Here is a 71,384-nt window from a genome sequence, read left to right as displayed (position 1 = left end):
TACTGCAATAACATGTTACAGGGACAATAAGGCACTCAGGAGCCGGGTTACTGCAATAACGTGTTACAGGGGCAATAAGGCCCTCAGGAGGCGGGTAACTGCAATAACATGTTACAAGGGCAGTAAGGCACTCAGGAGGCAGGTTACTGCAATAACATTTTACAGGGGCTGTAAGGCACTCAGGAGGTGGGTTACTGCTATAACATGTTACAGGGGCAATAAGGCACTCAGGAGGCGGGTTACTGAGATAACATGTTACAGGGGCAATAAGGCACTCAGGAGGTGGGTTACTGCAATAACATGTTACAGGGGCAATAAGGCACCCAGGAGCCGGGTTACTGCAATAACATGTTACAGAGGCAATAAGGCACTATGGAGGCAGGTTACTGCAATAACATGTTACATGGGCAATAAAGCACTCAGGAGGCGGGTTACTGCGATAACATGTTACAGGGGCAATAAGGCACTCAGAAGGCGGGTTACTACGATAACATGTTACAGGGGCAATAAGGCACTCAGGAGCCGGGTTACTGCAATAACATGTTTTAGTGGCAATAAGGCACTCAGGAGGCGGGTTACTGCGATAACATGTTACAGGGACAATAAGGCACTCAGGAGCCGGGTTACTGCAATAACGTGTTACAGGGGCAATAAGGCACTCAGGAGGCGGGTTACTGCAGTAACATGTTACAGGGGCAATAAGGCACTCAGGAGGCGGGTTACTGCAAAAACATGTTACAGGGGCAATAAGGCACTCAGGAGGCGGGTAACTGCAATAACATGTTACAAGGGCAGTAAGGCACTCAGGAGGCAGGGTACTGCAATAACATTTTACAGGGGCTGTAAGGCACTCAGGAGGTGGGTTACTGCTATAACATGTTACAGGGGCAATAAGGCACTCAGGAGGCGGGTTACTGCAATAACATGTTACAGGGGCAATAAGGCACCCAGGAGCCGGGTTACTGCAATAACATGTTACAGAGGCAATAAGGCACTCAGGAGGCGGGTTACAGCAATAACATGTTACAGGGGCAATAAGGCACTCAGGAGGCAGGTTACTGCAATAAAATGTTACAGGGGCAATAAGGCACTCAGGAGGCGGGTTACTGTGATAACATGTTACAGGGGCAATAAGGCACTCAGGAGGCGGGTTACTGCAATAACATGTTACAGGGGCAATAAGGCACTCAGGAGACGGGTTTCAGGGGCAATAAGGCACTCAGGAGATGGGTTACTGCGATAACATGTTACAGGGGCAATAGGGCACTCAGGAGCCGGGGGGCAATAAGGCACTCAGGAGGCGGGTTACTGCAATAACATGTTACAGGGACAATAAGGCACTCAGGAGGCAGGTTACTGTGATAACATGTTACAGGGGCAATAACATTGACACACACAGACCCACACTGACACACACACACACACACACACACACACACACACACACACACACACACACACACACACACACACACACACACACACACACACACACACACACACACACACACACACACACACACACAGACACACACACACACACACACACATTGACACACACACACTGACACACACACATTGACACACACACTGACACACACACACTGACACACACACACACACACACACACACACACACTGACACACACACACATTGACACGCACGCTGACACACACACACTGACACACACTGACACACACAACGCTGTTGTCCCTTATATCATCCCATGTCCATGTTATTGCCGGGCGGTGTTGGAGCTCTATTCTCAACATGGCGTGTGGTCGTGCTGAGGCCTGATAAGTGTGATGTGTGTGTGTCAGTGTGTGTGGGTATGTGTGTCTGTGTGTGTCATTGTGTGTGTCACTGTGTGTTTTTGTGTGTTTGTGTGGGTGTGGGTGTCAGTGGGTTTTTGTGTGTCAGTGTGTATGTGTTTGTCAGTGTGTGTGTGTCAGTGTGTGTGTGTGTGTGTGTGTCATTGTGTGTGTGTGTCAGTGTGCATTTTTGTGTGTTTGTGTGGGTGTTAGTGGGTTTTTGAGTGTCAGTATTTGTGTGTGTCAGTGTGTATGTGTTTGTCAGTATGTGTGTGTGTGTCTGTGCGTGTGTGTGTCACTGTGTGTGCGTCAGTGTGTGTGTGTCACTGTGTGTGCGTCAGTGTGTGTGTCACTGTGTGTGTGTGTGTCCGTGTGTCAGTGTGTGTGTGTGTGTGTGTGTGTGTGTGTGTGTGTGTCAGTGTGTGTGTCAGTGTGTGTGTCAGTGTGTGTGTGTCAGTGTGTGTGTGTCAGTGTGTGTGTGTCAGTGTGTCAGTGTGTCAGTGTGTGTGTGTGTGTGTGTGTGTGTGTGTGTGTGTGTGTGTGTCACTGTGTGTGTGTGTCTGTGTATATGTCAGTGTGTGTGTTGTATCAGTGTGTGTCAGTGTCAGTGTGTGTGTGTCAGTGTGTCAGTGTGTGTTATCGACTTATCGCGTTGTGCTTTCACAGCCCAGTATCCGGTCTCCCCTCCGCTCTCTGTGTCTGTGAGTGCAGGGGATGTGTTTCTGCTGCCTGTCTCTCACTCTCGCTGTGCGCTTGACCAGCTGTCTCATACACTCATCCTTTGTCACCTCTGTGAGTGTCAGCCTGTCTCTCTGTGTCTCTCTCCCAGTCACCTGGACTGTCTCTCTCACAGTCCCCTGGGCTCTCTCTCTCACAGTCCCCTGGGCTGTCTCTCTCCCAGTCACCTGGGCTGTCTCTCACAGTCACCTGGGCTGTCTCTCACAGTCACCTGGGCTGTCTCTCACAGTCCCCTGGGCTGTCTCTCACAGTCCCCTGGGCTGTCTCTCTCTCTCTCTCGCTGTGAGTGTCAGTCTGTCTCTCTGTGTCTCTCTCACAGTCCCTTGGGCTGTCTCTCTGTGTCTCTCTCACAGTCCCCTGGAATGTCTCTTTCCGTTCCCTGTGCTGTTTCTCTCTGTCCCTTGGGCAGTCTCTCTCTGTCACCTGGGCTGTCTCTCTCACATTCACTTGGACTGTCTCTCTCACAGTCACAAGGGCTGTCTCTCTCACATTCACCTGGGCTGTTTCTCTCACATTCACTTGGACTGTCTCTCTCACAGTCCCCTGGGCTTTCTCTCTCACGGTCCCGTGGGCTTTCTCTCTCACAGTCCTCTGGGCTGTCTCTCACAGTCACCTGGGCTGTCTCTCTCACAGTCCCCTGGGCTGTCTCTCTCACAGTCCCCTGGACTGTCTCTCTCACAGTCCCCTGGGCTGTCTCTCTCACAGTCCCCTGGGCTGTCTCTATCACAGTCCCCTGGGCTGTCTCTCTCACAGTCCCCTGGGCTGTCTCTCACAGTCACCTGGGCTGTCTCTCACAGTCACCTGGGCTGTCTCTCTCACAGTCACCTGGGCTGTCTCTCACAGTCCCATGGACTGTCTCTCTCACAGTCACCTGGGCTGTCTCTCACAGTCACCTGGACTGTCTCTCTCACAGTCACCTGGGCTGTCTCTCTCACAGTCACCTGGGCTGTCTCTCTCACAGTCACCTGGGCTGTCTCTCCCAAAGTCACCTGGGCTGTCTCTCTCACAGTCACCTGGGCTGTCTCTCTCACACTCACCTGGGCTGTCTCTCTCACAGTCACCTGGTCTGTCCCTCTCACAGTCACCTGGGCTGTCTCTCTCACACTCACCTGGGCTGTCTCTCTCACAGTCACCTGGGCTGTCTCTCTCACAGTCACCTGGGCTGTCTCTCTCACATTCACTTGGACTGTCTCTCTCTCTGTCACCTGGGCTGTTTCTCTCACATTCACTTGGACTGTCTCTCTCACAGTCACCTGGGCTGTCTCTCCCACAGTCACCTGGGCTGTTTCTCTCACATTCACTTGGACTGTCTCTCTAACAGTCACCTGGGCTGTCTCTCTCACAGTCACCAGAGCTGTCTCTCTCACAGTCACCAGAGCTGTCTCTCTCCATCCCCTGGGCTATCAATCTCAGCTACCTGGACTGTCTCTCTCACAGTCACCTGGGCTGTCTCTCTCACAGTCACTTGGGCTGTCTCTCACAGTCACCTGGGCTGTCTCTCTCACAGTCACCGGGGCTGCCTCTCTCACAGTCCCCTGGGCTGTCTCTCTCACAGTCACCTGGGCTGCCTCTCTCACAGTCCCCTGGGCTGTCTCTCTCACAGTCCCCTGGGCTGCCTCTCTCACAGTCACCTGGGCTGTCTCTCACAGTCACCTGGGCTGTCTCTCACAGTCCCCTGGGCTGTCTCTCTCTCTCTCTCTCTCTCTCTCTCTCTCTCGCTGTGTCTCTCTCAGAATGACAGTTGGATTTCTCTCTCTCTGTGTCTTTCAAACCTGACAGCCTGCTCCAACATTCCATCCAATCCCATCGCTCCTGTCATGTGTTGCCAGGCAGACCAGGGACAGTGTGTCAGTGTGTCATTATGTGTGTGTGTCATTGTGTGTAGGTGTGTGTAACTGTGTGTGTGCGTCAGTATGTGTGTGTGTCAGTGTGTGTGTGTCAGTGTGTGTGTGTGTGTGTGTGTGTGTGTCATTGTGTGTTATCGCGTTGTGCTTTCACAGCCCAGTATCCGGTCTCCCCTCCGCTCTCTGTGTCTGTGAGTGCAGGGGATGTGTTTCTGCTGCCTGTCTCTTACTCTCGCTGTGTTCTTTACTAGCTGTCTCATGCACTCATCCTTTGTCACGTCTGAGTGTCAGGCTGTCTTTCTGTGTCTCTCTCTCTCTGTCCCCTGGGCTGTCTCTGTCCATCCCCAGGGCTGTCTCTCTCCATCCCCTGGGCTGTCTCTCTCCGTCTCCAGGGCTGTCTTTCTCCGTCACCTGGGCTGTCTCTCTCAGTCACCTGGGCTGTCTCTCTCAGTCACCTGGGCTGTCTCTCTCAGTCACCTGGGCTGTCTCTCTCACAGTCACTTGGGCTGTCTCTCTCACAGTTACCTGGGCTGTCTCTCTCACAGTCACCTGGGTTGTCTCTCTCACAGTCACCTGGGCTGTCTCTCTCAGTCACCTGGGCTGTCTCTCTCAGTCACCTGGGATGTCTGTCTCTGTCACATTGGCTGTCTCTCTCCATCCCCTGGGCTGTCTCTCTCCATCCCCTGGGCTGTCTATCTCAGTCCCCTGGGCTTTCACTCTCTGTCTCCTTGGCTGTCTCTCTCTGTCCCCTGGGCTGTCTCTCTCAATCACCATGGCTGTCTCTCTCAATCACCAGGCCTGTGTCTTTCACAGTCACTTGGGCTGTCTCTCTCCCAGTCACCTGGACTGTCTCTCTCACAGTCACCTTGGCTGTCCCTCTCACAGTCACTTGGGCTGTCTCTCTCACAGTCACCTGGGCTGTCTCTCTCACTGTCACTTGGGCTGTCTCTCTCACAGTCACTTGGGCTGTCTCTCAGTCACTTGGGCTGTCTCTCACAGTCACCTTGGCAGTTGGCTGATTATTTGGATCCAGACTCTTATATAAATTGTCCACTTGACCGGGTGGTAGGAGATTTGGTAGGGGCCTCGTTCCAGGCTGGGCGCTTTACTAAATACCCAATAGGCAATAAATGTTTCCAGGAGAGTGTTCTGATTGGCCCAGTCCCTTGCTCAGGCTTCCGGTAACCCAGTAATCCCAGTTTCTCTGCTACAAGGTAGGACTCTGCCTCCCACGTGTCACCAATATTGTGCTTGCCCATTGTGACCGCAGCCTTCTCAGGGGTACCCCCGGGGCACCAAGAAACTGCAGAAAGGTTCGGTGAGTATCAAGCAATATTTTTTGCGTAGTATTCTGAATGATCATACCGGAGGTTCAGCAAGCGACTCTGACAGGGAAGGGCCCAAGCAGGCTTTATTATACACATTTGATTTCCTTTGTCTAACATAAGATGCTAGGCAGAATCTCTCCTCCCTATTCTTAAGCCTATCATCTAACGGCTCACTACATCTATTGGAAATTGAGTTAAAAACAGCTCAGTAGAAATAACAAAATATTATAAGATACATAAAATGCATTTGATACAATTATTTCATTTATAATTGGAGAATGGTACTTCTGGGCATTGAGCCAAGCACCTTGTCTTATACGTCTTCGGATCAACAAGCACATTCTTTCACACACAGATAATGAGTTCTGGAACACAACATGGTACTTTTATGTGCTGATTTATGTCATTACCTTACGACTCTATATGGTTAATACTGGTTTATTACTTATGTTGGCGTTACAAAAAAATAAGGCAGCACTGCCCTATTACAATCTAAAAACACTACATATGTTTTATTTGAGCTTAGTTAGCATAAAATACTTCCCTCCCATATATTTGTTATAGCCAAAGTTACGTTTTCATTTCTCAAGAAAGCACCTAATATTCGGAAATCGTCTCAAAGCAAACCCTGTCCATCCAGACATTCTTTCATACAGAAAGTCATCTATACCCACAAATATTATCACACGTGCTCATAAATCAGAACAGACAAAATGGAGAACAGACAAAATGCAGCCCATATCCAAGTGGCCCATTATAAGTGGCAAGACGACTGAACAACTGAAGTTTAAAAGGAAGTTCAAAAGAAGTGAGGAAGAAGTGGACACCCCATCTGGCCCTGATTCCTGCATTTTACCTACGCTGGAAAGGAGGATATCATCAATACCAGACTGCATCATTACTGCTGTGATGCTGACTTTACCATTTATATTTGCAGTGACTTCACTTCTTCTCAAATTATGCACTTCTTTTTACCAGCCTCAGTATGTCTCTAACTCCATTCATATATCTCCATCTCTCCTTTCTTCACCACTTCTCTGTTCACATGAACTCCTTTCTTACCTGCGTCCTCTGACACCACACAGCTATATCCCCTGCACTAAAACACACCCCAACAAATCCTCCTCACACATTCTCTTTCTATCCATGCTTCTCCTCCTTGCTTCTGGGGATATCTCTCCCAATCCTGGTCCCTGCCTTATTTCTACTTGCTCTCGTCCTCGCCTGCCAAATGCAATCTCTACTCCTGGTGTTAACCCCTCCAACCTCATACCCATCCCCTGCCACACTCCCTCCTCTCTCCCTTTCTCCTGTGCCCTTTGGAATGCTCGCTCCCTTTCTAACAAGTTCCTCTCTGTGCATGACTTCTTTCTCTCTCACTCCCTGCTTCTCTTTGCTATAACTGAGACCTGGCTCACTCAGTCTGACTCTGCTCTGGAAGCTGCCCTCTCCTACGGTGGCCTTTCCTTCTCCCACACTCCGCGCCCTGATGGCAGGGGTGGAGACGTGGGGCTCCTGCTCTCCTCTCTCTGCCGTTACCGAACCCTTCCTATTCCCCCCTCTCTTGCTTTTTCCTCCTTTGAGGCTCACACTGTCCAGATCTTCTCTCCTCTCCCGGTCCATGTGGCGGTCATCTATCGCCCACCTACCTCTACTCATTCCCCTTCTACCTTTCTCTCTCACTTTGAATCCTGGCTCTCTTTCTTTCTCTCCTCAGACTCCCCTGTTCTTCTCCTTGGGGACTTCAATTGCCACATTGATGACCCCTCTCTCCCTTGGGCTTCCCGCTTTCTTTCTCTAACCTCTTCTTTTGGCCTTCAACAGTGGACTGCAGCCAGCACCCACAAGGATGGCCACTACTTAGACCTGGTTTTCACTAAAAACTTTTCTCTCTCTGATTTCTCCATTTCCCCTTTTCCTCTCTCTGACCATCACCTCATCTCATTCTCTCTATCTCGCTTCTCCCCTTCTCCACCTCCATCTACCCCCCGGTTCTGCAGAAACCTGCGCTCTATTCACTTACCTGACTTTGAGTCCACTTTAAGCTCCACCCTCTCCTCTCTCAGCTCTGCTACAGACCCTGACAACCTGGTCAGGAACTACAACTCTGCCTTGTCCTCGTCTCTTGATCTACATGCCCCGCTTTCTCTCTGCCGCACTCGCCCTTCTAACCCTAGACCCTGGCTAAATTCCCACACGCGGATGCTGCGTTCCTCCACTCGTTCCTCTGAACGCCTCTGGAGGAAGTCTCACACTCTCGCAGACTTCCTTCACTACAAATTTATGCTATCCTGTTTCAACTCTGCCCTCTCGCAAGCTAAACAAGCCTATTTTTCTGCACTAATCAACATGCACAAGTCTAACCCACGCCGACTGTTCTCTGTCTTTGATACTCTACTCAAACCACCCTCAGCTGCCTCTCCTTCCTCCATCTCCGCTCAGGACTTTGCTGACTATTTTAAGGAAAAGGTGGAATCCATACGGCAGAACATCCCCTCTGTTTCTTCCTCCCATCCTACACCTCTTCCTAACTCTCCTCCTGCCTTCCTTGACTCTTTTTCCACTGTCTCAGAGGAGGATGTGTCGCTGTTGATCGCCTCCTCTCCCTCTACCACTTGCCCTCTTGACCCCATTCCCTCCCATCTCCTAAAACCTCTAGCTCCTACTATAATCCCTACGCTCACACACATTTTTAACTCCTCCCTCTGCTCTGGAACCTTTCCATCCTTCTTCAAACATGCAACTGTCATACCATTACTCAAGAACAACAAGCTTGACCCTACCTGTCTTTCTAACTATCGACCTGTCTCCCTCCTGCCTTTTGCCTCTAAACTCCTTGAACGTCTTGTATTCTCTCGCTTGATCCATTTTCTCAACACCTATTCTCTCCTAGACCCTCTACAATCTGGCTTCCGCTCTGCTCACTCCACCGAAACAGCCCTCACTAAAATAACTGACGACCTCCATGCTGTCAAAGACAGAGGTCATTACACTCTGCTCATATTACTCGACCTCTCTGCAGCATTTGACACAGTGGACCACCCTCTTCTCCTCCACATTCTCCATACTCTAGGTATTCGGAACAAAGCTCTATCCTGGATCTCATCCTACCTCTCCCATCGTACTTTCAGTGTCTCTTCTGCTAACACCTCCTCTTCCTCTATTGATCTCTCTGTGGGGGTACCCCAGGGCTCTGTCCTGGGACCTCTTCTCTTTTCTCTGTACACACTCTCTCTAGGTCACCTAATAACATCTTTTGGGTTTAATTATCACCTCTATGCTGACGACACACAAATATACTTTTCAACACCTGTCCTTACACCTGCTGTACAAACCAAAGTTTCTGAATGTCTCTCTGCTATATCATCCTGGATGGCCCTCCGCCGCCTTAAACTCAACATGGCTAAAACAGAGCTCCTCATACTTCCTCCCAAACCTGGCCCTACTACCTCCTTCCACATTACTGTTGGAACTACAATCATTCACCCAGTAGCCCAAGCACGCTGCCTAGGGGTCACACTCGACTCCTCTCTCACATTCGCCCCTCACATTCAAAACATTTCTAAAACTTGTCGCTTTTTCCTCCGCAATATAACAAAGATACGCCCTTTCCTCTGTTGCTCGACTGCTAAAACTCTGACTCAGGCCCTCATTCTCTCCCGTCTTGATTACTGTAACCTCCTGCTGTCCGGCCTTCCTGCCTCTCACCTGTCTCCCCTACAATCTATCCTAAACGCTGCTGCCAGAATCACTCTACTCTTTCCTAGATCTGTCTCAGCATCTCCCCTCATGAAATCCCTCTCCTGGCTTCCGATCAAATCCCGCATCTCACACTCCATTCTTCTCCTCACTTTTAAAGCTTTACACTCTTCTGCCCCTCCTTATATCTCATCCCTAATTTCTCGTTATGCACCATCCAGACTCTTGCGTTCTTCTCAAGGATGCCTTCTTTCTACCCCCTTTGTATCTAAAGCCCTCTCCCGCCTTAAACCTTTCTCACTTTCTGCCCCACACCTCTGGAATGCCCTTCCCCTCAGTACCCGACTAGCACCCTCTCTATCCACCTTTAAGACCCACCTTAAGACACATTTGCTTAAAGAAGCATATGAATAGCACTGTGGATATTCTGAACACGATACATAAAGCTTGGCCCCCTGCAGACGCACTTACCAGAACTCCCTCCTACTGTCTCTGTACGTTCTACCTACCAATTAGACTGTAAGCTCCTCGGGGCAGGGACTCCTCTTCCGAAATGTTACTTTTATGTCTAAAGCACTTATTCCCATGATCTGTTATTTATATTATCTGTTATTTATTTGATTACCCCATGTATTACTACTGTGAAGCGCTATGTACATTAATGGAGCTATATAAATAAATGTGATAACGTGATTGGTGAAAAAAAAACTGGCGCTAATTAAGTGCTAGTGATCACTTAAATTACAGTGAATATATATAATTCATAAATAGTGATATCGAAGAAAATCGTGACTCAAATAGTGCAAAGGTGAAAGTATAATATAAGTTGCAACCCCCTGCTCAGACCCTCTGGAAGGGACTGTCTTGACTGGTCCCAGAAGATCAAACGATATTTTCTCAACCCAGGGGGAGCATGTGGGAGAAAACACAACAAGAAAACACACTAAGTGCAGACTGGAATGTACAGGTGTGAGATGATTGTGATGCTTGGCCTCTAAGTGCTGCCTACTCACAGGATGTAGGTAGGATATGTATAGTGGCGTGATCAGTAGAATCTGGTGGGTCCCTCTGAGTAAACACAGGAGGTGGCTGGAACTGGGGTATCATTAGCAGGTGTACATGGAAAGATAAAAACAGACCTCCATGGTGCAGATCAATGGTATACAAAAAACTTTATGAAAGGATATAAAATGTGCACTCACAATATTTAAAAACAAAATAAGCGTTTTTCACTATATAAGTGATGGGAGGGTAGGGATGGTTGCCTCAGCTCACCGCACCGCCGATATCCTGGATAGTTCTCCTCCGCAGGCTCCCTGCTACACCCAGGCAGTGTGGGGATCTCCAGCTGCGGTCTCTCCGCCCAGGAGGTGACAGGATTGGTGCCCGCGAACTGCCAATCAACCGCCGAACCGGAAGTGACGCGACGGAGCTGATCGTGCAGACCGGAAGTGACGCGACGCACCGGAGAGACCGCAGCTGGAGATCCCCACACTGCCTGGGTGTAGCAGGGAGCCTGCGGAGGAGAACTATCCAGGATATCGGCGGTGCGGTGAGCTGAGGCAACCATCCCTACCCTCCCATCACTTATATAGTGAAAAACGCTTATTTTGTTTTTAAATATTGTGAGTGCACATTTTATATCCTTTCATAAAGTTTTTTGTATACCATTGATCTGCACCATGGAGGTCTGTTTTTATCTTTCCATGTACACCTGCTAATGATACCCCAGTTCCAGCCACCTCCTGTGTTTACTCAGAGGGACCCACCAGATTCTACTGATCACGCCACTATACATATCCTACCTACATCCTGTGAGTAGGCAGCACTTAGAGGCCAAGCATCACAATCATCTCACACCTGTACATTCCAGTCTGCACTTAGTGTGTTTTCTTGTTGTGTTTTCTCCCACATGCTCCCCCTGGGTTGAGAAAATATCGCTATATAAATAAAGACATACAATTCAATACAAAATGGAGAACAGACAAAATGGATGACCAGTAATCCCAGACCCAGGCTCTCTTTCTTCGGTATAACCCTCCTGTCAATAATTATTTCACACCAGGTATCCCGAGATTGTTTACCAGGATCCCGTCTCCGATACTTTGTTCCTGTTTTGTGACACACGTGTCCATATATGTAGTAGGCGACGGTCCATCTGCCGACAAGCCTCAAGCATAAATCTAACCTGTCCCCCATGTCCAAACATGGAGGTAGTAAGGGGAGAAACTGGTGGCCTCGTTACGAGTGCAGTTGTAGGCATGTCCTAAATGGTGTACGTGCTGACTCCACTTTCCCTTATCTACAGTCCAACATATTTGTCAGTGTCCTGTTGAACCTTTCCAGTTGAGTGTCCCCTTGTGGGTGATATAGCTTTGTTCGAGATTTTCTTACCCTACATAAAGACAGTCATTCTTTTATGAGACGACTTTCAAAATCTCTTCCTTGATCGGAGTGAAGTCTTCTAGGTACATCCCATAATGTACTTTACCCATAGCACATTGACCACCATTGAAGCTTGTTGATCTGTAGTGGGAAAAGCCTGGGCATATCGAGTGGCTACTAGAATATTGCTGGTGTTACTATGATCGAGCTACAAAGACAAGAAGGCCATGCATACCTGCTCCAAGGGCCAATTTCTGGTGATATTCATTGAAGGAGTCACCTTTTTAGGGAGACTCTTCCTTGACAAATATCTGCCACAGTTTTTACAGTAGTTTTCTACAGTACACCTCTAGACATATGATAACACTCCACTCTTCAATACTAAATGGGGCCTGTGGCAGGACGGCTTCACAGTGTGGTCAGTAAGAGCCTCAAACAGTGGGTAAGGTTTTCAACTTCAGTAGTTTCATTTTCCACAGTCAAATTAACATTAGGCACACCGTCCCTTTAAGGCAAAAACAAAACATAAAAAGAACATCTACTCCACGGTAGGGATGCCAACTATACAGTATAATGCTAACTACGAGTTGGCTGACTAACCCGGTTATCAACTTTAAATGACAGATTCTTATACATACAAAAAGAAGAACAGTGTATTGTCTGGTTTGTTGGGGTCTCCTGTCCTAAGAGAGAATTCAGGCAATCTTTCAGGATCCAGCAGCTTGGGCAGGACAGCTCTGGTGTATGAGAGACCCCACCTACTACCAGCAGTAGCCTCCTTATCAAGCTGCCTGACAGCTGTCTTCATTCCGCCCTGATTGCTCAGGTAGCTCTAACTGGGTAACCCTCGGACTGCTGGTTTCAGCAGTCACAGCTATGTTTCCCAGGCATATTCATCAGCAAGTGACTTCACCCTGTCACAAAACCATTGCCGGGTCTGAGCCCCGTAAGCGCAGTCTCCCTTGGCCAGTTTGAATTCTCCGCTCGCCAAGCAGTCCCGTCCTCACAGGGGCGGTCTTGAGTACCTACGTCCACGCCCCCTCCTCTGATTGGCGCAGTTGGACAAGCTTCCGTCGAGCCCTCAACCTGGGATTGGCTGTTGCATACCGGTTCGCGCTCTGATTGGCTGCCGACTCCTGCTTCAAAAGAGTAAGACTTTTTTTAAACCCGTCGAGACTAATAATGTTATACTTAAGACAAGTTGCCATCACCCGCGATGAATAGATAATGTCCCATATGGCCAATATCGGCGGCTGAAACGTAATTGTTCAGATAATAAAGATTTCGAACTACAGTCAGAATTTCTGACTAAGAGATTCCTACTGTAGATAGAGAGTTTGAGCAGGACAAACTGGACGAGGCTCTAGAGAGGATGAGCTTGTTAGACAGACAACATCTACTTCAGCATGGCCAAAGAAGGGTCATTGAAATGAGAAACAAGAGGGTGGAAATGTCCTTCATGACCAACTACAATAGAGACGCAGCAAAAGTGAGACAGATAATTAGGAAACATTGGCACATAGTGAAGAACGATCCAGCTCCAAAACACTCTGTGACTGGTACGCCTGGAGTAATTTTTCAAAAATGACTTCTCCCTTTCTTTTTTAATTAGCACACCTAATTATGAATGTGTTCATTGATTTTTCAGGAAATTACTAGCTCCAGGCATATATGGGGTAAAGATTATGTTCAATAAGAATTGTAGTATGCATAAGGTTTTTCTTTTGGTTATTTTCCATGATCTGTAACTCACCCCATAAAGGGGGCATAGTCTTGTGTTTTTGTGTATTAAACGTCTATGGAATTGTAACCCCTTCAGAGAACTCATTTGAACTCTCTCCCTGTGTACACCTGTATACAATAAACTCTCACTTGACTTTTCTGAACCCTAATATTATATTGTATTATTTTGTTACTGCTTTCACGTGGGGTACCCAGAGGACTGTTACTGGTTCTGGGATAGGAAGTCTGTGGTGTGCGGATTACGGGCTGCCAACGCGCGGCAGGTCCCAGAGGGACATGTGCGCGGATTTGGAGTGGCACGAAGCCCGTATGGCTGAATGAAATCCTGAGGTAGTGGTCGTGGCCACTACCAGCGGGACCGTGAGCCCGGAGAGTGAGCCCCTCAATAGAGTCTTGGAGGTGGACCTCAACCCTCCTATGGTTGCCCCCAGAACAGTGCCTACCACCCTAGTCGAACTGCTAACTCTCTCAGACAGGGTTTCCAATCACACAGGGCACAGTTTACATACAAACAAGGATGTTTCCGCAAGTGGAGCTGACCCGAGGCGGGTTTAGGTACTCAAGACCGCCCCGTGAGGACGGGACTGCTTGGCGAGTGGGGTATTCAAACTGGCCAAGGGAAACTATGCTTACGGGGCTCAGACCCAGCAACGGCTTCCCCCAGTCAGCTCTATACCTCCCGCTGGGTAGGTGCCTCAGAGTCTGCGGGATACAATGGGCTCTACTCCGCTGAGAGCCCTATCCCCAGGTCTGATCGTCTGCCTTTCACCGCTCACCATAAGTCCTGGCACCCAGCCGCTCCCAACCTTTGTCCCGATCCTATTGTTTCTATGGAACAGCTAAGTGAGTTACCGAGTCTGCTCCCATAGAAATGATAACTCATAGTCACAAAGCACACTTCACATTTACAGTGCTGACACAGTGACATTACTGGCTTCCTACACAGGGGAATACACTTACAGGGAATAAAGTGCTTTACTGTTACATTTACACACACAGGATACTTTATGTTCCCTGTTCTCCTCCCCCAACTCCCCCCCCCCAACATTACATACATGTGGCTGAATCAGCCTTACATACAGTAAGCAGCCAGTTTACACGGTTTGGGGGCAGCCAGCCGAGCTTCACCTTCCTTATTTGAGACCGGCTGCCCCTTCCATCAGACGCGGGTGTCCAGGGTTTGGGAGTCGGAGGCTTCGGAGTCGACATCATCCAAATTGGGGGTAGAGATGGCGAGGGAATGACCGCTGCACTGGAAGAGGCGGGCTAAGCGGGTCCCCTCTCTCAGCTGCGCTACATCAGAGGGAAGGATGTCCCCCTCAGCCAGCCTGGGAGGAGAGAAGAGGCAATAACAAGGGGGGTGGAAATGGGGGGAGAGATGCCAGTGAGGGGGGTTTGGAGACAAAGGGGGTGGGGATGGAGGGATAGAGAGAGATGCCAGTGGGGGGAGCGGGAGGGGTAGAGAGATGCCAGTGAGGGGGATAAGGAAGGGAGATGCCAGGGGGGTGGAGGGGTAGAGAGATGCTAGAGGCGGAGGGGTAGAGAGAAATGCCAGTGGGGGGAGGGGAGCAGAGGTGTCAGAGGGGGGAGACAGATGCCAGAGGGTGGGGATGGGGGAGGGAGGGAGAGAGAAGTCAGAGGGGGGAAGAGAGATGTGAGAGGGGGGTGGAGAGAGAAGCCCCTTGTTATACTCACGCCATTGCAAATGTGGAGCCCTGGAAGGAGGGGAAATGTCTCCTGGAAAAGGTGGCCACTGTGTACGCAGCGCGGGGCTCCGAGTCGTCCCAGTGACGATCCTTCTCTAAGAGCGGGAGGTTTGAGTACATCTCATCTACAGCCAACATGGACACCTGGGGGGAGGAGAGAGGAGGGGGTGTTTGAAGGGGTGGGGGGGGGGAAGGGAGTGTGTGAGAGAAGGAACGAAGCCTGGGGGGGAGGGGAGGAAGACACGAGGCTGTGGGGGAGGGTTGGGGGGAGACACAATGCCATGGGGTGGAGGTTGGGATGAGGCGCTGCAGGGTGGTGAAGGGATGAGGCTCTGCGGTGGGGGGGGTAAAGGATGAGGTGCTGCAGGGGGGGAAGGGATGAGGCGCTGCAGGGGGGAAGGGATGAGGTGCTCTGAGGGAAGGGATTAGGTGCTGCGGGGGGGGAAGGGATGAGGCACTGCGGGGGGAAAGGATTATGGGCTGTGGGGTGGGAAGGCATGAGGCTGCGAGGGGAGAGTTGATGAGGCGCTGCGGGGGGAAGGGATTATGGGCTGTGGGGGGGAAGGGATGAGGCTCAGCGGGGGGAGGGATGAGGCGCTATGGGGGGGAAGGGATGACTTGCTGTGGGGGGAAGGGATGAGATGTTGCGGGAGGGAAGCAGGGTTGCCACCTTCTTCTGACATGCACCATGACGTCGCGTAGTGGCCCGTTGTCATGGCAACGTGGCGTCATTTGATGCTGCGCAGCCATGTTCACTGCAGTTGGAGGGGCAATTGCTGGAGAATACCGGAGACGCCGCCCCAGCACGCCGCACCCCGCTGCCACCCGGAGATTGACAGGCTAAACCAGTAGCCCGGAGGTAAGTGCACGAAACCCGGAGTCTCTGGGTAAAACCCGGAGAGGTGGGGGGGATGGGATGAGGCACTGCAGGGGGAAGGGATGGGGTACTGCGGGGGGTGTGAAGGGATGAGGCGCTGCGGGAGGGGGAGGGATGAGGCGCTTCGGGTGGGAGAAGGGACGAGGTGCTGCAGGGGGGGGAAGAGTTGAGGTGATGCGGGGGGGAATAGGGATGAGACGCTGCAGGGGGGAGGGATGAGGAGCTGCGGGTGGGAAGGGATGAGGCGCTGTAGGAGGGGGAAAGGATCAGGTGTTGTGGGGGGGAAGGGATGAGGTGCTGCAGGGGAGAATATATGAGTGCTGCGGGGGGAAGGGGTGAGGCAATGCAGGGAGGGAAGGATGAGGCGCTGTGGAGAAGGAAGGGATGATTCCATGCAGGGGGGGAAAAGGGGTCAGGCGCTCTGGGGGGGATAGGATGAGGCACTGCAGGGGGGGGGAAGGGATGAGGGACTATGGGGGGGAAGAGATGAGGTGCTGCGGGAGGGGGGGAAGGGATGTGGTGCTGTGGGAGGGAGGGATGGGAGGAGGTGCTGCGGGGACAGGGGGAAGGGTTAAGGCCCTGGACGGATGAGGCACTGGGGGGGGGGGGTGGAAGGAATGAGGCGCTGCGGGGGCAAAGGATGAGGCGCTGCAGGAGGGGGAAGGGATGAGGGGCTACGGGGAGGGGAAGGGATGAGGTGCTGCTAGGGGGGGAAGGGATGAGGCACTGTGGGAGAGGGGGAAAGGGATGAGGTGCTGTGGGAGGGGGGGGAAGGGAGGAGCCGCTGCTGGAACAGTGGGAAAGGATAAGGCCCTGGATGGATGAGGAGCTGCGGGAGGGGGGGAGAGATGATGCTCTGGGGACGTTACCTGGAAATGACGGTCAATCAGAAAATTGGTCTCAAAATCGTCATCATCCTCCCCAAATGGGTTAATGATCTGCTCCGCTACCTGCAGGAAGCAGAGGGCAACGTCATGTGGGAGGGGCGTGGGGGCGGTGCGTCAGTACCCAGAGCCCTTTAACCCTAAAGACATGTAACCCAGAGCCTGGCATACCTGTCTAATCCAAGCTCCTCAGACCACACCCCCCTGCTGTGGCCCCGCCCCTGAGGAGCCAGCCCAATGATGGATATATTCTGCGGGTGCCGTGCTCACCCCTTGGATTCAGGGTATAGTCCGGAATATATAAAGGGTTCCCCCCCTAGGCCAATGAGAAGTGATCTATGTCTTGTGACGCCGTCCCAGGATAGCGGGCAGCTCTCTGCCTGATTTGTAGAATAAATTGAAGTGATCCGCCCCACAGATTCCCAGTCCCTAAGGCTGGTAGATAGGAAATCCATACCAGACTTTACACTGGTTCCTGGTTTCCCTCACCTGCTCCCCTAATTGAGGAAGAGATATATATTGCAGTTAGTTTGGCTGCTTCAGTCTCTCTCATAGAGCCAGGAAGCTGGGAGGAAACTGCTGCTCCCCAGGATCCAGTTTGGGGCAGACGGCCCCCCCGCGGGGACCACCTGGAGGCCACGGAGCCTTTGATTTTTGGCTCAGGGACCCCCTGCTTCCCGAGTTACAGACCCCGGTTTCGGGCATCGGATGCCAATGTCGCCGCTATTTTTAAAGCGTCCACGTTGTGACATGTAAATAACGGAGGCGATACCGGCTCCCCATATCTGGGCCTGTAACTCGGGAAGCAGGGGGTCCTGGAGGCTGAAATCAATGCGGTTCAGCTCAGGAGACCCCCTGCTACTGCACAATATTAATAAAAATTATATTAAAGCAGCTTCATTACCATAGCGGATAGCCGCTACGGTAATGAATTATTTGTTATTGTTATGTGTGTTTTCATGCTAGTGTAGATGTGCAGGGGTTTCTCCTGAGCTGAACCGCATTGGTTTCTGCCTCGGGGACCCCCTACTTCATGAGATACAGGCCCCGTTATGGGGTGCCGGTATCCCCCTGCAGGATTTAAATCCCCTGGTCACGTGACGCGGGAGCTTTAAAAGCACAGCGGATACCAGCGCCCCATAACGGGGCCTGTATCTCATGAAGTAGGGTGTCCCCGAAGCTAAAACCAATGAGGTTTAGCTCAGGAGACCCCCTGCACATGTACACTATTATTAAAATGTATATTGATACTTCACGATCATCTGTAGGAGCCGTGCGTGGAGACGCAGCGTCTCCATGTTGTTCTCACAGGCGGCTTTTATTTCCTATCGGCTATCACGCTGTTATGGAACAAGAGCCACATTTCTGACTCACCCCCCTCTCTCCTTTGCAGCTTCTGACTGTCAGATTTTATTCCCAGCTGCATGGAGTCTGTAGACACATACTGTGCCTGTGTGGCTTGCAACAATGTTGCATTCCTTGCCTGCGAGCATGACATCAGTGAGCTGCTACAGCAGTTTCTGAGATCCTCACCAGAATGGGCTAGTCTGCCCCCCCTCCTGTTTGTTCAGACATGGTCTGCCCCTAGACTTTTCCTTTGCCCACACCGCACCTCACTTCCTTTTCAACCCTGGAGACAGTGAGTAAAGAACCTTTCTCTGTTTATCCCCCTTGGTGAGGCCATCTCTTTTTACCGGTTTCTAACTAATAATCACCACTACACACCATCCACAAGTATCTGTACCCTGCTACCTTTTCCCAATAAAGTGGAGGAAATATTACAGGACTTGGAGTGATTTAAAAGGGAACTGTGTTAATGCTATCGGGAGCCATTCATACCAACGTGCCCTGGCTTCAGAATACACGCTTTACAAGTTTAAGCGCGATAGCAGGGGGAAAACAGAGCTCGGGCGATCAGGCATGTTTTTGCTCGGACAGACAAATGTACTGAACTTGTTAGTGAATCGGCGCGTTTGGCTTCACTTTGTAAGGGCCGAGCAAAACATTTCCAATCGGGCGCAAAAACGCGCTGCTTAGTGCATAGCCCCCTTTGTATGGAAGCGATCCGCTATACAGATTCCCAGTCACTAAGGCTGGTAGATAGGAAATCCATACCAGACGTTTACAATGGTTCCTGTTTCCCTCACCTGCTCCCCTAATTGAGGAAGAGGTATATATTGCAGTTAGTTTGGCTGCTTCAGTCTATCTCTTAGAGCCTGGAGGCTGGGAGGAAACTGCTGCTCCCCAGTATCCAGTTCGGGGTAGCTGGCCCCCCACGTATTGTAGCATCTGAGGATTTATTGGGACGCTGTACCCAGCTGACAGTTAAGGACTCAATGTTATATGTGTGTGTTATTTAAAGTTGGTAACTGGCTTACCCAGCCAACATTGCAGATAGGGATATGCTGTGAGTAACACTCCTGGAGTAGATGTTTGGTTTTATGAATTCTTTTGTTTCTTAAAGTGACGGTGTTTAAATTGTTTAGAGTCACTAATGGAGAATTAAACCACTGAAAGGTTGAGGGCTGAGTGCCCCTTGTGTGTATACACATGTTTGTCCCCCTTTTCTACAAATTAAACCCTAGAAGACTGTGTCGCGAAGAGCTTGGGCAAACGGCAGCGTTACATAAAGGGAGCCGTTTGCCACAGTATATTTGGGAAGGGTATATTGAAGGTCTTCCCAGGGGCTATGATGGGGAGGGGGGGGAGATATAGTCGGGGGCCCCCGCACCTTGAGCCAACCACCGTAGAAGAAGAACTGGAGCAGAGTAAACATGGGGACGTAGAGATCCAGCTCGTAGCCGGTTATGTTACGGGCCGGGTCCAGGTACTGGCGTCCAATCAGACAGGTCAGGAAGAAGCTGTACACTGCGATGGTAACAACCTGGAGGTCACGCAGAGAGAGACGTCATACAGGCAACCGTGAGGTCACGCAGAGAGGGAGAGGGGGGGTGGAATGTGGCACGCAGAGAGGGGAGGGAAAGAAGGGGGGGGAGGCGGCATGCAGAGAGGGGGACACGGCGCCAAGAGGGGGGGACATGGCACACAGAAAGGGGAGGGACAGAGCACCCAGAGAGGTAGAGACGGGGACCCGGCGGGCAGAGAGGGAGAGAGGAGGACACACGTGGTGCGCAGAAAGGGAGAGCGGCGCACAGAGATAGGGGACACAGTGCGCAGAGAGGGAGAGAGAGGGGTACTCAACCTGCAGAAAGGGAGAGAGGGGGGCACGGTGCACTTAGAGGGGGGTGGCGCGGTGAGCAGAAATGGGGGGCACACCACACAAAGAGGGGGAATGTGGCACACAGAGAGGGGAGTGTGTCGTGCAGAGAGGGGGTAACTTGGTGCAGAGAGGGGAGATGCGGCGCACAGAGGGGGGGACACACGGTGCATAGAGAGGGAGCACGGTGCACAAAGAGGGGGGGACATGGTGCACAGAGAGGAGGGGTGACGCGGTGCACAGAGAGGGAGAGAGTCCGGAGACGTGACTGACAGACTTCACACACGGAGCGTTTCTTACCTGCGTATAAACCAGCGGGACACTCACCATGTCGTAATGAAAGAGCATCCCACATTTACCCCTAAATTCGTTTAACTCCTGGGAGGAGGGGAGAGAAGGAGAGAGAAGATAGGGGAGGAAAGATAGAGAAGATGGGGGGGAGAAAGAGACGATGGGGGGGAAAGAGACGATGGGGGGGGAAGAGACGATGGTGGGGGGAGAGAGAGAAGATGGGGAAAGCGAGAGAAGAGGGGGAGAGGGGTGGGGAAGAGCAAGAAGAGGGGTGAAGTGAGAGAAAAAGGGGAGAGAGAAGAGGGGGAAGAGAGAGAAGAGAGGTGTGGAAAGAGAGAAAAGAGGGGGGAAGAGCGAGGAAGGGGAAAAGCGAGAAGGAGGAAAGAGCGAGAAACGGGAAAAAGAGAGGGGGAGGAAAGAGGGGTGGGGTAAGAGAGAGTAGGGGAGTAAGAGAGAGTAGGGGGGTAAGAGCGAGTAGGGGGGAAAGAGCGAGAAGGGGGGAAGAGCGAGAAGGGGGGGGGTAGAGCGAGAAGGGGGTGGGAAGAGCGAGAAAGGGGTGGGGAGAAGAGCAAGAAGGGGGTGGGGAGATGAGCGAGCCGGGGGTGGGGAGATGAGCGAGCCGGGGTTGGGGAGATGAGCGAGCCGGGGGTGGGGAGATGAGCGTGCCCGGGGGTGGGGAGATGAGCGAGCCACCAGGGGTGGGGAGATAAGCGAGCAGGGGAGGGAGCGAGCAAGGGGGGAGGAAAGCGAGTAGGGGGGCAAAGAGCAAGTAAGTGGAAGGAGAGCGAGTAGGGGGGGGAAGAGCGGGCAAGGGGGGGAGAGCAAGGGGGAAAGAGCAAGCGGGGGGGACGGCGAGATGAGGAGTGGGAAGAGAGAAGAGGTGGGAGAGAATAAAAAGTTAAGTCAGAGTCTTGCAGAGCGTCGCTTCATTAACCCACCTCCTGCAGAGCATCACTCAGCTAACCCCCATCCCACAGAGCGTCTTTACGTTAACCCCCTTCGGCAGAGCATCGTTCCACTAACCCGCCCTCCCCTTCTGCAGAGCATTGCTCCCCTAACCTCCCCACAGAGCATTGTTCCACTAAGCACCCCCTGCACAACGTCGCTCCGCTAAGCCTTCCTGCACAACATCGTTCCACTAACCCCCCCTGCAGAGCATCGCTCCACTAACCTCCCTCCTGAACAACATCGCTCCACTAACCTCCCCCACAGAGCATCGCTCCACTAACCTCCCTCCTGAACAACACCGCTCCACTAACCCCCACATGCACAGCATCGCTCCATGACCCCCTCCTTCTTGGCCCCTTAACTTACTCCGATGGGAGAACCACTGGACCTTCAGTGACACTTTCCCCCACGTACGAACGTGGAGACCTTTCCATCCTTATTCTCGAGACGGCATCTTTATATTAGCTCCTTTCCTGGCAAGGACGCTACTTCGGGCCCCGTTAAGACGGTTGTACGGCTGGAGTTTTATGATGTCACTCCGCCGTAATTTGGCCCTTGCCTTCCGTGTTTTAGTGTAACGCAGTTTGGGGTTACTGCAATGGCATTGCAGACGTGCTTATCGGCCTGCCCCCGCTTGCTTAGGATGACATAGGATCTGTGTCCGGGCTGTATGGCGCCAGTCGCAGAGCGTTTACTCACGTGGCTTTCTACCGACATCCTTCCTAGGATAAATATCCCGCAGCGTTTCTGAAATGTCGGAGTATCTTTTCCTCTTTGTAGCAGGTTTAGTTCCCCAGCAGGAGTCCTCTGCTTCTTACACGCCTCCTGCAATTCTCCTGCCATCTTTCCCAAGGTCTCCCTCTGTGACCCCAGTGTCTCTTCACTTTTTTACCTCGTTATCTTTGGCCTCCAATGCCTTCCGAGCTGGTTCCATTTTCTTTTTAACAGCTTCAGCTTGATCCTGCAGTTCCCGTCTGAGAGACGCCACCTCTTCCTGGTGCCTGCTCTGCGCCTTTTGCGTCATATTTTGGAGCTCGGCGGATTTCATCGTTGTTCGCGTTATCCGTGCCTCTTTCTCCTGGGTGAACTGACTTTTTGGGATAGAGCAGCTTTTTTGCTCCTCCAGCTCTCGTTCCAATTTCTGGGTCTTTTCCCGTTCCCTGTTATACAGAGTCACCTGGCTTCTAAGCTCCTCTTCCAGTGATGCTGTGGTGGTGCTTAGTGTCAGCTCGTCAGGTTGCTCACCGGGGACACGCTGGGTACGCCGATGGTCCTGCAGCATTTGCTCTGCTGGAATGCGCGGCTCCACGGAGTCAACTTCTTTTTGCAGTACTTTTTCTGCATTCACCAGTGCTTCCCGAACTTCTAGTTTTTCCTGGATCAATTGCTTCTTTACATTTTCTACTTATCCCTTTCACTGACCTGGTCAGCCAAGCCTGAATTTTTCTGTCTCAGAGTTGTCTTTGCTTTTCTTATAGTCTCTAAACCAGGGGAGCGCAATCTTTTTCCCCTGCGCCCCGCTGCCGGCTGTCCTCCTCCCCACGTGCCCCCCCCCCCCCCTTACCTTGGTTCCCGGCGTCTGGGCGTCATGACGTCATTTTGCCATAGCAATGCAACGTCACATGACCCTGCAGCATAATTTGACGCCATGTTGCCATGGCGACGCCTTTCCACAAGCCGGCTGAACCAAGGTAAGTGAGGTTTACAGAGGCTTTCGCCACTTCCCTGACATTTTATTTAAGTGCCTTCGGGAAGTGTGCGGGGCCTTCGGAAACCCCGCACCCTTACGGATAACCTTGCGTCCCCCCTGGGGGACATGCCCCCCAGTTTGCGCACCCCTGCTCTAAATGAATCAAGATCTCTCCCTCAGCATCCTACAATTCACAGACCTCTGTGCTGAGAGCGTGGACCTCATGGCGCGAGAGTTCCAGCTCTGTGCTGGGGATACGTATCTCTTTCTGGGAGACTTTGAGCTCTTTATGCAGCCTTATTTCTGCACTCTCCGGTGATTCCTGCACCCCATCATTCGCCTGTATAAATTCTCTCGTTACCCTGCCAAGCTCTGCTTTGAGCGCGCGAGCCTCTTGCTGAGAAACTTTTCATTTTGTGATGAAGTCTTGAACGTCTTTCTGGGACAACTCACAGTACAGTTTCCAGTCAGTACAGCTGAACCCCATTATAACGCGGTCCTCGGGTCCACACAATACAACCGCGTTATAACCGGGATCGCAATAATAATTTAAAAAATGGCCGCCGCGATGAGGGATTCCACGTCCACCGGAGGGGGAGAGCTGGGATAACTCTCCCAGCTCTCCCTGAAGGTGGCGTCACAGCATCACCACCACGCAGCACTTGCCCGGCATCTGCAGCAGCAGCTGATCTGTGTGCTGTGCAGAGAAGTTGTGAGTCTGCGAGAGGGGGGGGAGCAGGGGGAGGATCTCACGGAGTCTGGGCCAGGATGTCAGCTGTCTGTGTGAGTCCCCAGCGAGGAACCAGCTCCCTTCTCTCCTCCCCCGCAGCGGGGGTACAGGGAGGGAGGTGTGTGTGGGGATGTGCAGGATGGGGAGATGTGATGGGCAGGGGGTGGGATGTGCAGAAAGGGGTGATGTGCAGGCAGGGGGGATGTGATGTGCAGGAAGGGGGGATGTGATGGGATGTGCAGGCAGGGTATGTGATGTGCAGGCAGGGTATGTGATGTGCAGGCAGGGGGATGTGATGGACAGGCAGGGATGATGTGAAGTCAGGGTGGATGTAATGTGCAGGCAGGGTATGTGATGTGCAGGGGAGGGTGTGATGGGCAGGGGGTGTGATGGGCAGGGGGGGGAATGTGATGGGCAGGGGGGGTGTGATGGGCAGGGGGGGGGTGTGATGTGCAGGTGGGGGATGTGATGTGCAGGGGATGTGATGTGCAGGCAGGGGGATGTGATGGGCAGGAGGGGGGATGGGATGTGATGTGCAGCAGGGGGTGATGTGCAGGCAGGGGGATGTGATGGGCAGGGGGGATGTGATGTGCAGGAATGTGGGATGTGATGTGCAGGGGTGGGGTAATGTGCAGGGGGTGGGCAATGTGCAGGGGGTGGGCAATGTGCAGAGGGGTGTAATGTGCAAGGGGGGATAATGTGCAGGAAGGGGGATGTGATGTGCAGGGGGGTGATGTGCAGGAAGGGGGGGATGTGATGGGCAGGGAGGGAAGGGATGTGCTGGAAGGGATGATGTGCAGGTTGGGGGGTGATGTGCAGGCAGGGGGATGTGATGTGCAGGAAGGGGTAATGTGCTGGCTGGGGGGGTGATGTTGCATGCAGGGGGATGTGATGTGCGGGAAGGGGGATGTGCAGGCAGAGGGGATGTGATGTGTAGGCAGGGTGATGTGCAGGCTGGGGGGGGGGGCGTGATGTGCAGACAGGGGGATATGATGTTCAGGCTGGGGGTTGATGTGCAGGCAGGGGGAAATTATGTGCAGGAAGGGTGTGATGTGCAGGGGGGTGGGATGTGATGTGCAGGGGAGTATTGTGTGTGTCGGTCCGTTAGCAATAAAGCTTTAAAAAAATTGCTTTAAAAAAACGGGCGCCACGCTCACACCACGTTATAAGCAGATCCGCGTTGTAGCAGATCGCGCTATAATGGGGTTGAGCTGTACTTGTTTTCTCTGATTCACTCGGCTTTCTGTATATGGCGGTAGCGGTATCCTTTGTCGACTCAAGGTCAGTCAAATGTGAAGCTTCTTCCTTCCAGCTTTGGTTTTCCATTTTTACTGTCTCTATATTAGTCAGGGCCTTCTCATAGGTCTTCTTTAACGTACGTGTTTAGACATTGGCACTCCCAGCGAGAGTGCTCCAGCTCTATTTTAAGAGCGTGAAACTCTTTTTGTGAGACGTCCAATTCACTATGGCAATTGTGAACTTCTTGCAGAGTCTCCTCATTTCTCTGCTTCAAGTTAGCAATCATTTGATCAGACCTGCTCTGCTTTTCAACCATGGCGGCCACCGCAGCGTTTGCCCTCTCCATACTATTCTTCACCTCCTCCAACTCACCCCGTAAGAGGCGCTCTGTATTCTGCAAAGCAGCATGCTCAAGTAAAGCGGAGCATAAACTCCTCTGTAACTCTGCGTTAGCCTCCTGTATCTTGGAGTTAGCTTCTCGCTCCTTACCCAAGCGTTCCCGCAGGACTTTATAATCAGGGTAGGCAGTTTGGAGTGCAGAATTTAAGGCATCTTGATCCTGGATCAAGGATTTCGCTTCCCTTTGCTCCTCCTTTTTCCTTTGCCGCTGTTCCTAAGATGATTCCGCCCCTCTGGTCTCCAGCACATCTCGGCATCTTTCCGCCCCTCTGGTCTGCAGCACATCTCGGCATCTTTCCGCCCCTCTGGTCTCCAGCACATCTCGGCATCTTTCCGACACACGTTGTCCGGCCATCGCAGGCTCAAATAGTCCAGTCTCTTCCTCCTGCTCACACCACATTGCTTGCTTTCGTTGCTGTGGGGTACAGTATTCCTCATGCTGCTCCTGTTGCCACTGTTTATATTTGAGGGTGTGGGGACACGATTCTTCCATGGGACCTGGCTCCTGATAGGCCCAGCATACTGAATCCTTCAGTTTCTCGCCTGGCTTTATGCGGTTTTGTTTCCCTGGTCACGTACTTCAGGATTGTGGGGTCCCGCTCTCTGGGCAGCTTTCATCTCTGGGCATGGCTCTCTTTCTGGGGCCGCATATGCATCATCATCCTCATCATCTTCATAAGGCCTGAAGGGACTCTGTTTCACATGGTTACACGTATTGCCAAACAAATATTTGACGTCAGCCATTTTAAAATACTGTTTACACCACACTTGCTAGCTGCAATTTCACCGGCTTCAGCAAAATAAAAAAATTGTTTTGGTTTTCTGCTTGGGTTCATGATCTTAACACATCTTCATCTACTGACCCCCAGAGGCGTAGCATCCCACTTCTGACACCACCTGTGGCAGGACGTCCTCGCGGCAAGGTCAGTAAGATGCTAAGACACTGTGTAAAGCTTAACTGTAGTGGTTTATTAGCCACAAAACAAATAAACATCTTACCCTTTAAGAAAACTAAATAATAAAATAAACACCTATTCCCGTTAGGGAAACTAACTAGACTTCACTGTGACCCTTTCTATCAGGGAGCCAGCAAATCTGGTTATCCACCCAAAACATATACAATGTATTCAAAGTTCAAAATCAGAAAGTCTCTTATCTGTAATTGTGGCTTCAACTGTATCAGGAACGCCGGTTCCGGGGAGCAGGCTGTGTCCAGCTCATAGCAGTCTTTATCCTGGGTTGGGGTCCCATCTGGTCCCAGCAGCAGAGCTTCTTGCAGGGCTGGGGAACCAGAACAGCCTTCCTAGCTGGGAGAAGCCTCTCTACCCATACTGTGTTAGTGACTCTGCATATATATTGTGACAGAGTGTATATATATATATATATATATATATATATATATATATATACATACACACACACCAGTCAAACAACAGTCAAACAAGAAAGTCTTTTATCTGTTTCTGTTGCTGTAGGGGAAGCCTCTCTGCTCTCCTGGGTAAGAACCCTTGTGTGCTATGGAAATCTCTGTGTTCAGGTATAGAGGTCTTGTCCCCTCGTGTCTTGCTGTCAGCACACAGTCCTCCTGTGTGCTTCAAGACTCTCTCATCATGTCAGCACAGTGTGCCCTGTTTCCAACAGGAAGTTTTTTCTTAGAGCTCTAATTTAGACATGTGGAGTCTAGTTAATTGCCTGTCTGCAATTAACCATCTACCTGCTGGATTTAGAGGCAGTTTATCTGAACCAGGGATAAGTCCCTGTTACACCCACCCCCTGCACAACATCGCTCCACTACCTCCCCCCCTCCTGCAGAGCATCACTCCACTAACCCCCCCTGCACAACATCGCCCCCCTCAACCGCCCATCCTGCAGAGCATCGCTCCACTAACCCCACCTCCTGCAGAACGCTACACTAACCCCCCTCCAGAAGAGCATTGTTCCCCAACCCCCCACCCGCAGACCATCGCACCCCCTCACCTCCATGAGCAGTTTGAACGCTGGGTCGTCTCGCACCCGCCCCTCTCTCCGTGCCTGCACCGCCAGGTTACAGAACCACACGCACGGGATCCAGTACTTATTGTACGGCGAGCGCAGCGCCTCGTACTTCCTCATCTCCTGGCGAGTCATGAACCCTGAGAGTCACAGGACTGTGTCACTGTCACGGTGGACCAGTACTTATTAACACTTTTATATTTTTGGGATTCTCGATTGAACACAACAAGGCAGGAAAAATAAATTGTCATTTATTTCCTTAATAGACAAACACACGACAACCTCAGAATACACTTAATAATCACTTACTGGGATGGGGAAATTAAATAAATTGCCCTTTGCACGAAAGCTGAAGAAATAAAGTCTCTGGCTTAAAGTCCTTTTGGCTAGGTCGCAAGTTGCCAACCTAATATTTCTGCCAAATGAAAGACATTCGTTTTTATCGTTTGGGAGTCACCAGGGCTAACAAATTCCTGAAGTAGGGGTTAATCCATAGTTACGATGTTGTTAACCCCGTGCGTTCTGGAACCGCTACTGCTGTACTTGAACGGAATCTTGAGCAAAGCTTGGATAAGTCATGAATCGCCCCGGGGATAGCTCGACAGACATGTTTATAGAGTTTACAGTCCTATCTCTAACATGCGAGCCCAATCCCCTCCGTGGGAACATTTAACCCACCAATCCCCGTTCTGCCAGGAGTTTGTAAAAAGGGCAGGGGCTGCCTCCTGGTTTGCACAGAGCATATGTCAAATTCACACCTGCTCTCCTTAGCATACCAGGGTCAGCCCCTTACCTGGTGACCCTGAGTCTGGGATTTGGCCACAAAGTGTGAATGGCCCATGCCGAGTACCGGTATCTGGCACTCAGCAACATCCCGGCCATTTTCACACTTTGGATCTCTGAGGCTTTTCAACTCTGGACTTCACTAGACTCAGAGGCTCCCACTTAGCAGGGGCCCTTTGAAGTGCAGAGAGGAAAATACCCTCAGCTCATGCATTTGTAGCAGATGGCTACATCAAGGAATTAATTGCGGGCGGACAGAAAAAGCTTCCTGCCGGTACCTTTTGAAACATACCTAAAATACAGTTTATCTATATATATATATACTTTCTGTATGTGTGGGGGACACCAACCAATATGTATGGGCTTAGTACATCCTTAGCTAGCTGCACTCCAAAAATTAGAATGCTAGCTTGCTCCTTGTGTCTGAAATACAATTGGCCCAATTCGCATACATTGCTATTACTGCAGCTATGGACTGAGCTGCAAAATGGGGACAATAATGATGATGGAGGGGAAAATATGATATTGGGGTGACAATACACTTTAACCCCTTCCGTCCCAACAGGGATTAGGGTTAATAGTGGTGGTGGAGGGGAAAACACATCAGGGTGATGCACATACATTTAACCCCTTCAGTCCCAATGCGATTTAGGGTTAATCACTACAAAACAGGGACAATACGGTGTTGTAGGGGAAAATATGACATTTGTGGTGTACATAGAATGAACCCCTTCTGTCCCAACACGATTTAGGGTTAATCAGCCAGGCATACTGCCTTTATTATGGGCCTGATTAACCCCGATCGTCACAGTCACCTCCCGTCTGTGTCACCCTGCAGGGGGAGGGGCAGACTCCATGTCCCATAGCTCCCTCCTGTCTTTGTCACTGTGTCACCCTGCGGGGGGAGGGACAGACTTCATGTCCCATAGCTCCCTCCAGTCTGTGTCACTGTGTCACCCTGCGGGGGGAGGGACAGACTGCATGTCCCATAGCTCCCTCCTGTCTGTGTCACTGTGTCACTGTCACCCTGCGGGGGGAGGGACAGACTCCATGTCCCATAGCTCCCTCCTGTCTGTGTCACTGTGTCACCCTGCGGGGGGAGGGACAGACTCCATCTTCCATAGTTCCCTCCTGTCTGTGTCACTGTGTCACCCTGCGGGGGGAGGGACAGTCTCCATGTCCCATAGCTCCCTCCTGTCTGTGTTACTGTGTCACCTTGCGGGGGAGGGACAGGCTCAATGTCCCATATCTCCCTCCTGTCTGTGTTACTGTGTCACCCTGCGGGGGGAGGGACAGACTCCATGTCCCATAGCTCCCTCCTGTCTGTGTCACTGTGTCACCCTGCGGGGGGAAATATGGGGAGACATATTGGGGTTAGGGTTTACAGGAGGGGGTATATATTTATTTAATGGGGGTGGGGGTCAACCAGAGGTATAATTTTTTTGGAGGGGGGCTAGAGGGGATATATGTTGGGGTGGGAGACCCACAGGGGGTATATTTTTTTGAGGGGTCTCACATGAGATATGGGAGGAGGGGGGAGGGGACAGGGAAGATAGAGGGGAGGAGGGGGGAAAGAGAGATGAGAGAGAGGGGAGGTTGTCTCACCGGCCTTCACCACATGATCCATGGTTGGGAACCTCTTGAAGACTGCGGTGCTGACAGAGCGCTGGATGAGGAGCGCTGACAGGCTGCAGTAGCGCATGAGAGTGCGGCGGTAGAGGCGTCCTCTCTCGTCTGTCCCATGCACGGTCCCAGAGATGACGCACATGAGGGGGTCTGGGCCCGGTATAGACTTGTACTGATTCCACCAGCGTTCCACTATCAGGGCAATGTAAAAACCTGCGGGGAGGGAGGGTGAGAGAAGGGGGGAGCGTGAGAGAGACGTGAGAGGGGGGGGGGGGGAGAGAGATGGGGGGGGATAGAGAGAGAAGGGAGGGGAGAGAGGGGGAGAGAGACATGGAGAGAAGCATAGAGAGACAGACAAAGAGAGACAGAGAAACACAGAGATGGAGAGGGAGAAGAGACAGAGACAGAGAGGGAGAGAGAGAAGGGGAGAGAGAGAAAGGGAGAGAGACAGGTAAGGAGAGACACACAGAGGGAGACAGGGAGGGAGACAGAGGGGGGGAGAGACACAGACAGGGAGAGACACAGACAGAGAGAGACATAGACACACAGAGAGACACAGACACACAGAGACACAGAGACACAGACACAGACAGACACACAGACAGACACACAGAGAGACACAGACACAGAGAGACACAGACACAGAGAGACACAGACAGAGAGACACAGACACAGAGAGACACAGACACAGACACAGAGAGACACAGACACAGAGAGACACAGACAGAGAGACACAGACACAGAGAGACACAGACACAGAGAGACACAGACACAGAGAGACACAGAGAGACAGAGAGAGAAACAGACAGAGAGAGACACAGACACAGAGAGACACAGACACAGAGAGACACAGACATAGAGAGACAGAGAGAGAAACAGACAGAGAGAGACACAGACACAGAGAGACACAGACACAGAGAGACAAGAAGACACAGACACAGAGAGACACAGAGAGAGACACAGACACAGACACACAGAGACAGAGAGAGACAGAGAGAGAGACAGAGAGAGAGACAGAAAGAGAGAGACAGAAAGAGAGAGAAAGAGAGAGACAGAAAGTGAGAGTCAGAGAGAGGCAGAGTCTATAGATGCCGTCTCTCACCCAGTACGAATGACACGGGGGGCAGCTTTGAGTACTTATTACAGTAAATTGACGCTTTCTCAAATTGACGTCTCTGATACTCGGACAGAAAATTCCTGAGGGGACAGACATGGGGACCGGTGACACATGCACGCACCCTGCAGAGCGTCGCTTCCTGCCTAACTTGCAGAGCGTCGCTCCCTGCCCAACCTGCAGAGCGTCGCTCCCTGCCCAACCTGCAGAGCGTCGCTCCCTTAACCCCTGTCCCTGCCAGAGACATGCAGAGCGCCTCTCCCTTAAACCCTCGCCCTGCCAGAAACCTGCAGAGCATCGCTCCCTTAACCCCTCTTCTTCTAGAGATCTGCAGAGCTTCACTCCATTAACAGAGCGCTGCAGAGCATCTCACCTGTATGTGAGGCTGAATAAGAGGTACAAAGAGACGAAGACAAGGAATTCCCCGTAGAAGAGTTTGTAAATACTCCCCTTCCAGAGAATTAAAAGCTTGAAAAATCCCCCAAACCGGGCATTAGCCACACGGGCGGTGTAAGTGACCGTCATATCACCCGCAGAGCGTCACACCGCAGGAAGAGCCCTGAAAATATCAGACACAGGTAAAAAGGCACTCAGGAGGCGGGTTACTACAATAACATGTTACAGGGGCAATAAGGCACTCAGGAGGTGGGTTACTGCAATAACATGTTACAGGGACAATAAGGCACTCAGGAGGCGGGTTACTGCAATAACATGTTACAGGGGCATTAAGGCACTCAGGAGGCGGGTTACTGCAATAACATGTTACAGGGGCAATAAGGCACTCCGGAGGTGGGTTACTGCAATAACATGTTACAGGGGCAATAAGGCACTCAGGAGGCGGGTTACTGCAATAACATGTTACAGGGGTAATAAGGCACTCAGGAGGCGGGTTACTGCAATAACATGTTACTGGGACAATAAGGCACTCAGGAGGCAGGTTACTGCAATAACATGTTACAGGGGCAAAAAGGCACTCAGGAGGCAGGTTACTGCAATAACATGTTACAGGGGCAATAAGGCACTCAGGAAGCGGGTTACTGCAATAACATGTTACAGGGGCAATAAGGCACTCAGGAGGCGGGTTACTGCAATAACATGTTACAGGGGCAATAAGGCACTCAGGAGGCGGGTTACTGCAATAACATGTTACAGGGTTAATAAGGCACTCAGGAGGCGGGTTACTGCAATAATATGTTACAAGGGCAATAAGGCACGCAGGAGGCAAGTTACTGCAATAACATGTTACAGGGGCAATAAGGCACTCAGGAGCCGGGTTAATGCGATAACATGTTACAGGGGCAATAAGGCACTCAGGAGGCGGGTTACTGCAATAACATGTTACTGGGACAATAAGGCACTCAGGAGGCGGGTTACTGCGATAACATGTTACAGGGGCAATAAGGCACTCAGGAGGCGGGTTACTGCAATAACATGTTACAGGGACAATAAGGCACTCAGGAGGCGGGTTACTGCGATAACATGTTACAGGGGCAATAAGGCACTCAGGAGGCGGGTTACTACAATAACATGTTACAGTGACAATAAGACACTCAGGAGGCGGGTTACTGCAATAACATGTTACAGGGGCAATAAGGCTCTCAGGAGGCGGGTTACTGCAATAACATGTTACAGGGGCAATAAGGCACTCAGGAGGCGGGTTACTGCAATAACATGTTACAGGGGTAATAAGGCACTCAGGAGGCGGGTTACTGCAATAACATGTTACAGGGGCAATAAGGCACGCAGGAGGCGGGTTACTGCAATAACATGTTACAGGGGTAATAAGGCACTCAGGAGGCGGGTTACTGCAATAACATGTTACAGGGGCAATAAGGCACGCAGGAGGCGGGTTACTGCAATAACATGTTACAGGGACAATAAGGCGCTCAGGAGGCGGGTTACTGCAATAACATGTTACAGGGGCAATAAGGCACTCAGGAGGCGGGTTACTGCAATAACATGTTACAGGGGCAATAAGGCACTCAGGAGGCGGGTTACTGTAATAACATGTTACAGGGACAATAAGGCACTCAGGAGGCGGGTTACTGCAATAACATGTTACAGGGCCAATAAGGCACTCAGGAGGCGGGTTACTGCAATAACATGTTACAGGTGCAATAAGGCACTCAGGAGCCGGGTCACTGCAATAACATGTTACAGGGACAATAAGGCACTCAGGAGGCGGGTTACTGCAATAACATGTTACAGGGGCAATAAGGCACTCAGGAGCCGGGTTACTGCAATAACATGTTACAGGGGCAATATGGCACTCAGGAGCCAGGTTACTGCAATAACATGTTACAGGGGCAATAAGGCACTCAGGAGACGGGTTACTGCGATAACATGTTACAGGGGCAATAAGGCACTCAGGAGGCGGGTTACTGCGATAACATGTTACAGGGACAATAAGGCACTCAGGGGGCGGGTCACTGCAATAACATGTTACAGGGACAATAAGGCACTCAGGGGGCGGGTCACTGCAAATAACATGTTACAGGGGCAATAAGGCACTCAAGAGGCGGGTTACTGCAGTAACATGTTACAGGGGCAATAAGGCACTCAGGAGGCGGGTTACTGCAATAACATGTTACAGGGGCAATAAGGCACTCAGGAGGCGGGTTATTGCGATAACATGTTACAGGGACAATAAGGCACTCAGGAGCAGGGTTACTGCAGTAACATGTTACAGGGGCAATAAGGCACTCAGGAGGCGGGTTACTGCAATAACATGTTACAGGGGCAATAAGGCACTCAGGAGCCAGGTTACTGCAATAACATGTTACAGGGGCAATAAGGCACTCAGGAGACGGGTTACTGCGATAACATGTTACAGGGGCAATAAGGCACTCAGGAGGCAGGTTACTGCGATAACATGTTACAGGGACAATAAGGCACTCAGGGGGCGGGTCACTGCAATAACATGTTACAGGGACAATAAGGCACTCAGGAGCAGGGTTACTGCAATAACATGTTACAGGGGCAATAAGGCACTCAGGAGGCGGGTCACTGCAATAACATGTTACAGGGGCAATAAGGCACTCAGGAGGCGGGTTACTGCAATAACATGTTACAGGGGCAATAAGGCACTCAGGAGGTGGGTTACTGCAATAACATGTTACAGGGGCAATAAGGCACTCAGGAGGCGGGTTACTGCAATAACATGTTACAGGGGCAATAAGGCACTCAGGAGCCGGGTTACTGCAGTAACATGTTACAGGGGTAATAAAGCACTCAGGAGGCGGGTTACTGCAATAACATGTTACAGGGGCAATAAGGCACTCAGGAGACGGTTTACTGCGATAACATGTTACAGGGGCAATAAAGCACTCAGGAGCAGGGTTACTGCAATAACATGTTACAGGGACAATAAGGCACTCAGGGGGCGGGTCACTGCAATAACATGTTACAGGGGCAATAAGGCACTCAGGAGCAGGGTTACTGCAATAACATGTTACAGGGACAATAAGGCACTCAGGGGGCGGGTTACTGCAATAACATGTTACAGGGGTAATAAGGCACTCAGGGGGTGGGTCACTGCAATAACATGTTACAGGGGCAATAAGGCACTCAGGAGGCGGGTTACTGCAATAACATGTTACAGGGCAATAAGGCACTCAGGAGCCGGGTTACTGCAATAACATGTTACAGGGGTAATAAGGCACTCAGGGGGCGGGTCACTGCAATAACATGTTACAGGGGCAATAAGGCACTCAGGAGGCGGGTTACTGCGATAACATGTTACAGGGACAATAAGGCACTCAAGAGCCGGGTTACTGCAATAACATGTTACAGGGACAATAAGGCACTCAGGAGGCGGGTTACTGCGATAACATGTTACAGGGGTAATAAGGCACTCAGGGGGCGGGTCACTGCAATAACATGTTACAGGGGCAATAAGGCACTCAGGGGGCGGGTCACTGCAATAACATGTTACAGGTGCAATAAGGCACTCAGGAGGCGAGTTACTGCGATAACATGTTACAGGGGTAATAAGGCACTCAGGGGGCGGGTCACTGCAATAACATGTTACAGGGGCAATAAGGCACTCAGGAGGCGGGTTACTGCAATAACATGTTACAGGGCAATAAGGCACTCAGGAGCCGGGTTACTGCAATAACATGTTACAGGGACAATAAGGCACTCAGGAGGCGGGTTACTGCAATAACATGTTACAGGGGTAATAAGGCACTCAGGGGGCGGGTCACTGCAATAACATGTTACAGGGGCAATAAGGCACTCAGGAGGCGGGTTACTGCAATAACATGTTACAGGGACAATAAGGCACTCAGGAGGCGAGTTACTGCGATAACATGTTACAGGGGTAATAAGGCACTCAGGGGGCGGGTCACTGCAATAACATGTTACAGGGGCAATAAGGCACTCAGGAGGCGGGTTACTGCAATAACATGTTACAGGGGCAATAAGGCACTCAGGAGGCGGGTTACTGCAATAACATGTTACAGGGGCAATAAGGCACTCAGGAGGCGGGTCACTGCAATAACATGTTACAGGGGCAATAAGGCACTCAGAAGGCGGGTTACTGCAATAACATGTTACAGGGGTAATAAGGCACTCAGGGGGCGGGTCACTGCAATAACATGTTACAGGGGCAATAAGGCACTCAGGAGGCGGGTTACTGCAATAACATGTTACAGGGACAATAAGGCACTCAGGAGGCGAGTTACTGCGATAACATGTTACAGGGGTAATAAGGCACTCAGGGGGCGGGTCACTGCGATAACATGTTACAGGGGTAATAAGGCACTCAGGAGGCGGGTTACTGCAATAACATGTTACAGGTGCAATAAGGCACTCAGGAGGCGGGTTACTGCGATAACATGTTACAGGGGCAATAAGGCACTCAGGAGGCGGGTTACTGCGATAACATGTTACAGGGGCAATAAGGCACTCAGGAGGCGGGTTACTGCAGTAACAGGTTACAGGGCAATAAGGCACTCAGGAGGCGGGTTACTGCAATAACACGTTACAGGTGCAATAAGGCACTCAGGAGGCGGGTTACTGCAATAACATGTTACAGGGTTAATAAGGCACTCAGGAGGCGGGTTACTGCAATAATATGTTACAAGGGCAATAAGGCACGCAGGAGGCAAGTTACTGCAATAACATGTTACAGGGGCAATAAGGCACTCAGGAGCCGGGTTAATGCGATAACATGTTACAGGGGCAATAAGGCACTCAGGAGGCGGGTTACTGCAATAACATGTTACAGGGTTAATAAGGCACTCAGGAGGCGGGTTACTGCAATAATATGTTACAAGGGCAATAAGGCACGCAGGAGGCAAGTTACTGCAATAACATGTTACAGGGGCAATAAGGCACTCAGGAGCCGGGTTAATGCGATAACATGTTACAGGGGCAATAAGGCACTCAGGAGGCGGGTTACTGCAATAACATGTTACTGGGACAATAAGGCACTCAGGAGGCGGGTTACTGCGATAACATGTTACAGGGGCAATAAGGCACTCAGGAGGCGGGTTACTGCGATAACATGTTACAGGGGCAATAAGGCACGCAGGAGGCAAGTTACTGCAATAACATGTTACAGGGGCAATAAGGCACTCAGGAGCCGGGTTAATGCGATAACATGTTACAGGGGCAATAAGGCACTCAGGAGGCGGGTTACTGCAATAACATGTTACAGGGTTAATAAGGCACTCAGGAGGCGGGTTACTGCAATAATATGTTACAAGGGCAATAAGGCACGCAGGAGGCAAGTTACTGCAATAACATGTTACAGGGGCAATAAGGCACTCAGGAGCCGGGTTAATGCGATAACATGTTACAGGGGCAATAAGGCACTCAGGAGGCGGGTTACTGCAATAACATGTTACTGGGACAATAAGGCACTCAGGAGGCGGGTTACTGCGATAACATGTTACAGGGGCAATAAGGCACTCAGGAGGCGGGTTACTGCGATAACATGTTACAGGGGCAATAAGGCACTCAGGAGGCGGGTTACTACAATAACATGTTACAGTGACAATAAGACACTCAGGAGGCGGGTTACTGCAATAACATGTTACAGGGGCAATAAGGCTCTCAGGAGGCGGGTTACTGCAATAACATGTTACAGGGGCAATAAGGCACTCAGGAGGCGGGTTACTGCAATAACATGTTACAGGGGTAATAAGGCACTCAGGAGGCGGGTTACTGCAATAACATGTTACAGGGGCAATAAGGCACGCAGGAGGCGGGTTACTGCAATAACATGTTACAGGGGTAATAAGGCACTCAGGAGGCGGGTTACTGCAATAACATGTTACAGGGGCAATAAGGCACGCAGGAGGCGGGTTACTGCAATAACATGTTACAGGGACAATAAGGCGCTCAGGAGGCGGGTTACTGCAATAACATGTTACAGGGGCAATAAGGCACTCAGGAGGCGGGTTACTGCAATAACATGTTACAGGGGCAATAAGGCACTCAGGAGGCGGGTTACTGTAATAACATGTTACAGGGACAATAAGGCACTCAGGAGGCGGGTTACTGCAATAACATGTTACAGGGCCAATAAGGCACTCAGGAGGCGGGTTACTGCAATAACATGTTACAGGTGCAATAAGGCACTCAGGAGCCGGGTCACTGCAATAACATGTTACAGGGACAATAAGGCACTCAGGAGGCGGGTTACTGCAATAACATGTTACAGGGGCAATAAGGCACTCAGGAGCCGGGTTACTGCAATAACATGTTACAGGGGCAATATGGCACTCAGGAGCCAGGTTACTGCAATAACATGTTACAGGGGCAATAAGGCACTCAGGAGACGGGTTACTGCGATAACATGTTACAGGGGCAATAAGGCACTCAGGAGGCGGGTTACTGCGATAACATGTTACAGGGACAATAAGGCACTCAGGGGGCGGGTCACTGCAATAACATGTTACAGGGACAATAAGGCACTCAGGGGGCGGGTCACTGCAAATAACATGTTACAGGGGCAATAAGGCACTCAAGAGGCGGGTTACTGCAGTAACATGTTACAGGGGCAATAAGGCACTCAGGAGGCGGGTTACTGCAATAACATGTTACAGGGGCAATAAGGCACTCAGGAGGCGGGTTATTGCGATAACATGTTACAGGGACAATAAGGCACTCAGGAGCAGGGTTACTGCAGTAACATGTTACAGGGGCAATAAGGCACTCAGGAGGCGGGTTACTGCAATAACATGTTACAGGGGCAATAAGGCACTCAGGAGCCAGGTTACTGCAATAACATGTTACAGGGGCAATAAGGCACTCAGGAGACGGGTTACTGCGATAACATGTTACAGGGGCAATAAGGCACTCAGGAGGCAGGTTACTGCGATAACATGTTACAGGGACAATAAGGCACTCAGGGGGCGGGTCACTGCAATAACATGTTACAGGGACAATAAGGCACTCAGGAGCAGGGTTACTGCAATAACATGTTACAGGGGCAATAAGGCACTCAGGAGGCGGGTCACTGCAATAACATGTTACAGGGGCAATAAGGCACTCAGGAGGCGGGTTACTGCAATAACATGTTACAGGGGCAATAAGGCACTCAGGAGGTGGGTTACTGCAATAACATGTTACAGGGGCAATAAGGCACTCAGGAGGCGGGTTACTGCAATAACATGTTACAGGGGCAATAAGGCACTCAGGAGCCGGGTTACTGCAGTAACATGTTACAGGGGTAATAAAGCACTCAGGAGGCGGGTTACTGCAATAACATGTTACAGGGGCAATAAGGCACTCAGGAGACGGTTTACTGCGATAACATGTTACAGGGGCAATAAGGCACTCAGGAGCAGGGTTACTGCAATAACATGTTACAGGGACAATAAGGCACTCAGGGGGCGGGTCACTGCAATAACATGTTACAGGGGCAATAAGGCACTCAGGAGCAGGGTTACTGCAATAACATGTTACAGGGACAATAAGGCACTCAGGGGGCGGGTTACTGCAATAACATGTTACAGGGGTAATAAGGCACTCAGGGGGTGGGTCACTGCAATAACATGTTACAGGGGCAATAAGGCACTCAGGAGGCGGGTTACTGCAATAACATGTTACAGGGCAATAAGGCACTCAGGAGCCGGGTTACTGCAATAACATGTTACAGGGGTAATAAGGCACTCAGGGGGCGGGTCACTGCATTAACATGTTACAGGGGCAATAAGGCACTCAGGAGGCGGGTTACTGCGATAACATGTTACAGGGACAATAAGGCACTCAAGAGCCGGGTTACTGCAATAACATGTTACAGGGACAATAAGGCACTCAGGAGGCGGGTTACTGCGATAACATGTTACAGGGGTAATAAGGCACTCAGGGGGCGGGTCACTGCAATAACATGTTACAGGGGCAATAAGGCACTCAGGGGGCGGGTCACTGCAATAACATGTTACAGGTGCAATAAGGCACTCAGGAGGCGAGTTACTGCGATAACATGTTACAGGGGTAATAAGGCACTCAGGGGGCGGGTCACTGCAATAACATGTTACAGGGGCAATAAGGCACTCAGGAGGCGGGTTACTGCAATAACATGTTACAGGGCAATAAGGCACTCAGGAGCCGGGTTACTGCAATAACATGTTACAGGGACAATAAGGCACTCAGGAGGCGGGTTACTGCAATAACATGTTACAGGGGTAATAAGGCACTCAGGGGGCGGGTCACTGCAATAACATGTTACAGGGGCAATAAGGCACTCAGGAGGCGGGTTACTGCAATAACATGTTACAGGGACAATAAGGCACTCAGGAGGCGAGTTACTGCGATAACATGTTACAGGGGTAATAAGGCACTCAGGGGGCGGGTCACTGCAATAACATGTTACAGGGGCAATAAGGCACTCAGGAGGCGGGTTACTGCAATAACATGTTACAGGGGCAATAAGGCACTCAGGAGGCGGGTTACTGCAATAACATGTTACAGGGGCAATAAGGCACTCAGGAGGCGGGTCACTGCAATAACATGTTACAGGGGCAATAAGGCACTCAGGAGGCGGGTTACTGCAATAACATGTTACAGGGGTAATAAGGCACTCAGGGGGCGGGTCACTGCAATAACATGTTACAGGGGCAATAAGGCACTCAGGAGGCGGGTTACTGCAATAACATGTTACAGGGACAATAAGGCACTCAGGAGGCGAGTTACTGCGATAACATGTTACAGGGGTAATAAGGCACTCAGGGGGCGGGTCACTGCGATAACATGTTACAGGGGTAATAAGGCACTCAGGAGGCGGGTTACTGCAATAACATGTTACAGGTGCAATAAGGCACTCAGGAGGCGGGTTACTGCGATAACATGTTACAGGGGCAATAAGGCACTCAGGAGGCGGGTTACTGCGATAACATGTTACAGGGGCAATAAGGCACTCAGGAGGCGGGTTACTGCAGTAACAGGTTACAGGGCAATAAGGCACTCAGGAGGCGGGTTACTGCAATAACACGTTACAGGTGCAATAAGGCACTCAGGAGGCGGGTTACTGCAATAACATGTTACAGGGGCAATAAGGCACTCAGGAGGCGGGTTACTGCGATAACATTGTGTGTGTCAGTGTGTGTGGCAGTGTGTGTGCATCAGTGTGTGTGTGTCATTGTCAATGCGCTATGTACATTAATGGCGCTATATAAATAAAGACATACAATACAATAACATGTTACAGGGATAAAAAGGCACTCAGGAGCAGGGTTACTGCAATAACATGTTACAGGGGTAATAAGGCACTCAGGAGGCGGGTCACTGCAATAACATGTTACAGGGACAATAAGGCACTCAGGGGGCGGGTTACTGCAATAACATGTTACAGGGGTAATAAGGCACTCAGGGGGTGGGTCACTGCAATAACATGTTACAGGGACAATAAGGCACTCAGGAGGCGGGTTACTGCAATAACATGTTACAGGGGCAATAAGGCACTCAGGAGGCGGGTTACTGCGATAACATGTTACAGGGGTAATAAGGCACTCAGGGGGCGGGTCACTGCAATAACATGTTACAGGGGCAATAAGGCACTCAGGAGGCGGGTTACTGCGATAACATGTTACAGGGACAATAAGGCACTCAGGAGGCGGGTTACTGCAATAACATGTTACAGGGGTAATAAGGCACTCAGGGGGCGGGTCACTGCAATAACATGTTACAGGGGCAATAAGGCACTCCGGAGGCGGGTTACTGCAATAACATGTTACAGGGGCAATAAGGCACTCAGGAGGCGGGTTACTGCAGTAACATGTTACAGGGACAATAAGGCACTCAGGAGGCGGGTTACTGCAATAACATGTTACAGGGACAATAAGACACTCAGGAGGCGGGTTACTGCAGTAACATGTTACAGGGGCAATAAGGCACTCAGGAGGCAGGTTACTACAATAACATGTTACAGGGGCAATAAGGCACTCAGGAGGCGGGTTACTGCAATAACATGTTACAGGGGCAATAAGGCACTCAGGAGGCAGGTTACTACAATAACATGTTACAGGGGCAATAAGGCACTCAGGAGGCGAGTTACTGCAATAACATGTTACGGGGGCAATAAGGCACTCAGGAGGCAGGTTACTACAATAACATGTTACAGGGGCAATAAGGCACTCAGGAGGCAGGTTACTACAATAACATGTTACAGGGGCAATAAGGCACTCAGGAGGCGGGTTACTGCGATAACATGTTACAGGGACAATAAGGCACTCAGGAGGCAGGTTACTACAATAACATGTTACGGGGGCAATAAGGCACTCAGGAGGCGGGTTACTGCAATAACATGTTACGGGGGCAATAAGGCACTCAGGAGGCGGGTTACTGCGATAACATGTTACAGGGGCAATAAGGCACTCAGGAGGCAGGTTACTACAATAACATGTTACAGGGGCAATAAGGCACTCAGGAGGCGAGTTACTGCGATAACATGTTACAGGGGTAATAAGGCACTCAGGGGGCGGGTCACTGCAATAACATGTTACAGGGGCAATAAGGCACTCAGGAGGCGGGTTACTGCAATAACATGTTACAGGGGCAATAAGGCACTCAGGAGGCGGGTTACTGCAATAACATGTTACAGGGGCAATAAGGCACTCAGGAGGCGGGTTACTGCGATAACATGTTACAGGGGCAATAAGGCACTCAGGAGGCGGGTCACTGCAATAACATGTTACAGGGGCAATAAGGCACTCAGGAGGCGGGTTACTGCAATAACATGTTACAGGGGTAATAAGGCACTCAGGGGGCGGGTCACTGCAATAACATGTTACAGGGCCAATAAGGCACTCAGGAGGCGGGTTACTGCGATAACATGTTACAGGGGTAATAAGGCACTCAGGAGGCGGGTTACTGCAATAACATGTTACAGGTGCAATAAGGCACTCAGGAGGCGGGTTACTGCAATAACATGTTACAGGGACAATAAGGCACTCAGGAGGCGGGTTACTGCAATAACATGTTACAGGGGTAATAAGGCACTCAGGAGCCGGGTTACTGCGATAACATGTTACAGGGGCAATAAGGCACTCAGGAGGCAGGTTACTGCGATAACATGTTACAGGGATAAAAAGGCACTCAGGAGCAGGGTTACTGCAATAACATTGTGTGTGTCAGTGTGTGTGTGTGTGTATGAATATCAGTGTGTGTGTGTGTGTGTGTGTGTGTGTGTGTGTGTGTGTGTGTGTGTGTGTGTGTGTGCGCGCGCGTGTGTGTGTGTGCGTGTGTGTATATGTGTGTGTGTGTCAGTGTGAGTGTGTGTGTCAGTGTGTGTGTGTGTATATCAGTGTGTGTGTGTGTGTGTGTGTGTGTCAGTGTGTGTGTCAGTGTGTGTGTGTGTGTGTGTGTGTATATCAGTGTGTGTGTATGTCAGTATGTGTGTGTGTCAGTGTGTGTGTTTGTGTGTGTCATTGCGTGTTATCGCGTTGTGCTTTCACAGCCCAGTATCCGGTCTCCCCTCCGCTCTCTGTGTCTGTGTGTGTGTATCAGTGTGTGTGTGTCAGTGTGTGTGTGTGTGTGTGTGTGTGTGTGTGTGTGTGCGTGTGTGCGTGTGTGCGTGTGTGTGTGTCAGTGTGTGTGTGTGTGTGTCAGTGTGTGTGTGTGTGTGTATGTGTGTGTATATGTGTGTGTGTCAGTGTGTGTGTGTGTCAGTGTGTCAGTGTGTGTGTGTGTGTGTCATTGTGTGTTATCACGTTGTGCTTTCACAGCCCAGTATCCGGTCTCCCCTCCGCTCTCTGTGTCTGTGAGTGCAGGGGATGTGTTTCTGCTGCCTGTCTCTCACTCTCGCTGTGCGCTTTACTAGCTGTCTCATACACTCATCCTTTGTCACCTCTGAGAGTGTCGGCCTGTCTCTCTGTGTCTCTCTCTCAGTCCCTTGGGCTGTCTCGCTGTGTCTCTCTCACAATTCCCTGGGCTGTCTCTCTCACAGTCCCCTGGGCTGCCTCTCTCACAGTCACCTGGGCTGTCTCTCTCAGTCACCTGGGCTGTCTCTCACAGTCCCCTGGGCTGTCTCTCACAGTCCCCTGGGCTGTCTCTCTCTCTCTTTCTCTCTCGCTGGGTCTCTCTCAGAATGACAGTTGGATTTCTCTCTCTCTGTGTCTTTCAAACCTGACAGCCTGCTCCAACATTCCATCCAATCCCATCGCTCCTGTCATGTGTTGCCAGGCAGACCAGGGACAGTGTGTCAGTGTGTCATTATGTGTGTGTGTCAGTGTATGTGTGTCAGTGTTTGTGTGTCAGTGTGTGTCAGTGTGTATGTCAGTCTGTTTGTGTCAGTGTGTGTGGGTCAGTGTGTGTGTTTGTTTGTCAGTCTGTTTGTGTCCGTGTTTGTGGGTCAGTGTGTGTGTCAGTATGTGTGTGTGTGTGTGTGTGTGTGTCAGTGTGTGTATGTGTGTGTCAATATGTGTGTGTGTCAGTGTGTGTGTCAGTGTGTGTATCATTGTATGTGTGTGTGTCAGTGTGTGTATCATTGTGTATGTGTGTGTGTGTCATTGTGTGTTATCGCGTTGTGCTTTCACAGCCCAGTATCCGGTCTCCCCTCCGCTCTCTGTGTCTGTCTCTCACAGGGGATGTGTTTCTGCTGCCTGTCTCTCACTCTCGCTGTGCGCTTTACTAGCTGTCTCATACACTCATCCTTTGTCACCTCTGTGAGTGTCCTGTGTCTCTCTCTCTGTCCCCTGGGCTGTCTCGCTGTGTCTCTCTCTCAGTCCCCTAAGATGTCTCTCACAGTCACCTGAGCTGTCTCTCTCACAGTCACCTGAGCTGTCTCTCTCACAGTCTCTCTCTCTGTCACACTGGGACGATATAAGGAACAACAGTGCTGTGTGTGTGCATGTGTGTCAGTGTGTGTGTGTCAGTGTGTGTGTGTCAGTGTGTGTGTGTCAGTGTGTGTGTGTCACTGTGTGTGTGTCACTGTGTGTGTGTCTGTGTATATGTCAGTGTGTGTGTTGTATCAGTGTGTGTCAGTGTCAGTGTGTGTGTGTCAGTGTGTCAGTGTGTGTTATCGACTTATCGCGTTGTGCTTTCACAGCCCAGTATCTGGTCTCCCCTCCGCTCTCTGTGTCTGTGAGTGCAGGGGATGTGTTTCTGCTGCCTGTCTCTCACTCTCGCTGTGCGCTTGACTAGCTGTCTCATACACTCATCCTTTGTCACCTCTGTGAGTGTCAGCCTGTCTCTCTGTGTCTCTCTCCCAGTCACCTGGACTGTCTCTCTCACAGTCCGCTTGGGCTGTCTCTCTCACAGTCACCTGGGCTGTCTCTCACAGTCACCTGGGCTGTCTCTCACAGTCCCCTGGGCTGTCTCTCACAGTCCCCTGGGCTGTCTCTCTCTCTCTCTCTCGCTGGGTCTTTCTCAGAATGACAGTTGGATTTCTCTCTCTCTGTGTCTTTCAAACCTGACAGCCTGCTCCAACATTCCATCCAATCCCATCGCTCCTGTCATGTGTTGCCAGGCAGACCAGGGATAGCGTCTCCGGTTCCCCATCGCACCTTGTGATAGATGGAGCGGATCCACTCTATTATTCACACATTTGTAGCAGGGGCTGCATTCTTCCCCTACCAGAACCAATGACGCCACCACCAAGCCTTACACAACAGAATATTTATAATAACTACATGTAACCCTGCTTCCCCCCTTCCCCCAGACTCTACGATGGTGTCTAGGGTGCATGAGGGCAGATTACATGCGGTGTGGTGCATACCTGTGAGGAACAGGAGGGCCTGAGCTTCCCGCGATGTTATTGGGGAGCCAGGACTAGGCTTCTGGGGTGGTAGCCTCCATGATCTCTTAATGGTGCAGCGCCTCCATCTTCTATACTCCCAGGAATATGGGACAGGACCTGTATAGAAGAGCCCCTTCGGTCCCAGGGTAATAGCTTCCAACTCACACACAGTCTTTTGTACAAAGGATAGTCTCTTTATTGGCAGATCAGCAATTCCCAAAGGTAGGGACGTCCAGCAGCAGCAACAACAACAGTAAAGCCTTGCAAATTACTCCGCTCTCCTCCCACACAGATAATTCCTCCTCTCCTTCCCTCCAAGTCTCTCCTCCGACAGGATGGTCTGGGCTAGGGTTTCAATACCCCGCGGCCCACCCCCGAGGTTATCCTCTCGGTGGGGCTTGGATTCTCCCCATCACCCCAGGCAGGGGGGTGAGGGGCATTGGTCCACCAGGTCTATAACGCTATCAGCTCTACTAAAGGGGCTGAGTCTCTCCACTCCTCTCTCTGCTCCTGCACGGCTGCGCAGGTGAGGCCGCGGTCTCCTCCAACTCCTTGGACCGATCCGCAGGACTCACTACTCAGACCTGTCCCACTGCGGACTCTCGGCATACTAACACTCTCGGCATACTAACTCAACAACGTCACTTACAGGAGTTGGCTGCTAAATATAGAGCTAGCCCCACCTCTCGTGATGTCAGCAGAACCTCCCCTCTTGCTCACGCCTGCAGCAGAGTCAAGGCCTGCATTTACCACTCAGGGCAGGGCTATGAAGGGGGAAAACCCATGATGATTACTGGTGCCTGATCTTAACAGGACTTACCACAGTAGAAGGGAGATAGGTATAGCCTGTGCTGTTTACAGGGGGCTACACTCTCCCTATGGTGGAATCCAATGGTCCCCACTTGAACCTAGTTTTAGCAGTAACATCCTGCGGCGAACCACCGGGGAAGCAGCACACATAACATTGTCATAATACATGCATAATGAGGTAGTTCAATACAAGTACAACCCGGGTACTCCCAACATGGAGAACCCTACAGATAGTGCTTAGGATCAGGCTTTCTTACCCGCCGTCCATTATGATCCGTGACGATGACAGCGAACGATTGGACCGGCCCATGCTCAGGCCTGTATGTAACACCGTGCATGTAGATACATCTACCTATGCTCCATGTGCGTACTAATTCACTAATCTTATCCTCATTGTGATACCCTCCCTGACCGAACTTGGTCCGAAGGTATTCCTGGACTGCCTCCCTGAGCCAACTGTCTCGGTTCTCATCAATTTCCCTCATGATGGGCTCAGGCACATAGGGATACTCATACCCGTGGGACTGCCGGTATCTAGCGACTATGGCCCGGTCAGCTCGACTAAGTTTGGTGAGTTTGCGGTGCCCTGCCCTGCTTGGCAGTACCCAAAATACAGGCTCCTCTGGGGCTACCTCATCGTACAAGATACTGGGGCCTCGAGGTACAATCAGTTTCTGTTCTATTTCCCTAAACCGGTGATCTAACTCATCCTCCACCTCCTGCGGAGTGAAAGAACCAGCCTCCCACCAATGGTCCACTACATCATTCTTAATTAATAAGAACCGTGTACGGTCCATCCCCTCGTGGTATCCGGTGAACAAAGGTGCCCACCATTTGTCGCGGTGTTCGTACTCTGCGGAATGACTACACTACCGACACGATTTATTCGAGCAGGGCTAGTTCCGCAAGCCGGGGGATGCCCCGGCTTGCTAGCCCCACTCCCTCGGCGTGCCGCGCGTCACCGATGCGCGGTCACGCTTCATCGGGTGCCTGCGCCCTCTGCGCGCATGCCCAGGGCTCCCCGAGGGAGCCCTGGTGTGCCGTGATCTATGGGACGGCGGTGGGGGGTTCCGGGGGGCCCGGCGGACCCGGAGAGGCGAGGGAGAAGCCCCGATCGGAGGGCCGCTCCTCCGAGGCTTCGGCGCGCGTTCGGGACACCCCGGCGCGTGCCTGGTTACTGTCGCGGCCGAGACCGGGCAAATGCTCGAATAAACTCGGCCGCGACAGTAGTGCATTCTACATCGGACTCTACCTGTGATGATTCACCGGATGTACCCGCATCAGTAGATCGCGAGCAATCTCTCCTCCCCTTGGCATTATAATACGTAGTGGGGTTCATTTTGTGCACCACTTTGCTGGTAGACCCAGCCTCTACTGGAGTGTGAGACCCACGGGTCCTCCCTCTAGCTGCAGGAGAAAACGGCACAGGGTTAGGCACAGGTATAACACTCGAATACGGCATCTCCCCATCAGACCCTTCATCACTCAACTCCCAATCCCGCAAGTCCTTGGAGTATTTGGGCTATTTACATAACTGATCCCTGGTAGGTACCTGTGGCACCACTCGTGACGGGGCAGGGGCAGTGGAACTATGGGCCGGGGCTGGGGGAACGTCCAGGGCATTGTCCAGCAAGCGGGTGATACCACGCCAAATTAACCTTTTCTTAGAGGCACTCTCCGCCATACTTCTGGCTTCTCGGGAGGGGCCTCGACTCTGTAGGGTAGCCAGGGCAATGGCTGAGTCTATGCTTCGAGAGGAGAAAACTCCTCCAGGCCTTCTCTTTCCGGTGGAACCGGAAACTACGTCATCAGGATCGCCTGCAAAATCTCCACCCGCTCCGTGGTCACGCACCGGAAGTGCGTCGGGGACCTGCAGGGGCGGTGGCGGAGCATCCGGTACACGGTCGAACAAGTAGGCCTCAAGCCTCTCTTTCTCGTTCGCCCGGGGTTGCGGTCTGCGCCTGGTGGGATTAAGGGGGTGGTGGAGTCTCCTTACCGCTCCGCTGCTTTTTGATGACATCGGGCTCCTCTAGGATCGTCTCGGTCTCTGTCTCCGCCACACTGGGAGTCACCACTGCGGTGGGACTTTTACGGGCCTCCAGCCGCACCAGCGCTCGCCATCGGATGGTTTCCGGACTTGTCTGCTCTCTCTTGATACCTTTGGGGTGGTTTGCCGGTAGGCGCATCGCCACCGATGTCACGCTAACCTCTTCCTCTGAGGAAATCACGATCGGTTCCTCCGCTAGGGAGTCACCTGGTTCTTCGGTGATACAACCAGTGGGTATAGGTACAAAGTAGTCTCGCTCTGGTACCTCCACTGCGGTCGCGCTCTTCTCTGTTGCCAGCTCGCTCAGTTCAATAGCGGGCTGAGCCTTGGTTCCTCCCGATTGGGTATAACGGGGTACCAGTGCAGTCTTTTCTTTGCCTTCCGCCACCTCCGTCAATGTTCCCGGAGAGGCACCCCGAGGGGTTCCGAACAAAGGCCATGGCTCGTTCGGCCAAAGGTAAAACGTGCCACATTGAGGGCATCGGGCCTTGGTGCTTGGTACCGCGCCCGGTATCCCGCAGTGAACGCACAAACACTGAATGTATTCGTGCTCAGCTACCTCCACTACCAGTAGGCCTCCTGGTAATTGGTAGATGGAAGTATTCATCTCGGACATGGTTCGCTCAGGGTTGGAACAGCTCAGTGCTTCAGCTCCTTGCTCCTCGAATGCCAGACAAAAGTGAAGCTCTTCGCTCAGGCTTCCGGTCCCTCCCTTCGCTGGGGAGGACTCTCCTGATTGGCTCTCCTTGTGCCCCTCCCTCTGGTGGAATCCAGAGGCGGGGTCTTTTCTTCTTCCGCGTGACGTGGCCTGGCTTTCTGACCAGTCACGGCACAGGTGGGTGGGCTTTCGGCTTTCGCGCCGCTCCGCTCCCCTTGCAAAGAATCCGGGTTTGGCGCCAGATTATTACACATTTCCAGCCACATTCTCCTGATAGTCTCTGTGCACGACGCACGTGCTTGCTCCAGGCTTGGCGGGAACCGCCATTTTAGATCACTGTCCTTGCTCCGCGGAGAACATGTAGGGATGGACGCCATCTTGGATGAGTCCTCCAAACGTCCATGTGCCCAATCCTCAGTGTCTAACGGGTATCTCGTACCTAAACACTGACTGACTGCCAACTGTGTGCTCTGCATTCTGTTTCTCACTAACTTGAGGTGGCTTGTACCCCAGGCTCAGCGGAACTCCTCTCCTCCATGCACTGTACTCGATGTATACCATGCAAGTGTTCTGCGGTGCGTGTGTGTGGGTGATAGCTATGGTACCTCTCTTCTAGGTACGGGCGTCTCCTACTTTTGGCCACTCATAGCGCGGGCCCTGGGCCATGGTCCCTGGACTGGTTAACAGGCTGACCCCCCCAGTTGCCTCACGCTACCTGCCTCAAGGGACTCGGTCAGCTCTAACTATTCACCCTTCCTACGCCACCTCCTATGGGCGCCCAATGCGTACTGTGCGAGAGTCTGCGCTCTCCTGACTACCCTCGGCATATGCAATTGTGCCCATCCTTCTCCAACACTTGCACGGAGAGTGCATCTCACTCTGCCCGTTCCGCCTTGCTATAAGCCGGTCCTGTTCTGACATATCTCTCAGCAGCGCCTCCAAATGTAACCCTGCTTCTCCCCTTCCCCCAGACTCTACGGTGGTGTCTAGGGTGCATGAGGGTAGATTACATGCGGTGTGGTGCATACCTGTGAGGAACAGGAGGGCCTGAGCTTCCCGCGATGTTATTGGGGAGCCAGGACCTGGCTTCTGGGGTGGTAGCCTCCATGATCTCTTAGTGCTGCAGCGCCTCCATCTTCTATACTCCCAGGAATATGGGACAGGACCTGTATAGAAGAACCCCTTCGGTCCCAGGGTAATAGCTTCCAACTCACACACAGTCTTTTGTACAAAGGATAGTCTCTTTATTGGCAGATCAGCAACTCCCAAAGGTAGGGACGTCCAGCAGCAGCAACAACAACAGTAAAGCCTTGCAAATTACTCCGCTCTCCTCCCACACAGATATCTCCTCCTCTCCTTCCCTCCAAGTCTCTCCTTCGACAGGATGGTCTGGGCTGAGGCTTAAATACCCTGCGGCCCACCTCCGAGGTTATCCTTGCGGTGGGGCTTGGATTCTCCCAATCACCCCAGGCAGGAGGGTGAGGGGCATTGGTCCACCAGGTCTATAACGCTATCAGCTCTACTAAAGGGGCTGAGTCTCTCCACTCCTCTCTCTGCTCCTGCACGGCTGCGCAGGTGAGACCGCGGTCTCCTCCAACTCCTTGGACTGATCCGCAGGACTCACTACTCAGACCTGTCCCACTGCGGACTCTCGGCATACTAACACTCTCGGCATACTAACTCAACAACGTCACTTACAGGAGTTGGCTGCTAAATATAGAGCTAGCCCCACCTCTCGTGATGTCAGCAGAACCTCCCCTCTTGCTCACGCCTGCAACAGAGTCCAGGCCTGCATCTACCACTCAGGGTAGGGCTATGAAGGGGGAAAACCCATGATGATTACTGGTGCCTGATCTTAACAGGACTTACCACAGTAGAAGGGAGATAGGAATAGCCTGTGCTGTTTACAGGGGGCTACATACATATAATACATTTCTGCCTAACAAATGATACCCAACCAAACACCAGCAGTTATAACAACAGATGAGATATTTGAATGACAAGTTCCACATTTTGATTCCTTTGTGCACCAACAGGTATCACCTTCCCAGAGATGACCCGCGTCAACTGTTGGTATGGCCAAATGGGTGGTCCACCTAACTACTGGGACTTCACTGGATACCCATGTGTAGTCATAGGTCAATCTCATGGGTGGTCTAGTTTCCAGTTTGGGTCTATGGAAGGGTAATATAAGCTCTAATGGTATTTCTGCTTTTGCCTCACTTGGGGATAAGTTTGCCTCTCCTGGCCCCTTTCCCCTACCTCCCACTCATCCAGGGATAGTTCAATTTCATTCCCTTCCTCGTCGGGCATGGGGTTCCAAGGGAAACAAATTCAGTCTCGGGATCCAGCTCCCTCTGGGCACGAGGTGGATGGTCTGAGGTAGGCCATCCTGTGGTTGAGAGTTGACATCCTCAGCGTGCATCACACTTGACAAATGACCTAGTCGCCTCTCCTCACCATAAGCTCTCCATCACGGTCAGACTCATCGCTTTAGATCCTTTCACAGGTCGCAGTTGGCTGATTATTTGGATCCAGACTCTTATATAAATTGTCCCCTTGACCGGGTGATAGGGGATTTAGTAGGGGCCTCGTTCCAGCCTGGGCCCTTTACTAAATACCCAATAGGCAACAAATTATTCCAGGAGAGTGTTCTGATTGGCCCAGTCCCTTGCTCAGGCTTCCGGTAACCCAGTAATCCCAGTTTCTCTACTACAAGGTAGGACTCTGCCTCCCACATGTCACCAATATTGTGCTTACCCAGGTATCCCCAGATATCTTACCAGGATCCCGTCCCCGATACTTCATTCCTGTTTTTTTACACACGTGTCCATATTTGTAGAAGGCGACGGTCCATCTGCCGACAAGCCGAAGCATAAATCTACCAGTAACCTGTCCCCCCCTGACCAAACATGGAGGTAGTACGGGGAGAAACTTGTGGCCTCGTTACGAGTTCAGTTGTAAGCATGTCCTAAGTGGTGTACATGCTGACTCCACTTTCCCTTATCTACTGTTCAACATATTTGACAGTGTCCTGCTGAATCTTTCCGGGTGAGGGTGCCCTTGTGGGTGATATAGCTTTGTCCAAGATTTTCTTATCCCTCATAAAGACAGTCACTCTTTTATGAGACGACTTTCAAAATCTCTTCCTTGATCGGAGTGAAGTCTTATAGGCACAACCCATTATGTACAAAGTACCGTTCCCAAAACACTTTGGCCACTGATGAAGCCCGTTGATCTTTAGTGGGAAAAGCCTGGGCAAATAACTACTAGAATATTACTGGTGTTACTATGATCGGGCTACAAAGTCAAGAAGGCCATGCATACCTGCTCCACGGGCCCATTTCTGGTGATATTCATCAGAGGAGCCACCTTTTAGGGAGAGTCTTCCTTGACAAACATCTGCCACAGTTTTGACAGTAGTCTTCTATAACTCTAGGACGGCCTCACGGTGTGGTCAGTAGGTAAGGCTTTCAATGTCAGTGATTCCATTTTCCACAGTCAAATTAACATTAGGCACACCGTCCCTTTAAGGCAAATACAAAACATAAAAATAACATCTACCGCAGAGGTGCGCAGTCTTTTCCTGCTACGCCCCACTTCCTGCTTCCCTGCCTGCTCGCACTCCCCCCCCCCCTCCCTTACCTTCTCTCCGGCGTCAAATGATGCTGCGGGGTCACATGACGTCATGTTGCCATGTGCAGAGGCCTTGCGCGATCCCCCCGGCATTAATTGACCCCGGCATTAATTGAAATGCCTTGCAGGAAGAGTGTGGGGCCTCTGCAACCGTCGCGCCCCCCATGAACAATTTTGCGCCCCCCCGTGGGGCGCACATCACAGTTTATGTACCGCTGATCTACTCCACGGTAGGGAGGCTAACCATACACTATAATGTTAACTGCGAGTTAGCCGACTAAACCGGTTACCAACTTTAAATTACAGATTCTTATACATACAGAAAGAAGAACACTGTCTTATTTGGTTTGTTGGGGTCTCCTGTCCTAAGAGAGAACTGAAACAATCTTTCAGGATCCAGCAGCCTGGATAGGACAGCTCTGGTGTATGAGAGAACCCACCTACTACCAGCAGTAGCCTCCTTATCAAGCTGCCTGACAGCTGTCTCATTTCAGCCCTGATTACTCAGGTACCAGTAACTGGGTTAACCTTCTCACTGCTGGTTTCAGCAGTCACAGGTATGTTTCCTAGGCATATTAATCTGCAAGTGACTTCACCCTGTCACATACCTCCCATATTTGTGTGTGGCCAGAGCCCCACACGACTGAAGCCCGACCCTCCACTCCTTTTGGTGACAAAAAAAATCGGCATTTCCATGCTCCTTTCCAGGCCTATGCTGGATATCAAAAGAGAAGGGCTGGAGGGCCATATACCACCTGGGCAACCTCGAGTTTGTGTCCTTCATGATATTTAACCATTGCAATGGATCATGGTCAGTGACCAGGGTGAAGTGCACCCTCGTGACATATTGCATTCCTTCTCAATGACGGAAAACCTCACTTCCCTTGGGAACAGCTTCCAGGCCATTGTCGCATTAGAAGAGGAACATCTGGGTGCGTTTTTCTAACGGAAGAGGCAGGTTCATTTTTTTTCGGAAAGCCAACCATATCCCTTTCATCTTGGAGTCAAGTCTTTGAGCTTCCCTTAAATCCTCCCGGTTTAACTGGAGTAGTTCAGTGATAGACAAATTAGCAGGGTGATTATATACTGTGGGTATAGCATTTGGAGATATCCACAACCTATCCCCCATCCTTTAAAGTTGGCAGAAATCATCCCACAAGGGAGTTTAATCTTCTGACACACAGTCCACATCCCTGGTGTCAGGATTTCCACCCACCTGCCATCGATTTGCCTGGCATTGTGGGGAATCTGGGACAAAGAATTAGCATCGATGTTCTGTCTCTCAGATTAATATTTCAAACTAAAATTGTAAGCGGCAAGAGCAGCTAACCATCTGTGTCCTGTGGCATCCAGCGTGACCGACGAGAGTATGTAGGTGATGGGATTGTAACGGTGTGAAGCACATGCAGTGCTCCCTATAAGTCATCGTGTAACTTGCAACGGCCCACCTTAGCGCCAGGAATACACGGTTGTGGACTGGGTCATTTCTTTGAGACGGCGCAGACCTTTGTTCACAAATGCTACAGGTCACAGTCCTTCGAAGTGTTCTGGTTTAACACTGCTCCTAGTCCTTCCAAAGCTAGTATCCATGTGAAGTATGGCTTCTGTGGGTCAGCAAAAGTAAGCATCGCTTGCTGTAGTCAGGAACCGCCAGGATCGGAGCGCTGGCCAGAACTGTCTTCAGGGCTTGGAATGCGGCCTCACATTCGGGAGACCAGGCTACCAGGACTGGGAGCCGCCTCTTGGCCAAGTCCATCAGGGGTTTGCCAGAGCACTATACTGGGGCATGAATTTGTGATAATAGCGCAGCGGTGCCTAGAAACGCTAAGACGTGCTTTTTGGTGTGGGGAACCAGCCAGTCTACGATTGCCTCCACTTTGGTGGGCTTGAGCTTAAGGTACTCACCACCTCCCAGGTGGCTGAGATACAATACCTCTGCCATACTGACCTGGCACTTGGATTTTTTTAATGTAAGACCAGCTTCCCTGATCCTCCCTAGGACCGCTGCTACATGCAGGAGATGTGCCTCCCAGGTGTCACTAAAGATAGTTATGTCGTCAATGTATGCCCATGCATAGCCCTGCATACCCTCCAGCAATGGCATAACTGAAAGTTCGTATAAGCCACTCGGGGTGATGAAAGAAGACTTTTCTTGCACCTTCCTGGTCAACGACATTTGCCAGTACCTCCTGGACAAATCCATGGTTGTCAGATACCTTGCCCCGGAGAGCTCGTCTAAGAGCTCATCCATCCGGGGCATGTGATAGGCATCTGCCACGTTCTGACCGTTGAGCTGCCGGTAGTCAATACAGAACCGAGTAATCCATCCTTCTTGGGCACCAAAAACAATACAGACCAAAGTCCCTGGAATCAGTGCTTCAGAGTTACGTATTTGTGTTATGGCAACATATCTACTAATGTCATTAGTTTGGAGGACAGAATATTGAATCACCAGTGAGTAAAGAAAATAACTTCCTTGAAAAGCTCATTAATGGGATATATAGAAAATGCCTGGATCTGGAATTTAAGAGCCAAAAGCTATCTGTGAAAACAGGTATGGTTCAATAACTCCTATTACTACAGGCAAAGCACCCTAGAGCATGTATATGAGTTCAATCTTCATCCATATGAGTGAATTGCAATTATAGTACTCACAATTTGGTGAAATATATCCTCAGATGCTTGCATCCAGCCTGGAAGTAGATAGAAGTAGAAATTATTACAATGTGGGTTCAGAATAATCAAATGAGTTTTTATTGTATACAGGTAGACAGCTTTGAAAAAAAGCTCTCAGCCAACATAACGATTGGCAGTACCTTTTACACATTGCTAATGAGTAATACGCCCCTAAAAGGGGCTGGCCTAGTAAATGGAAAAATACAGAAATTATACAAATAATGCTAAATATCCTCATACATGCTAAATTCTATATGTTATGCAAGCTAACCTTTACTCTATATATTTCTGCTGATGTCATTACAACCTTGAGTATGCCAGCTGCTAGATAAGGGAAGTGGCACTTATCTCAACCGTCACATATCCTGGGGGTCAGCACAAACATCTATTCCTGAGATTTCGTGGGGGTTGATATCTGTGGGAGCGACTGCACAAACATCATCCTTGCATGCAACTCACATACTCCTTTACTCAAAATGTGGAAACAGACAAAATGGCTGCTATGGTTCCTGTGCCTGACTTATGATCTTTGTGACTTGACACATGCACCCGGGTGACCCCCCCACCTTTCTCACATCCAATCTTCACAGTCCCCCCTTTTTATTCTTAAAGAGAAGAGTCTGTTTAAGGATAACCATTGGCGGTTTCATAGTCGTGCATGACCACGGAGTTGTCCAATTGTGTATAACTTTGATAGCTTGGTTCACTTCTGGCCATTATATCAGACAGATTAATTTCTTCTGCTCTTGCTGAATCCATTTCCGGTAGACTGCCGACATCACCATTGTTGACAAGAGGCATAGTGTTGGTGGGGGGTGCAATGCACTACTGGATCAAAGTTTTGCTGCACATAACACATACATAGAGAGTAATGAGTACGACTAACACACATACAAGAGCATTCACAAGCTTTGCTCTCAGGGAACCAATCCACCCACCAAGTGGATACCAAATTTCATTTCCTTCTTTCCTCAGTCTTTCCTGTATCTTACCTATCTTCTCTAGATCATGCTCAATCTTACCACTCTGATCTTGGACAAACACTGTTCTTTAACAAGGGCACATACACCCTCCTTTGAGGCCAAAATATTGTCTAGAGCCATTCTATTCTGTAGGGCCATTAATCTAATCTAAACCTGTTCCTGGTTTAGTGAGTTAATGGCTGTGGCTGTATGATTGAGGACATCATCTAGTACATCTGTAAGTACATTGAACCTGTCATACAGTAACCCAACTCCTACATTTGAGAATAGGCTAACCCAAAATTGTTCCTTCCATAGACTATTTTGTAACCTTTGTGTATTGGGGGTATCTCTCCTGTTCCTAATTCTGCCAGAGGGTAATTCCCTAGTTATAGAAAAGGCAGGGACCACCTTCCCTAAGTAGCATGACCCTGTCCAACCACATGGTAATACCCTATAGGCCCAGCGGCCACAAAGCCAATATACTCTTCTGGGTAGGCTAGAATTTCTACACCCCTCATAACCAATTTCCTTAAATGCATGAATTCCATATGTGATTGATGGTACTTATATCACACACTTTGCCCTGCACATGTGTATGTCTGACCTGCACCATTTGCCTTGACATATACCTGTAGACAAGTGACATTGGTGGGAGATTTAAACACTTTCCCTATTAAGGTAACTAAAGATAAATGTAAAACAGAGTATAATAACGGCACAAAAGTTTGTATACTGATGACCTGATTTCTTCTCAGGACCTTTCTTCCACAATGGTTAGTGGTCAGGGATTATTATGCCCGTCAAAACACTAACTTGTAGATGTAGACGGTGCTGGTACAAGCTTCACATGGGTGGCATGTAGAAGTATTTGAAACTGACCTTTCTACCTGGGTTGAAGAGCGTTCTTCCACTGAAACTATTTGACCATTACCCAGTTGCCTTCCCCTAGATGGTGTTGTTTCTTGTACTGGAAGGCTTGTACCTGGGAATGGAGAGACTTAAGCAATTTCATTAATTTTAAACAATAGACACTGACCCCAATGGTCCTTAGTTAGTTCCTTTGAACTACTGATAGTCATAAATCTTCCCGTAAGTGTCTCATACGGAGATAATGTATACCTAGGAATAAATTCCTTTATCAATTTCTTTACCACTGTCCTAGCATCTGCATATAGACAGGAGTATCACAGAAAAGAATATAAATTCTATCAATTCTCCCCTCTTGTGCACATGCAAACCATGTGCCATCTGAACAATATATGATATAAAGGATTATGGCATTTAAAACATTAACAACTAAGATGTTGGTTGCTTGATCTGCAACAAAATTATATATATATATATATATATATATATATATATATATATATATATATTGCAGCGATTTTGACAATAGTTACTGCTTATGGTATTCAAAGTGGGACACAGTTGGAGAGAAAATGGTGAAAAATGATAAAATACATCACATATTCAGTTAAATTTACAGATGCAGCCACCAGTATTAGAACTTGCCGAAATAATATTGCTGAAATGAAGATACTGTTGATATATTACTGAAATGGACTGGGGGGGGTCTCTGGAGAAGGATTGAATGTGATGTTCAGTTTCCATTTTGTAAAGTCAGTTATGTCTAGTGTTCATTTTGTAAGTAAGAATGTGTCTGATGTGAATAGGAGGGTTCGTTTCTAAGTTGATTTATGACTGTGCCTAAAGTAACGCCCATATTCTTGTGATAGCGAGTACCTGGAACCTATTCATAGCTGTTTGAGGCCAGTTCTAACCTGGTTTAATGAGCTGTAAGATGATTGGTTTAAGAATGAGCTGTAAAATGATTGGTTTAAGGAGTGGTTAGCATAATCTGCCTAGTAACAGTTTTAGACAAAGGAACCAAAAATGTATAAAGGTTGCTGCCTGGACACTCCCTGAGAGAGAGAGAGAGTCTTGTAGACTTTTGAATGAGTATGATTATACTGTACAATAAACTACTTATTATCAACTGAACCCCATTTGTCAATTTGGAACATTGACAAACTCTTCCCTGGGAAATTCTGGGGCAGTCTCACAGGTAATGCCTCAACATTGCCTCAACATTTCTGTGAGATTCTTAATGGCCCATCGGATTAACACAGCAGGGGTCCCTGCAGTCCCATTCAGTTTGATGGCATCCCAAAAATAAAAACAACGGGACATTGTAAAGGGGCCAGATACATTCTTAACATAGAATTTAAACAGTTTGCTTGTGAGCTTTTACCATCATCTTTAAAAAATATTCCCAAACATATCCTAATCAGAACAAATAAAATTAAATGTATTTACTGGTTACACACAAACGGAAAACACAACACAGAGAAAAAACAATCATAATGACCCTTCCCCCCCCCCCCCCCCCCCCCGCTGTCTTAATCCGATGGGCCATTAAGAATCTCACAGAAATGTTGAGGCATGTTGAGGGATTTACTGTGAGACTGCCCCAGAATCTCCCAGAATTTCCCAGGTAAGTGTTCTAATACTGGTGGCTGCAAGTTTACAATAGACAAATGATTTTGTATAGGACGCCATACTCATTTCCTGTGCTGTATTCTTTGTGAAGTGCTGAGCACACTTCCAGCGCTATACAGATAAAGATCCTCAGTATTATTCTATTAAATTAATAAAATAATTTCAGATCCTGCTGCTCATTCTGGGCATATAGCCAGACTGGACGTTCCGCCAAATGTCCTTGGGCTGGATAGATAACGGCTTTTCCGTATTCCAAATATTAATTGCTGGGTTCTAACATATACTGTTACATATTGAGCAGTTCAGAGTTTAAAATGGAGCTTGTCCCACAGCCCAATGCAGACTACATTTTTCAAGGCATACCAAAAATAAAAACAACGGGACATTGTAAAGGGGCCAGATACATTCTTAACATATAATTTAAACAGTTTGCTTGTGAGCTTTTACCATCATCTTTAAAAAATATTCCCAAACATATCCTAATCAGAACAAATAAAATTGAATGTATTTACTGGTTACACACAAACGGAAAATACAACACAGAGAAAAAAAAAATTATAATTTCACACTTCTCTCATACACAGCCAACCAACTTCACAAAAATAATGAGAAAATAAAACAGTTTGACCCTGCAAAATAAGTTAATAAAAATGTCCTTCTCTTTCCCCATTCTACCTTTGTACGCCAATTGGGTTTAGTCTTTAGAAGGTTTCTAGTATTATCTGTATTTAATATGGGTGTCTCGCTACTTGCCAAACTCTCATTTGCCCCCATATTATAGCTAACCTGTTTTTAAACCTAATTTTAAGCTACGGAGCTTCTAGTTAACGTTCATGTCTGGAATGTGTTCTGCCTGTTAAATGAAACTTAATCGCGAGCAATTAATATTTGTATTTTTGCAAGACCTTTGCAAGTTTTCTGGATAGTAATTTTGTATACGTGTAATAAACCAGCGTTCCCACGATTCAACTCTCACGAGTTTGATTCATTCGGGTAAAATATTGAGGGTGTTCAAGTCCATTTTTACATCTTTTGTCATGGGCCCGACAATCAATTTGCGCAGGTGAGTGACACCCACAAGTGCAAGAAGGGTGCGCTGGTAATTGCACTGACTATTGCAAGTCTGTAGATAACCAACAAGGGGAGTGTCAATGGAGGAGGTGTTCCCCAGTGTGCAGGTGAACAACCTACAGACAGAGCAGATGATAATTATCCTAAAAGCCTAAATAAATTGAACAACGTGACAATTATTATTGTACCAAAAATGTATAATGAATAACCACTGATACTTGATGCAATCCCATGTACAGCTCAGCAACGTGTGTCTTTCATGTATTTGAGATAAAACTGTTGTACATGTCCAACGATAGAAAAGTCCAATATTGATAATACATGTTTGAATGATCCTCAGTAGATGATGAAATAAAGGATCCTTGTAGATGTAAACTACTGCAACTCCCCACAACAGGGTACCAACTCCTCTTAAATACCTCAAGGGAAAAGTATTTGAGTGGAGACGCAGTATCAAATGGATACAACTTTATATTCACCTTTGGTGACCAAAATCAATCATTATTAAACATTTATGCATTGATATTGCACGGACATTAAGTAAAAACACAAATTAAAAATACAATGATAAGAATGATAAAATATCTCAATTCAAATTGGACTGGTGAAAGTGTGCAGTGATAAAAAGATATTGCCTGTGAATGAGGATGTTGCCTTAGTAGCTGCTGGCTGCTAGCTCCTGCACAATCCCTCTGGGGTTAACACCGGACAGTTTCTGCTTCTCAGCTGGATCGGGCGCATGTAGTCTTGGGACTCACTACCTCCGTGAGTTGGCGGGGGCCGTGGGTCTCCTTGGTATGATCACCAAGCACAGGACAAAGAAGTTGAATAAACTGAGTTTATTCTGGCAAGCCAGCGAACACACTAAATACACAGTTATGACATACACTCACCAACTGGGGGAACAATAGCAACTTTTAATCTGCCGCCAGCTGTATCTCCGTCAAACTCTTAGATTCTCTATCAGGATCCCACTAGCACAAAGATCTCCACGAAAAGCTGAACTCCAATTCACAGAACTGCTTACGCTGTGATCGCCGGCGCCTTACATAACCCCCGCGGGCTATCTCTAACGTGGAACAGGAGCCGGCAGCCATCACAGCTCGAACCGGTCGGCAACCGCCAATCCCAGATGAGGGTTCGACGGAGGCTCGCCCAGTTGCGCCAATCAGAGGATGGGGGCGGGCTTAGGTACTCAAGACCGCCCCGTGAGGACGGGACTGCTTGGCGAGCGGGGAATTCAAACTGGCCAAGGGAAACTGCGTTTACGGGGCTCAGACCCAGCAACGGCTTCCCCTAGTCAGCTCTATACCTCCCGCTGGGTAGGCGCCTCAGAGTCTGCGGGATACAATGGGCTCTACTCTGCTGAGAGCCCTATCCCCAGGTCTGATCGTCTGCCTTTCACCGCTCACCATAAGTCCTGGCACCCAGCCGCTCCCAACCATTGTCCCGATCCTATTGTTTCTATGGAACAGCTAAGTGAGTTACCGAGTCTGCTCCCATAGAAATGATAACTCACAGTCACAAAGCACACTTCACATTTACAGTGCTGACACAGTGACATTACTGGCTTCCTACACAGGGGAATACACTTACAGGGAATAAAGTGCTTTACTGTTACATTTACAAACACAGGATACTTTATGTTCCCTGTTCTCCTCCCCCCCTCTCCCACCCTACCCAAAATTAAATACATGTGGCCGAAATCAGCCTTACATAGGCGGCCAGTTTACACGGTTTTGTGGCAGCCAGCCGGGCTTCACCTTTATTATGTGAGACTGGCTGCCCCATGCTACCATCACTTGTGGGGGTACCAGGAGCGGGGGGCTGCGGAAGGACCTACGCCCCGGAAGACGCGTCTGAATCGGGGGAGGGTGGGGGAAGGGGTTTGGGGAGGGGAAGGGGTAGAGGGAGGATAGTCGGAGGTTGGGAGGGGGGGAGGGGTTTGGCGAGGGGAGGGAGGAGGAGAAAAGTCGGGGCGTGGGGTGGTTTCGGAGGACTCCTCTGACGGTTCCTCTATCAAAGCGCAGGGTCGTGGGCGTGGCAGTCGGAAGCTTTGGAAGGACCGAAGACGCTGTTGAAGAGGCTCGGGGACATCAAAGGAGACGGAGCTGAACCTATTTCTCTGGCGCCCTATCGCAGAGCGAGGCTGGTACTGCATGTCCTCCTCATCCAGGCTGGGAGAAGAGAAGAGGCATTGATGAGGGGGGGGGAGGGTGGAGAGATGCCAGAGAGGGTGGGAGGGTAATGCCAGGGGGGGGGGGTGGAGGGGTAGAGAGAGATGCCAGAGGGTGGAGGGGGAAAAGAGATGCCAGGGGGGTGGGTGGTGGGGTAGAGAGATGCCAGTGGGGGGGAAGGGGAAGAGAGATGCAAGATGGGGGGGAGACAGGTGCCAGAGGGTGGGGATGGGGGGGAGTGAAGGAGAGAGATGGGAGGGGTAGAGAGAATCCAGAGGGGGTGGGGGAAAGAGAGATGTGAGAAGGGGGGAGAGAAGCCCCCTGTGATACTCACAACATGTGAAACGTGGAGCCCAGGTAGGAATCACGCCGGGTTACGGTGCCCACTTCGTACGGAGCGCAGGGCTCCGCGACGTTCCAATGACGATCCTTCTCCATGAGCGGGAGGTCCAAGTGCATCTTATCTACAGCCAACATGGCCACCTGGGGGGGGAAGAGAGAGGGGGTGGGGGGGAAGGAGTGTGTGAGGGAAGGTAAGAAGCCATGGGGGGGGAGGAGAGCAAGACGCGAGGCAGTGTGGGGCAGGGAGTGAGATGAGGCTATGAGGGTAAGGGGAGGAAGAAACAAGGATCAGGTGCTGCTGGGGGGAAGGGATGGGGCGCTGCGGGGGGGGGAGGGAAGAGGCAATGCGCTGCATGTGAGGGGAAACGGGTGAAGTGCTGCACGTGGAAAGGGATGAGGCACTGTGGGGGGGGAAGTGTTTAGGAACTCTGGGGCGGGGGGGTAAGAGATAAGATGCTGCAGGGAGGAGTGATGAGGCACACCGGGGGCGGGAAGGTGCTCAGTGGGAATTAGGGATGAGGTGCTGCGGGGGGAAGGGATGAGGCGCTGGGGGGGGTGAAGGGATGAGGAGTTGCTATGGGGGTGGAAGAGATGAGACGCTGTGGTGGGGTGGGGATGAGGTGCTACTGAGGGGGTGGAAGGGATGAGGCGCTGTGGAGGGGTAGGGATGAGGCGGTGTGGTGGGGTAAGGGATGAGGCGCTGCAGGAGGTGTGAAGGAATTAGACGCTGTGGGGTGAGGGAAGGGATGAGGTGCTGCGGGGGGGGGAAAGGGATGAGGCACTGCAGGGGGAGAGATGAGGCTCTGCGGGGGGAGAAGGGATGAGGCACAGCGGGGGTGAAAGGATGAGGCGTTGCAGGGGGATAGGGATGAGGCGCTGCAGAGGGGTAAGGGATGAGGCGCTGCAGGGGGATTTGATAAGGCTGCGGGGAGAGAAAGGATGAGATGCTGTGGGTGGGGGAAGGAATGAGATGCTGCGGGGGGAAGTGTAATGTTGCTGACTGCAGAACAGGATACAGACCCGCAGGGCAGAGGTAGGGAGTAATACACCGACCTTGGCCTGGGATCAGAGGCCTGAGATGCAGGAATAGTCAGGTACGGTTCCGGTGTCGAGGCGGGCGGCAGGCAAAGTGTAGTCAGGTCCGGTTCCGGGGTCGAGGCAGGCGGCAGGCAAAGGGTAGTCAAATCTGGTTCCAAGGTCAAGGCAGGTGGCAGGCAAAGGGTAGTCAAATCTGGTTCCGAGCTCGATGCAGGCAGCAGATGAAGAGTACTCAGGTCCAGTTCCAAGCTTGAGATAGGCGGCAGGTGAAGAGTGGTCAGGTCCAGTTCCGAGGTCAAGGCAGGCGGCAGGTGAAGAGTAGTCAGGTCCAGTTCCGAGGTCTAGATAGGCAGCAGGCAAAACAAAGGCAAGGCAGAGCTCCGATAGTACAAGGAAATAAGTACTTTGCATGAGCAAAGTCCAAGGGCAACTGCCTGCTATTTAAAGCCAGAGAGAGGCTTGCTTGCTGTCAGGGGAGTAAGGGCAGGAAACAAGATGTCCGTGGTAGCTTCTAACAAGATGACATCACTTCCTGTCAGCAGTCATCCAGGATGTTTCAGACAGATCCCTTATAGTATCCCCCTTTTAGTGTTGAACTCCGGGTGGCCAGGTCCTGGTTTTTCTGGCTGACGACGGTGGAACGCCTTGACCAGGGCTGGAGCATGAAGATCCTGAGATTTAACCCAGATCCTCTCCTCAAGGCCGTACACCTTCCAATCAACCAGATATTAAATGGATTCTCTGGAGTTACCCGAGTCAAGTATCTGTCGCACCTCGTATTCAATTTAACCCTCAACATTTACCGTACTAGGAGGGGAAGGATCCTCAGAATAGCGATTCCTCACCACAGGTTTCAGGAGGGACACATGGAAAGAGGTGGGAATTTTTAATGAGGAGGGGAGCTCCAGTTGAAAGGTGACTTCATTGATTTTCCTGGTAATGTTGCATGGACCAATGAACCATGGTCCTAGTTTAGCAGAAGGCTGGTGTAAACGGATGTTTCGCGTTGAGAACCATACCTTATCCCCGACGGAGTATGGGTGTGATGGCCTCCGGTGCTTATTCACTGATCTCTTTTGACTCACAGTAGCCAAGCGAAGGGTTGCCTGAATCCCCTTCCAAAGGTCCTGTAAGTTCTGTGCCCTGGTATCAGCTGCTGGGACACCAACTGGTGGAGAATGAAGGGGAAGGGTACGGGGATGATAACCCCAAGCTGCGAAAAATGGGGAACAGCCCAGGGAGTCATGTTACAGACTGTTGCGGGCAAACTCTGCTAGTGGTAGGAGTTCTGCCCAATTGTTCTGCGGGGGAAAGGGATGAGGCACAGTGGGGGGAGGGATGAGATGCTCTGGGGGGGAAAGGGATGAGGTTGTAGGGGGGAAGGGATGAGGCGCTGTGGGGGGAAGGGATGAGGCGCTGCGGGGGGGAAGGGATGAGGCGCTGCGTGGGAAAGGAATGAGGTGCTGAAGGGGGAGGGATGAGGCTCTGCAGAGGGAAAGGGATGAGATGCTGCAGGGAGGGGAGGAGGTGCTGCAGGGGGGAAGGGATGAGGTGTTAATGGGGGAAAGGATGAGGTGCTGCGGGGGGAAGGCATGAGGCTGTGGGGGGGGAAGGGATGAGGCACTGCGGGGAAGGGATGAGGGGCTGTGGGGGGGTGAAGGGATGAGGCGCTGCTGAGGGGGTGAAAGGGATGAGGCGCTGTGGGGGGTAGGGATAAGGTTCAGGGTGTTGGAATAGTTGAGGTTGTGCTGGGGGGGAAGGGATGAGGCGCTGCGGGGGGAAGGCATGAGGCTGTGGGGGGGCAAGGGATGAGGCACTGCAGGGAAGGGATGAGGGGCTGTGGGGGGGTGAAGGGATGAGGCGCTGCTGAGGGGGTGAAAGGGATGAGGCGCTGTGGGGGGTAGGGATAAGGTTCAGCGTGTTGGAATAGTTGAGGTTGTGCTGGGGGGGAAGGCATGAGGCACTGCGGGGAAGGGATGAGGGGCTGTGGGGGGGTGAAGGGATGAGGCGCTGGGTGAAAGGGAGGAGGCGCTGTGGGGGGTAGGGATAAGGTTCAGCGTGTTGGAATAGTTGAGGTGCTGCTGGGGGGGAAGGAATGAGGTGTTAATGGGGGAAGGGATGAGGCGCTGCGGGGGGAAGGCATGAAGCTGTGGGGGGGGGGAAGGGATGAGGCACTGTGGGGAAGGGATGAGGGGCTGCGGGGGGGTGAAGGGATGAGGCGCTGCTGAGGGGGTGAAAGGGATGAGGCGCTGTGGGGGGTAGGGATAAGGTTCAGCGTGTTGGAATAGTTGAGGTTGTGCTGGGGGGGAAGGGATGAGGCACTGCGGGTGAGGAAGGGATGAGGCACAGTGGGGGGAAGGGATGAGGCTGTGGGGGGTGAAGGGATGAGGCACTGCGGGGAAGGGATGAGGGGCTGTGAGGGGGTGAAGGGATGAGGCGCTGGGTGAAAGGGATGAGGCGCTGTGGGGGGTAGGGATAAGGTTCAGCGTGTTGGAATAGTTGAGGTTGTGCTGGGAGGGAAGGGATGAGGCACTGCGGGTGAGGAAGGGATGAGGCATTGCTGGGGGGAAGGGATGAGGCGCTGCTGGGGGGAAGGGATGAGGCTGCGGGGGGGAAGGGATGAGGCATTGCTGGGGGGAAGGGATGAGGCACTGCGGGTGAGGAAGGGATGAGGCACAGTGGGGGAAAGGGATGAGGCGCTGCGGGGGGAAGGGATGAGGCACTGCGGGGGGGGAAGGGATGAGTCATTGTTGGGGGGAAGGGATGAGGCACTGCGGGGGGGGAAGGGATGAGTCATTGCTGGGGGAAAGGGATGAGGCACTGCGGGGGGGAAGGGATGAGGCACTGCGGGTGAGGAAGGGATGAGGCACAGTGGGTGAGGAAGGGATGAGGCACAGTGGGGGGAAGGGATGAGGCTGCGGGGGGAAGGGATGAGGCACTGCGGGGGGGGGAAGGGATGAGTCATTGCTGGGGGGAAGGGATGATGCACTGCGGGTGAGTAAGGGATGAGGCACTGCGGGTGAGGAAGGGATGAAGCACAGTGGGGGGAAGGGATGAGGCTGCAGGGGGGGAAGGGATGAGGCACAGTGGGGGAAAGGGATGAGGCTGCGGGGGGGAAGGCCTTTTTAAGGACAAGGACCTGTCAAGTGTTACATTAGCCTCATCCCATTGGTAAGGAATTATCTTCCTCCTATCAGAACCTGCCAGGTCACATGGGCAAATCCTACAGCCAGCTCAGGTAACTCTGAGCATGCTCAGTAAGCAGCTTGGTAGCACTGCTAAGTAAAAAGGGGCCACTCATTTCTGGGGACGCAATGTCTGGAGTTTGGTCCCAAGGTGTGAAATAGCCAGGATGAGTAACAGGACCTGCTACTCAAAAACATCCTGATTAAGTGACACTTTATGAAGCTGGGGTCTTTCATCCCAACAGGGGGCTCAAATATGCATAACATTTGTTCCTTAATGCATTACAAAGGCAGGCAGAAACAATAGCATCCTGCCGGTACATATAAAACTGCAACAGAAAGGCACTTTATCAAAAATATATGTTTCCCTTATGACAAAGTTATATTTTTAATATGTGTGTTCTTGGGGGGTTACACTGAGGTTGCACACCAACAATCAGGGTGCTGGCTCACTCCGTTCCTAAATTAGCAGTCTTAAAAGGGGAACAGCATATAATATTAACCCCTTCATCCCCAATACGAAATAGGGGTAACCAGCCGAGCCCACTGCCTTTATTAAAGCGCTGATTACCCCCCATTTTCGCCACAACATCATCTTGTCCGAAGATACCACGGCCATCTTGCCTCCTGGCAAATCCTTCCTTTAATCCCGACAGGAAGTAAGCTTTGCTTTGGACCTCATTGCCAGAAGCTGCCTCTGGTCTTTAAGTAGCAGGCAGTTGCTATCCAACTTTGCTCGTGCAAAGTACTTGTACCTTGTCCCATCTGAGCTCTGCCTTGCCTTTGTTTTGCCTGCCTCGACCCCAGAACCGTACCTAACTACCGCTGCATCCCAGGCCTCTGATCCCAGGCCAAGGTCGGGGTATTACTCCCTACCTCTGCCCTGCGGGTCCGTATCATGTCCTGCAGTCAGCAACGTTACAGTGGGCAGGAGAAGGGATAAGGCAGCGGGCGGCGAAGGGATGAGGTGCTGTGAGGGGGAAGGGATGAAGCCCTGCACGGGTGAAGGGATGTGGCGCTGCGGGGGGCGAAGGGATGAGGAGCTGCGGGGGGCGAAGGGATGAGGAGCTGCGGGGGGAAAGGGATAACTCGCGAAACGGCCTCGGCAGAGGCTGAATTACATTGGCAGTAGCACTGTAGCATTAGAATGAGTTTTTAAGGTTGCGATTTTGAGGACCGTGCTTGAGAACACCACGGATATATATATATATATATACTTAGCTTCAGTAGTTGACAGAGGCTGAATTACATTGGCAGAATCACCCTGAGCTCTTTAAACATTTTGGAGAAATTACTTCAGCTCAGCGCTATCATTGTAACTGATTCTACCTAATGATCTACCCACTACTCTACCGTGGGGGACGATCTCAATGTGAAGGCATACATATCGCTTGCCATTAGACATGCAAGGTTTTGCGATTTATTACTAAAGTTGCGATCTAGAGGACAGTGGTTGAGAACACCACGCACTTAAAGAGAGTCGAATCTCCCCTCGACAATTTTAAAGATCAGACCCCTCCGATATAAACTATTGGGCTGATCCTAAGTAATTACATTGGGCTGTGCACTTTCATGGGTGGTTTTCAAACATCACAACACTCAATGTTTACTCGTGTGTGAACACTGCGTGGGCTCCTATTAATGGTCAGCCTGTATGTTGAACCTCAGCAGCCGCTTTTACAATGGGGCACAGAGTACAAAGTATCGTTATGCCATCAACTATTTGAGTGTTGGAAGCTACCCAGCTTGTGGTTAAACGTTACCACATCACATATGAAGTTGGTGTTCCTTCCAGCTATCCATCTGCTATGACTCACTTCGATTTTTAATATATATGTTTACTTCTTAAGGACCTAACTCGAGCACAGAAGTATTTACGACAACCAACTGCACCTGTTAATTGACTCTGAACACTGACCTTTAGTGGTTAACTAGTAAATTCCACTACTGTGTAACTTTAATTTCAATTGTATCACAAGGATATACCCACTATAAAAAATAGTGGGATATATCATAGAGATATTTGTATCCTATTTAACGATATGCTGTGACAAGTGCATGAATCAATTGTGTGTGTTTGCCGTTCACAATATAATTAGGTACTACCCTTTAATAGGGTGGGGACATACACAAGACATTTGACTTTTGAATAGAAGTCAGCTATGTTATTTATATAATAACTGCAATACACCCCAATAGATCACTACAAGAAAGGGTGTGGTTCGTGTATACCTATCCGGGCAACATTCTGGTGAACATCTGGCCCCTGCCAAAATGCTGTCAATAGAGCTTCATGATTCCAGCCCATCTCCACAGCAAGGGTTCGGAACTCAATGGCATACTGGCCTGCGGTACGGGTTCCTTGTCGGATTCGAAGGAGTGAAGCTGGAGCGGAAGAGACGCGAACGGGGGCGTCAAATACTCTTTTAAATGCCTGGAGAAAGGCAACGGAGTCGTTGATCAGTGGGGATTCTCTTTCCCACAGAGGGGAAGCCCAGGCCAAGGCCTCCTCTGTAAGTAGGGAAATTTCTTAGGCTACCCTGGATCGATGAGTGCTGAACATGGAGGGCTGGAGTTCGAACTGTATCAAGCACTGGTTCAGAAACCCTCTACAAGCAATAGGATCCCCTCCAGAATGCAGAGGCGTCGGGATCTATGGTTCCCTGGGTGACGGGGGTGATTGGGCTGGTGCCGGAGAAGCTTCCGGTAAGGGCAGTGCAGGGGTAGAACCCACCTGGAGTGTGTCCAGCCAGGTAAAAATGTCCTGATGTCGGCTTGAAGTAAGTGCCAGCTGTTGGTTTTGCATGATCTCCGAGTTGTACCTCTTGGAGAGATACGGCTCGCTCTACCTTAGCCATTTTTGGCGGAGCAAAATGTGACGGTGTCCTGTAAGAGTATCCGTAGTCGGAATGAAAGCAGGGGTCAGGGCTGGCGGCAGAGGTGCAAAGTCCAGGGGACAGGCAGGGGTCAGGGCTGGCGGCAGAGGTGCAAAGTCCAGGGGACAGGCAGGGGTCAGGGCTGGCGGCAGAGGTGCAAAGTCGAGCAGGCAAGCGGAGGTCAGGGCAGGCGGAAGGCAGCAAGGTCGGGGTCACGGTCCGGGGTCAGCAAAAGGAATTCAAAACAGGCAAGAGGTTAAGGCGTAACTGCAAAGACCGACAGGAGCTGCAAACACACAGAACTTTGCGCGGCGACTCTCTATGGTAACTGCAGCCTGATAAAGCAGCCTGCCAGTACCCAAAATGGCCACAGAGAGCAGAAAGGGCAGGAGAGACAGAATACATGGACCATAGTGAAAACCCGGCACGGATCAAGCAGAATCCTTACAGAGATTAGCAGAAATGTAAACGGATTACAAGAAAAATCATGGTTGGGGATTAATACTGAACGAAAAATTAATTGAGCTGTCTGACTCTTGAAGAGGTCTGCAACTCATTGCAGCAGGCCTCATGGATGGTATATATTAAGTAGGATAGCAATATATAAATATATATATATTTATATATCAAAGGATTAGTAGCGCCAAAATGACAAGTGATAACTTTGAAATAAAAACAAATTGTATCAAAAATAAAACGGGTAAAGCAGTGAATCATAAAAAATAAAAAGATGATACTAATCCACTCATTTAAAATCAGAGACAGAACATAAAACACAGACAGAGCTCAGTTTTTAGCACATCCACTGAAACTCATACACGGTACAGTGCCTAAATATATATGTATAAATATCAAGTAAAATGGTCTTTTAGTTTAACATTTTTGGCCAAAATTGTTGTAAGCCCCTGAGCCAACTGCACGGCAGACCACAATTCAGGGGTCCCTAACGCTAATATAAATTCTTAATAACCTGTGTAATAAGAGGAAGAATGATTTATAGTAAATCTGTCAATATTAGTTGCAAAGTTCTAAGTCTGATTGAAGCTTTTAATAATCTGTACATTACCAGGAACTGGGAGGGGGTAGTTCTCCCATTCCATCCTTAGCTGAAGGTCTCAGGAAAATCAGAAGCATATTTAGAGGGCTAAAGATTGACATTTTACTACAAGATAGAAAACTGTGGCATATCAGTTTTATGAGCTTTATTGTATTTTTGGGGGGTTTACAATACAATAGGGCCCTTATATCCCATTTTTTTGTTCAAAATAACCAGTCATTAACATGAAATTATTTTTACTGCATCAATTAAACTGCATTTTCTGAAAGCAAATCGTCTCCAATGAATACCAATTGACTGCATAGAATATCTCTATGCACTTTCAGACCCACAATTAGTAATGGAAACCATTAAAGGAGAGGATAGAGTTATGTTGAAGGGTATGTTATGTCATGTGAGCTATTGCTGTATTTAATTAAAACTGTAATTCATTATTTGATTTATACAAAGTCATTCCATCACATACTGTATCTTAAATATCAATTTAAAAAAAATCTGAAATTAACATTTAGAAGCTGCTTGTCAATTAAACAATGTACAATTCAAACGCTTTTATGATATTAGCCCACTAAAATAAATACATATATGTTTTAATATATAATAATCTGGTGTAATTAGGACAGAGACTTTCCCACCTGTTCTAAGGGGAACCCTCTGATTGCTTCTAAAAGGCTCCAACTCCTGCTCGTGTAAAAGGGAAGAACCAGAATTTTTAAATAAAAACTGTGCTGAAAAGGGCAAAAGCTCAATTTAAAAAAATGCAATCACGGAGACTTCCTGTGACGTCAAGAGGAATGGCTGCCTGAGAGATTGGCTCCAGAGCCCCTCCAACGTATAACCTATAAAAATAGAAACTAAATAAACAAATCAACCCAAAAACCTACAATCCTGAACCCCTAAGACCAGCTGGGCACAAGAAGTACCTTTTCTGACGATTTAGAGAGGGGTTGCCGGCGCTCTGGGAGGCCTCCTGTGAGCCCCGACCCCCGGTAGAAGTCCCCCCTGACTCGCAAGAAAAATTCAGCGGAATCGCCTGGAGGAGCGTGCGGGAGGTAGGAGAGGCGACGGGGCTAAGCTCCGAGTGTCCCGCGGAGTCCGCTCTTACTGCGGGACT

The 71,384-nt window shown here is 50.4% G+C and overlaps 3 protein-coding genes across 22 annotated transcripts in view; all 3 read right to left on the bottom strand.

Moving 5' to 3' along the window:
- Nucleotides 1–4,376, bottom strand: part of LOC142470816 (bestrophin-2a-like) — a 31,438-nt gene extending 27,062 nt beyond the window's left edge. For 4 of the 11 annotated variants that reach the window (XR_012789340.1, XR_012789341.1, XR_012789343.1 and 1 more), the window contains exon 1: nucleotides 4,204–4,371. The gene's annotated coding sequence lies outside the window, so the exon portion shown is untranslated. The other 7 variants (XM_075577584.1, XM_075577583.1, XM_075577582.1 and 4 more) reach the window with 7 other exon arrangements.
- A 10,129-nt stretch (nucleotides 4,377–14,505) lies between these two features.
- On the bottom strand, nucleotides 14,506–44,872 carry LOC142470815 (bestrophin-2-like). 6 transcript variants are annotated; one of them, XM_075577571.1, is made up of 10 exons: nucleotides 44,666–44,872; nucleotides 31,419–31,604; nucleotides 31,034–31,128; nucleotides 29,911–30,144; nucleotides 27,508–27,662; nucleotides 20,534–20,611; nucleotides 19,748–19,900; nucleotides 17,002–17,082; nucleotides 15,245–15,399; nucleotides 14,506–14,877 (listed from the first exon to the last, which is right to left on the bottom strand). In XM_075577571.1, exons 2-10 carry the CDS (start codon nucleotides 31,568–31,570, stop codon nucleotides 14,709–14,711), a joined length of 1,272 nt encoding a protein of 423 aa, XP_075433686.1. In that variant the 5' UTR covers nucleotides 31,571–31,604; nucleotides 44,666–44,872; the 3' UTR covers nucleotides 14,506–14,708. The 6 variants fall into 6 exon arrangements, with proteins under 6 accessions (XP_075433686.1, XP_075433690.1, XP_075433691.1 ...); XM_075577575.1 differs by having other exon boundaries at nucleotides 44,711–44,872; XM_075577576.1 differs by having other exon boundaries at nucleotides 44,760–44,871.
- Nucleotides 44,873–60,419: 15,547 nt separating this feature from the next.
- LOC142470814 (bestrophin-2-like) overlaps nucleotides 60,420–71,384 on the bottom strand; it is a 61,793-nt gene continuing 50,828 nt past the window's right edge. For 4 of the 5 annotated variants that reach the window (XM_075577567.1, XM_075577566.1, XM_075577570.1 and 1 more), the window contains exons 9-10: nucleotides 62,107–62,255; nucleotides 60,420–61,772 (exon numbers count right to left, since the gene is read on the bottom strand). In XM_075577567.1, the coding sequence (XP_075433682.1) occupies nucleotides 61,394–61,772; nucleotides 62,107–62,255 (528 nt within the window). In that variant the 3' untranslated portion in view covers nucleotides 60,420–61,393. Of the gene's footprint in view, nucleotides 61,773–62,106; nucleotides 62,256–63,167; nucleotides 64,366–71,384 lie in introns of those variants that run through there. The other variant, XR_012789339.1, reaches the window with a different exon arrangement.

Source organism: Ascaphus truei, chromosome 20 (assembly GCF_040206685.1).
Source record: "Ascaphus truei isolate aAscTru1 chromosome 20, aAscTru1.hap1, whole genome shotgun sequence".
NCBI classification, from domain to species: domain Eukaryota; kingdom Metazoa; phylum Chordata; class Amphibia; order Anura; family Ascaphidae; genus Ascaphus; species Ascaphus truei.
The sequence above is the reverse complement of the archived record's forward strand: the minus strand, read 5'-3'. Positions and strand labels throughout refer to the sequence as shown.

Bases quoted from the DNA above. Each gene is read 5' to 3' on its own strand.
- LOC142470815 (XM_075577571.1), bottom strand. From the start codon at position 31,570: ATGACGGTCACTTACACCGCCCGTGTGGCTAATGCCCGGTTTGGGGGA. The intron at 17,083-19,747 runs GTGCGGGGGCCC...TGCTTCCTGCAG, and splicing joins TCTACGGTGGTTGGCTCAAG to GTAGCGGAGCAGATCATTAA. The intron at 14,878-15,244 runs GTGAGTATAACA...CTCTCCTCCCAG, and splicing joins GGCTCCACATTTGCAATGGC to GCTGGCTGAGGGGGACATCC.